Here is a 72089-nt window from a genome sequence, read left to right as displayed (position 1 = left end):
GACGTCGTGATCCGTCCATCGTGTGCTTCCGTAGCTCCTTATTTTGTTGATAAGGGTCTTGAGCCGGTTGTATGTTTGAGTTGGCTCCTCGCCCCTTATCATTGCGAACCGTCCAAGCTCGCCCTCCACCAACTCCATCTTGGTGAGCAAGGTGACATCATTCCCCTCATGAGAGATCTTGAGGGTGTCCCAGATCTGCTTGGCATTGTCCAAGCCGCTCACCTTATGGTACTCGTCCCTGCACAAAGAGGCTAGCAACACAGTAGTAGCTTGTGCATTTTTATGAATCTGTTCATTAATAAACATGGGACTATCCGTACTATCAAAGTGCATTCCACTTTCTACAATCTCCCATATGCTAGGATGGAGAGAGAACAAGTGACTACGCATTTTGTGACTCCAAAATCCGTAGTCCTCTCCATCAAAATGAGGAGGTTTACCAAGTGGAATAGATAATAAATGAGCATTAGTACTTTGAGGAATACGAGAGTAATCAAAAGAAAAGTTCGAATTGACCGGTTTCTTTCTCTCGTATTCGTTGTGGTCGTCGTCCTTTTGGGAGGAAGTAGACTCATCGCTGTCGTAGTAGACGATCTCCTTGATGCGTCTTGTCTTCTTCTTCTTCCCATCTTTGCGTCTGTGGCCCGAGCCCGAGTCGTTGGACTTGTCATCCCTTGGCTCGTTGACGAAGGACTCCTTCTCCTTGTCGTTGATCACGATTCCCTTCCCTTTAGGATCCATCTCTTCGGCGGTTAGTCCCTTTGTGAAGAGAACGGCTCTGATACCAATTGAGAGCACCTAGAGGGGGGGGGGTGAATAGGTGATCCTGTGAAACTTAAACTTATAACCACAAAAACTTGTTAAGTGTTAGCACAATAATCGCCAAGTGGCTAGAGAGGAGTCTCAACAAAACACAATACCACAAGAGATCAAACACAGAGATGACACAGTGGTTTATCCCGTGGTTCGGCCAAGACCAACGCTTGCCTACTCCACGTTGTGGCGTCCCAACGGACGAGGGTTGCAATCAACCCCTCTCAAGCGGTCCAAAGACCAACTTGAATACCACGGTGTTTTGCTTTGCCTTTCAATATCCCGTTTGCGAGGAATCTCCACAACTTGGAGCCTCTCGCCCTTACACTTGAGATTCACAAAGAAATACGGAGTAAGGGAGGAACTAGCAACGCACACAAGACTCAAAATCAGAGCAACAACACGCACACAAGTCGCAACAAGAGCTCGCAACACAACTCAATGAGTTCACAACTCAACAAGAGCTCTAGATGCTATCACAATGAACCAAATGCGCGGAATCGATGTCTTGGTGCTTAGGAATGTTGTAGGAATGCTTGGTGTGCTCCTCCATGCGCCTAGGGGTCCTTTTTATAGCCCCAAGGCAGCTAGGAGCCGTTGAGAGCAAATCTGGAAGGCTGATCTTGCCTTCTGTCGACTGGTGCACCGGACAGTCCGGTGCACACCGGACACTGTCCGGTGCCCGATTTCTTTCCTTAAACAGCGCAGCCGACCGTTGGCCGCCAGAGAGCCGTTGGCGCACCGGACATGTCCGGTGCACACCGGACAGTCCGGTGCCCCCTTCTAGCCGTTGGCTCTGCCACGTGTCCCCCGCAGATCGCGCGGCCGACCGTTGGCCCGGCTGACCGTTGGCTCACCGGACAGTCCGGTGCACACCGGACAGTCTGGTGAATTATAGCCGTACGTCGCCGGTAAATTCCCGAGAGCGGCTAGTTCGCCCGAGTCAGTCTGGCGCACCGGACAGTCCGGTGCTCCATACCGAACAGCCTTTTGGCTGTACACAACCAACTTTTCTCTGACTCGATTTCTCCTGTTTCAAGCACTTAGACACAATACATTAGTCTTCAAAACAATGTACTAAGGCTTAGAAACATACCTTTACTCTTGATTTGCACTTTGTCCATCCATGGGTATAGATTCACATTTAAGCACTTGTGTTGGCACTCAATCACCAAAATACTTAGAAATGGCCCAAGGGCACATTTCCCTTTCAAAGGGTACTCCATGTCAACAATATCAAACATAACTTGCTCAGTCCTTGTGTTGTTGATGAATCCGAAGGCCACTGACATTGAGATTTTGCCGAGTGCTACAATCTGCCTTCCTCCGAAGCCACAGAGGGGATGTGTGGCATCAAGAATTTTATCTTCGGGCTCTTGCATCTGTCTGAAGGCCTTAGCAAATATGATATCAGCTGCACTTCCTGTATCAACCAAAACATTGTGGACCAGAAATCCTTTGATAACACAAGAGATAACCATAGCATCATTGTGTGGGTAATCCTTGAGTTGAAGGTCCTCTTGGGAGAAGGTAATAGGAATGTGAGACCATCTTGACTTGATGAAGGGTCCTTGCACCCCGACTTGTTGTACCCTTCTCTGTGTTTCCTTCTTCTGCTTCTTGTTGGCTGGTTCTGAACATGAACCGCCTGTTATCGGGAATACCAGCTTCGGAACCGAAGCAGCTCCAGCTTGAATATTGAACGAAGCCATCAGCTCAGAAAAGTGGAAGTGAGTTCACCGGAGGTGGGCGCCAATGTTGGGGACTCGTTCTCAAATGCTATGAATTAAGAACAAGGCAACATAAAATGTTAAATGTTAATGCCCTTCGTCCGTTGAAGCATTATCTCCTTAAGGATTTAATGAACTTCGGACGAAGGTTAAAGACGATACAATTGCGAAGGTTGAATCTTCGTAATTGAATTCTTAAGAGATTGTATAAAATAATTCGAGATATGAAACATTAATGACAAGTAAATTATAAATAAACAACATCATTTTCATATTATACAAGCTTGATGTATTCAAATGTTAGATACATTTATACCTCTGCCTTAGCAAAGAATAATTTCCGAGTGAAGCGATTGCAATTACAGGAATGCGTGAACAGTAAAGGAATACTGTTCACTATTTATAGGCACAGGACACAGCCTGTGAGGAATTACAATCATGCCCCTCATAAAAGTTTACAACATTGACTCAGACCTTTATGGACTAAAAGGTCATTCTATCTTTAAGTCGGTTCGTCCCTTCACCTTCGGATATGTTGTATTATCAAAGCTTCATTAATGATACCTTCGGCGTCACGTACAGGCAGTTTCAGCCGAAGCTGTCTCTTTCTGCAGGACCTTCGGCGACGAAGCATGGTCCCAACAATATATGAGGTAACATATAAGAGATTAAATGCTCCCAAGGATATAGAGAAGGACAAGGCTTGATTTAACATGGGATAAAATAAAAAAGTCAAAAGCAAGTAGTTTCAATTTGGAGAACCATATTATAATTGAATTGAGAAGCAACAAGTTTGGCAAATAGTCACCAAATTGAAAAGGTCCTTATAAGGTTATCAAAGTCATATTTAGAAATTCATATATTCTAGAGAAGTTGCAAGGTGATAGTGTCCCAGAGAACAATTAGCGGAAGATATTTCAAAAAAATTATATTCTGGAAGTGTTAGGCAACAAGATTATCATGACTTCCAAACAATGGTTGTTACTTATATCGTCCTTAGAAGAAATATGGATGATGCATACATCGCCTTAGATACAAGATAACCGATAAGTTGGATATCATTGTTATATATTATTTTTAGATTCCTATATGTTTCATCTAAAATCATATGGCATATGTTGACACGAAAAATTGGAACAAAGGAGAATGGTGTTGCCTCTACCTAAAGTCAGCTAGGCCAGCCCCCCTAAACAAGGCCAAGTCAGGTAACGGAAGTTTGTTAAACCATCTCTAAAAACCCGACAAGACCGATTTCCTCTTGCTAAGGTGGTGTTTGTTTGGGATTATAAGTTGTCCAGATTATATAATCTAATAACTTTTGAACTAGGTGCTAGTTCAAAATTTGTTGGATTATATAATCTGAGCAGATTATAATACCAAACAAACACCCCCTAAGTCTGTCATGCCGCATTCTAGACCTTCTAGGCTGGCGTCGGCTACAATGGTTGGCTTCTTCCGTAAAACCTGGTCCAACTGACTTTGGTGGTCAGCTATACCAACTTTACTAGTTTTCTGAATCGATTAGTTTCTAAATCGATTTTTAGAACTAGAAACTTGCCAAACACATCTTTGGGGTTATTTCCTACTACAATAAGGCCGGTCTCTCTCTCTCTATAAGAGGATCATAGCCGATTGAGATATCCAATATCCAATCGATCAAAAAATACATCTACTACTCTTTTTATTTTTTATTTTCCTCTCTATCTTGTCGTCTATCATGTCCCCCGAGGAAACTTATTGGCGTCGTTCTAGGTGGCCTTGTCCTTGTTGATCATAGCACAATCTTCACATGCTCCTCTTTAATTTGATGGGTCTTCCCGGTTGGTACTTGGGAGTCTGTGAGTAAACAAGGCTTAGATAGGCAAAACTGATCTAAAGTGTTGAGTTTGTGATCCAAATTCTGAAGAAGACGGCCAAGTTGGCGAGCGATGCGGATGCCCATCGTCGGGAGGCTCGGACCGGAGAGGAGGTGGACACTCTTATGGTTGCGCGATCGCGAACAATCTCTCAGACGCGTTGCACTCAGCTCATTCCCGTCCCACCCTCTGCGAGCACGGAGAGAGTGGGAGAGAAGACCTTCGAAATCGCCGTCCGCAGAGCTACACTTGCACGGGTGTACGAGCGATCAGATTTTTGTGGAGCGTACTCGCGACTGCTCGCTTGTCCGCTCAACCAACGCTGATCCGATTCTTCGTCGTCGGTGCCGTTCGAGGGACTGCACTGTGTACATCTGGCTACGTCGACTGCGTACGAGATGTCTCGTGTGAATGAAGCCACTGTGCCTTGAGTATCGATCTCTCCGCAGGGTACACTATGTTTTTCGTATTTGTGCATGTTTTACTGTTGTTTACTACTTATGTGGCTAGTGATGCACACACACGTCACATAAATCACACTAATTTTCTCGATTAAATTAAAACTGATAATAGCTAATTCTCTAACATTTCCTCGTATAGAACACACATGCCGTAGACTAGTGTCTATGGGAGGGCGAGGGCGAGGCGATCCAACAGCCTTCCTGCCTTCCTGGAGGCTTCGTTTAATTGGGGGTATGCAGTATGCGAGGGCGAGGCGAGGTCCCCCGTCCGGACTCCGGACAACACAGCCTTCCTGGACGCTTCCGTATGTTTGTGGGGAGAGCTCGCTCTCGCTCAGCTCGGCATTCACGCCGGCACCTGATGCGTGATGCCTGATGGTAGCCGGGGTTGGCTTTTGTGCCACAAAATGCTGTGAGAGGTCGGAACCCAGGTGCTGCTGGTGCGTCACTCATGGCCCAAAATCTGAACCCAAAAACTTCAAGATGCAAAAATGTATATATGTGAATCAAAGGATTCTCAAAAAGATTTTAAAATAAACGAGCGAATCTCGCTACATCTGCACACTACTCGATCGACTCGACTTGCTGGTGGTTTCTTGAGCTCTAGCTTGACGAAGACCGGTCTCAAAGTAGTAGTAGTTGTACAGCAACCGTAGTTAATTAGTTTTCATGTGTCTTATGCTTTGTCATGTCCTGTCTTGTCTAGTTCATACTGGCAATAAAAGCAAAGAAAACTTTTGCTATATTTTCTTTATATATACATCGATCTCCAAACGCATCGATCGCTTTCCCTGCATGTTTGGTGTGGACACTCGGTATAGCTGCACCTGTCTTTTCTATAAGTGTGAGGCCTGATGAGGCTACTTCTTTTCGTTCCACGCCGTTTCACATTGAAAAAAGTACTGGCCGGAGCCCTGCAGCTGCAGGTATGAAAAAAACAGTTCAAACATGAGGCAGCCGTAGTTAGTTTTTTCCCATTTCTCCTCTTTACACGTCATTTTTCTTTTTTTTCAATTTCAGATAGTTTGATGCTTATATAAGGGGGCAATTATTGCATGGTTAGCTCTGCTCCGTCTCCCGGCTTGGTTTTACCTCTAGTTTTTCGAACTTTGCATGTATGCCATCTCTAGTGGTGGAGCACATCTAAACAATAATGAGAATCCCTATCTGTGGCGAGGTGAGCTTGAGTGCTTGCGAGTAGGCGTTCCTAGTAGAGAGGGATAAAGAATGAGTGGTGGAAACTTTGATTTTTGGAGGCGCGGTGAAGTCAGAGCTCTCTTTCTCCCCATTGGCCAGGTAACGTGGAAGCTAATCACTGGGACCGCTACACGTTGATGAAAGGGAGAGAGAGTTGATAGGTGATGACGCCAGCGAGTGACGACCGCCCTGACGTGAGGGAGAAGTCGGGCGCACGCCTGGCCGCCTGCAAAGTGTTGTGGTCGGAAACAGTGCTGCACCTGCCTGCGTATATACTGTTGTGAGTAGTACGGGTAATTTAATTTGTTACGTTACTTGCCATAATTTGACACGTCTAATGCAAGTTTAATCAAGCTAGAAATGTGTTTGAGTCATAGTTCCGATAAGATTTTTTTCTCCCTGCTTACATATAAAATTGTGGTAGAATTCTCTTAGACGTGTCAAACTATACCACAGAATTTGAACCGCTATAAATGATTAGACACATTAGATAAGTTTAGCATAAAAATATATGACAACTTATATATAGAACCAACATCTTTTGCGGCCCATTGTTTGTTCCTACTCGTGGAAACTGAGCCATCACATACCATCTCATCGCATCACATCACACGACGAATAGGGAATAGCGTTCGGTTGGGTACTCCAGTTTCCGTGCCTATACACAGTTAATAGAGCATGCGTGTTTTGACAGAGCAATCGTTGGAGAATCTTCAGATTGACGAGAACATGTGCTTAATAGTTGGTTATGTTTCCTGCATACCTGTAGCTAGCTTCTGGATGGGTGTCCTTTTCTCCGGGTATTCTTCATCAAGTTTACAATCACCATAGCACTGTATATGCTATGTGTGTTTGACTTTGATTTGATTCATTTTTATTGCGGAGCAAAATAAACAAAAAAGAATCTGCAGGAAGCTGCTGCTGCTGCTAATGTATATAGTCCATATCTTGGTAAGAAGCAGAAAGAAGGTCACTACTGACTACTGCAATGTATAGCCCGATGGAGATGGAGACGGCAGGGGCCGGCCGGGTGGAGACTGATGAGGGGAAAAAACTTGTGCTGATGAGGCCAAACTTGTGCTGCTGTCCATCACATTCCATGTGGGGCCAATCAATGGCCGGGAAGACAAGCACAGGGAGACAGTGGTAGCCTTTGGCCTTTGGGGTGGGTGGAGAGCAACTACCACCAGAACAAGTAAAGGACAAATAATAAAATGTTTTTTTTGGGGTGCAATAAAGCAGCGCTTTCATTTCGTCGCCAACGCGCGTTTCTCCTGCTTCTCTTTTCCTCTGTCAAATCACTACCTTTCGTGACTGTATCTGTATACGTATCGATATCGATATATATATATATATATATATAAGTAGCGGCTGTACAGATTAGTTAAGACGGGTACTACCAATGATGATGGAGGAACAGTGGTGGTACCGGTGCGTACAGCGTACTGTGACTGTGTGAGTGGAGGTGTGCAGTGCGTCGGCGGCGAGGGGATTTTGCCGGCCGCGGCGGACGCGGTACGCGCCGCGCGCGCGTGTGGGCCGCCGAACAAGTTGACGACGACGTCCGCCCCGTGGCGTGGCAGCCTTTGCCACATCACACACATGCGACAGACACCGTGCGGGTGCGGCGCTGTCGCGTTTCGTGCCTCCTGCTTCTCGTCTCGTCTCCTCTCCTGTCGCTAGGAAATAAAGGGGTACATGTGACGCCGCCGGCATGCGTGCGTGGCGTGCGCTAGCTCGCGCCAGACCTGGGAAAATTTCCAGGAAAATTGCCCTCGCCATCGCCATTCCCATCCCCCACTACCACCAGCGTCAGTCAGTGGATGTGTGGAGAGACTGACTCGCTCCGTATGCCTATTATTATTCCATGTAAATTTCGCGGACGTAGGAATTGAATTGCAGAGGAAGCCAGCCACTCGTGTATATATAGGCGTCCAAAACATGGTTGGCCTGCAATCCTACAAGACAACCAGTGTAGGCAAATATGTATGTTATACACCAGAGTCTTTACCCCTTTAAAGCACCAGTTCCATGCATATCACGCGTGAAGTCAGTTCCTACCCTTTCTCGTCTAATGATAACAATAGGCCCCTTACGCGCCTCAGATGAATCATGATAAACCACCTAAGCCCAATACGACACAAAAGATACACACAACACAACATAGTAACTTCTCGTTAGCGGAAGGAGGGCGAGTAACCGAACGAGCTATGAAAAAAGAGACAAGACTTATTTTTAATAACTCGTACTTTTTTCTCGGTTTTCGGCTAAAATAAAGTCTCATATTTGTTCTTATCAGCTTAATATTTGGTATGTGGTGGATCATATGCCTACTTTGATGTTGAATTTGTTTTGTGGATATTTTCATGGAAAGGGTCTACTACACTGACTTGCCACTAGACCTTTGCGTGTCGCCCGCCGTTATATATATATATATATATATATATATATATATATATATATATATATATATATATATATATATATATATATATATATATATATATATATATATATATATATATATATATATAGGGTAGGTATAACGGGAGCCCTGGGCTTCCAATAGTTAAAGGAAGCCCAGGCCGATCACCCCTGCAAACTGGTTCAACCAGCGCGCCCAAACAGGCTGGCGGGTGCGCCACTTGCCCCACGTCTGTTAGCGCAAAAAAGGAATGCATGCTTGAGTCAAACACGATCCAATGCATGCGCATAAATTTAGGAAAGATATGTGCGGCAGTTTCTGTTTTTAAAATCCTTTATTTCCTCCATAAATTTAGGATCGCTGCAACAGCCATGCAGCTAGACGCGTAAGGACCATTTTATGATATATACTGAGACTAAATATGCTACACTGTGTTAATAATTATGCAATTCGATATACTGCGTAAAAATCTGTTACCAGCTGCATGCACACGAATTTATGATAAAAATAATGTGCAATGAAAGGAAATGAATTACACGCATAGAAACAAAAAATCGTATTTAATATTTTATTTCCTTTATGATCCCTCCAACAGCCATGCAGCTAAAACACATTAAATCTAGTTTATGATATATACTGATACAAATTATACTACATGGTGTAGGTATTTATGCAATTCGTTACACTGCGTAAAAAATCTGGCATGTTGTTCACTGGTGGACGCACCTCCGGGTTGGAGCATAATAACCTTAAGTTTTGAGCATAAAATCCCTCAATTATAAGCGTATATACCGAGCCAATATGAGAGGTTGATAGCTCTAGTAGGTTGTTATTACGATCCTATTTTTATGGCAGATCCGAAAAACATGGCAGTCGCATGCATGCGGTTATACAGATCCTAAAATTATGGCAAAATGCATGCATGAGTCAATCACGTTCCCTTGCATGCGCGTAAATTTAGGAAAGATATGTGTGGCGGTTTCTATTTTAAATGATTTATTTCCTCCATAAATTTAGGATCGCTGAAACAGACATGCAACTAAAACTCGTAATGACCATTTTATGCTATATACTGATACTAAATATGCTACACTGTGTAGATAATTATGCAATTCGGTATACTGCGTAAAAATCTGCTACAGGCTGCATGCACACGAATTTATGATGGAAAGAATATGCAATGAAAGGAAATGAATTGCATGCATAGAAACAAAAAAACACATTTAATGTTTTATTTCCTTCATAAATATAGGATCCCTCCAACAGCCATGCAACTAAACGCATTAGAACTAGTTTATGATGTATACTGAAACAAATTATACTACACGGTTTAGGTATTTATGCAATTCCTTACACTGCGTAAAAAATCTGGCATGTTGTTCACTGGTGGACGCATCTCCGGGTGGAGCGTAAAAACCTTAAGTTTTGAGCATAAAATCCCTCAATTATAAGCGTAAATACCGAGTCAATTAGAGGTTGATAGCTTTAGTAGGTTGTTATTATGATCCTATTTTTATGACAGATCCGAAAAACATGGCAACCGCATGCATGCGGTTTCTATTTTTATACAGATCCAAAAATTATGGCAAAATCGTGGGAGTTTCCATTGCATGCGCGCAAATTAAGAACAACATAAATCAATGAATTGTCTTTCAAATGTGCATGCAGTAAACTGATATACGAACTCTGTGTTAAAGCATAAAAACATACAGTTTTTAGCGTAAATAATACATGTGGTAGGCATAAAACACAATAAACGAAAAGAAAAATGCGCCGGATCAGAGGATGTCACGCGCGATCATCGCTGCGCGCATCTCGCCCCTTCCGTGACATCGCTCGCTCGAACATCGCGCCTCATGCGTCGCCGTCGCTACTCGCACGTCGACGGGCGGCGCTTGCTCGCCGGCCTTGGAAGTGCCGCCTCCTCGGGGCTTCGGGGACGCCGCCGCTTGCCTGCACAAGGGCCTCGCTGCGGATCGAGGAACCTCCACCACCGCGCGTCGAGGTAATGGAGTTGCGGCCACCGGCCTGGGAATCGCCGCCACCACACAAGGGCGCTGCCGCCGCTCGCCCTCTGGATCGGGGGCCGCCACCGCCGGCCTGGAAACCGCCGCCACCGCATAAGGGCGCTGCCGCCGCCGCTCGCCCTCTAGAACGGGGGCCGCCACCGTCGGCCTGGGAACCGCCGCCACCGCCGGCTTGGCAACCGCCGCTAATGAATCGAGATGGGGCGTAAAAACTGATCCCTAGCACTACGGATTTTCTTTTATAGACGTCTGGACCTGGTCCGGCTCGACCGGATTGCACTGTCTGGCCTGGGCTTCCAATAACTAAAGGAAGCCCAGGGCTCCTAATATACAATATATATATATATATATATATATATATATATATATATATATATATATAGGGCAGGTATAACGGGAGCCCTGGGCTTTCAATAGTTAAAGGAAGCCCAGGCCGATCACCCCTACAAACTGTTTCAACCAGCGCGCCCAAACAGGCTGTCGGGTGCGCCACCTGCCCCACGTCTGTTAGCGCAAAAAAAAGGATGCATACATGAGTCAAACACGATTCAATGCATGCGCATAAATTTAGGAAAGATATGTGCGGCAGTTTCTGTTTTTAAAATCCTTTATTTCCTCCATAAATTTAGGATCGCTGCAACAGCCATGCAGCTAGACGCGTAAGGACCATTTTATGATATATACTGAGACTAAATATGCTACACTATGTTAATAATTATGCAATTCGATATACTGCGTAAAAATCTGTTACCAGCTGCATACACACGAATTTATGATAAAAATAATGTGCAATGAAAGGAAATAAATTACACGCATAGAAACAAAAAATCGTATTTAATGTTTTATTTCCTTCATAAATATAAGATCCCTCCAACAGCCATGCAACTAAAACACATTAAATCTAGTTTATGATATATACTGATACAAATTATACTACATGGTGTAGGTATTTATGCAATTCGTTACACTGTGTAAAAAATCTGGCATGTTGTTCACTGGTGGACGCACCTCCGGGTTGGAGCGTAATAACCTTAAGTTTTGAGCATAAAATCCCTCAATTATAAGCGTATATACCGAGCCAATGTGAGAGGTTGATAGCTCTAGTAGGTTGTTATTACGATCCTATTTTTATGGCAGATCCGAAAAATATGGCACTCGCATGCATGCGGTTATACAGATCCTAAAATTATGGCAAAATGCATGCATGAGTCAAACACGATCCCTTGCATGCGCGTAAATCTAGGAAAGATATGTGTGGTGGTTTCTATTTTAAATGCTTTATTTCCTCCATAAATTTTGGATCGCTGCAACAGACATGCAACTAAAACTCGTAATGACCATTTTATGCTATATACTGATACTAAATATGTTACACTGTGTAGATAATTATGCAATTCGGTATACTGCGTAAAAATCTGCTACAGGCTGCATGCACACGAATTTATGATGGAAAGAATATGCAATGAAAGGAAATGAATTGCATGCATAGAAACAAAAAATCACATTTAATGTTTTATTTCCTTCATAAATATAGGATCCCTCCAACAGCCATGCAACTAAACGCATTAGAACTAGTTTATGATATATACTGAAACAAATTATACTACACGGTGTAGGTATTTATGCAATTCCTTACACTGCGTAAAAAATCTGGCATGTTGTTCACTGGTGGACGCATCTCCGGGTGGAGCGTAAAAACCTTAAGTTTTGAGCATAAAATCTCTCAATTATAAGCGTAAATACCGAGTCAATTAGAGGTTGATAGCTTTAGTAGGTTGTTATTACGATCCTAGTTTTATGACAGATCCGAAAAACATGGCAGCCGCATGCATGCGGTTTCTATTTTTATAGAGATTCAAAAATTATGGCAAAATCGTGGGAGTTTCCATTGCATGCGCGCAAATTAAGAACAGCATAAATCAAGGAATTGCCTTTCCAATGTGCATGCAGTAAACTGATACACGAACTCTGTGTTAAAGCATAAAATCATACAGTTTTTAGCGTAAATAATACATGTGGTAGGCATAAAACACAATAAACGAAAAGAAAAATGCGCCGGATCAGAGGATGTCACGCGCGATCATCGCTGCGCGCATCTCGCCCCTTCCGTGACGTCGCTCGCTCGAACATCGCGCCTCATGCGTCGCCGTCGCTACTCGCACGTCGACGGGCGTCGCTTGCTCGCCGGCCTTGGAAGTGCCGCCTCCTCGGGGCTTTGGGGACGCCGCCGCTTGCCTGCACAAGGGCCTCGCTGCGGATCGAGGAACCTCCGCCACCGCGCGTCGAGGTAATGGAGTTGCGGCCACCGGCCTGGGATCCGCCGCCGCTCGCCCTCTAGATCGGGGGCCGCCACCACCGGCCTGGGAACTGCCGCCACCGCATGTCGAGGTCGGGGAGCCACGGCCACCGCAGCCACTGGCCGGGGTCCACCGCCGCGCGCGCTATCGGGCAACTGTCGTCGCTAATGAATCGAGATGGGGCGTGAAAAACTGAACCCTAGCACTCTGGGTCCTGTTTTATAGACGTCCGGATGTGGTCCGACTCGACCGGATTGCACTATCTGGCCCGGGCTTCCTTTAGTTATTGGAAGCCCAGGGCTCCTAATATACAATCTATATATATATATATATATATAGAGGCTAGGTATAACGGGAGCTCTGGGCTTCCAATAGTTAAAGGAAGTCCAGGTCGACCACCCCTGCAACTTGGTTCAACCCAGCGCGCCGACTCAACCAGGCTGTCGGGTGCGCCACCCGCCTCACGTCTGTGGGCGCAAAAAAGAAATGCATGCATGAGTCAAACACGTTCCCTTGCATGCGCGTAAATTTAGGAAAGATATGTGTGACAGTTTCTATTTTTAAATGCTTTATTTCCTCCATAAATTTAGGATCGCTGCAACAACCATGCAGCTAGACTCGTAAAGGACCATTTTATGATATATACTGATACTAAATATGCTACATTGTGTAGATAATTATGCAATTCGGTATACTGCGTAAAAATCTGTTACCAGCTGTATGCGCACAAATTTATGATAGAAAGAATGTGCAATAAAAGGAAATGAATCAGCATGCATAGAAACAAAAAATCGTATTTAATGTTTTACTAGGTGAGTGCCCGTGCGTTGCGATGGGAGTAAAAAATTGTATGAAACATATATCATGCCAAAGGAAGATCTTGATAGGATCATTGGGGTCAACATATTTTAACATATATCAAGTGTTTTGCCAATTTAGTTAACATATATCAACTCACGCATGACACATCCTATCATACACATATTGCAGAGGGTCCACATAAGTGCCATGCTAGCAGCAGACCGAGCTTCAATCTGGTTGTAGCGCTTGTATAGATGCAATCAAGTTGAGAAACAGAGGATCAAAAGTACCATAGCCACCTTCCTTGAACAAGATCTTGAGTCTCGTACTTACAAAAACCATAGCCACCTTCCGGATCACTACCCCTTGATCTTGAATCAGCACGACAACAAGGATGTGTTAGTTTCACCTGTACAAACAATAGATAACAGTACTTTTAAAATCACATTACCACCAGAGAATTGTCGGCGACAGGGTAACACATGAATTTGGTAGGCATTTAGAGAAGAAATTTTATACCTCAGAATTCAGGGTGTTACACGGACCATCCTGAAGTGTGCAGAGGAGGAGCCGTTCCTGCGACAGGTCGCGGACCGTCCGGTCCTGTGTCACGGACCGTCCACGCCTCCGCAGAGAGCCCCGCCAGGCGGTCCATTCCCGTATTTGGTGCCCGGATCGGTGCCAACACTTACCTTCTTCCCAAACTCAACTTCACTAACATCAGCATTGATCGATAGAATCTAGCATGGACAATAACAATGTGGTGAGGCTATATCCTACTAAAATTAATAATTACAGAAACATATAGTAGTGCCTTTAAGATCTCACCTCATCCATCAGATATCTCTCAAACTTAATAGCGGATTTTGGTAGCAATACACCAACGAATTTCTTTATGAATAAAACAATTTTGTCATAACCATCAAGTATATAAAACTATCAACTTCTAAAAACTTCAGCAGATACATGTGCACTCCTGTAATACAATTTCACACGATTGTACATCGATTCTGGTATAGAAAAAGTTGACAATCAAACATTGAGAAAAAGTTGACGATCAAACAAAACTTAAATAACAAGTAAACATTGATAACCAAACAGAGTAAATATTACAAATCCGTTGGTCAAGATGTTCTATTCCCTTCAGTAACCTTGGCTACCAGGGAATCCAAAGACCATTTCTAAACTGCAAGCTGAAAATGAATATCAAATAACCTTCAAATAAAAATGTTTAGGTGCAGGCATATAGAGAGTTTGCTAGAACTATAACTCGATGTCTCACTATGAATTGAAGGTGCAAAAGAAATTTGAAAACTAAATTAAAGCACTGAACGTGCATCCACTCTATGGAATAACCATGAAGGCGTACTAAACAAACTAAACTATTTCTGCTACAGGATGATGCCGGTTGTGCTCTTTTAGATAGGCTAACTTCTGGACTGCCAAGTACCCAATGCTAAGACAGACATATGCAAATTGACCCACACATTCTGTCGAACAGGTGATGCGCACCCCTGAGAGAAGGTATCACCCAACTCCAATGGTCCTCTACTCAGATGGGTCTGTCAGCATATTATTAAGCTACTATGCTTTTGGAATAGTTGGTAGTTTAGCATAGGGGCAGGATGAAGAGTACACAAGCATATAACAGAATAAATAGAACCCAAGCTACTATGACCATCCTTGATGCTGATTTAAATGCAAACAGAGATATTCTCTGGGTTTACTAATGAATCCAGATTTTCTTAAGGCGAGGAAACTAAGGTAACAGTAGGAAAACAAAGTCAGTCAGTATTAGACTGCTCATTACCTGGAGCTTGGCCTCTTCCCATGTTAACCCAACTCCTTTGCCTAGAATTTGCCTACCAATTTGTACCTGAGCATAAGATTCTTTCCCAACTAAACCATCTGCTGGAGATGGACAGGCTTGAAAAACTAAGTTATATCCCTCAACTGTGCACTGCAGTGTATTTTTATATACATCATAAGGCCTGCTTCATGAAAGAGTATGCAGTCAATAATCAACAAATCTAGCTAAACTTACAAGTTCCTTGAGAGCAGTGACAGAATCTCATGTTTTCCTGGAATTGTTCTAGTCTCTCGTGATCTTGTCTGGCTAAAAGCAATACTAATGAAGTAATAATATAGGCTGTCGCTGGCTCTACAAATTCTTACGGCCATTTTTAACATATTCATATAGTGATTAATTTTTTAATCCTACTATTAATATATGGTCCAATTTTCTAGTAGAAAAGTCCTACCAGCAGCAAATCAATCTACAACAGTCACATGCATACTATGAAATGTTCAAAGATCAATAGAAAAATATGAACTCCTGTACACAATGGGCATTGTACATAAAACAAAAAAATGTGAAATATGTGAAATTTAATAGATCCTGTATTCCAATTGCTTGACTGAAAAGCATTTGAAACCTCAACAGTTAAATATAAAGGGAAATTGGAAAAGAACAAGGAAAAGGAAGAAATAAGACTGGTGTGTAAGTAAAACAGAATGAAGTATCATGTGTTGAGCAAGAACCTTGAATCTTCCATAAATTTTATAAAGAGAGGGTGGCATAAAGCTCACTTAGTAGTTGAGTGGTCCCAGAAACAACTCAATTTGAATACTACCCTTATTGCTATTATTTTCAAAGCAAAATTTACAAAATCGATCAAAAGAATATAGAAAACTGAAGTGACCTGACCTACAGTTGGTTGCTTCCAAGAGAGATATCAGAATTCAGAAGTAAGTTCTTCCTACCTTTTTCCTGGCCTCAGCCTCGTCCTTCTCTGCTTCCAAAGCTTTATGTTTCTCCTCTAATTTTGTGTAGAACTGGGTAATAACAACACTGTCACTACCTAACCCTTTTTGGAACAAAAGTGCTTGGCTGCTTGCTAGTTGTGAATAATCAGAATGAATTAAGCAACCATCTAGAAATAATGCAAGAAAACTATATACACCTCCTTCCTCTTGTCAGCACGGTTAGCACACACAAATGAAGGAGCGACGGGAACAATCATCTTAGTTCTGCCAGCTCTTGTTGATGTTGTAGTTCTTTACATAGCTCAGGAAAAGGGCCACATGCAACTCAGAATGCTTGTAAAATTCATGTGTTTCTGAATTTAAACATAACTATGAAAAAGGGCATCATCTTGAAAAAATATTGAGCATAACAAAATATTGTAAATTCAGTGGATACAGAAAGGACTGTTTAGACAATGCTTTCATGTTCACAGAAAATAAGTGTATGAGTAGGAGTGTTCATCATTATTTACTGTGAAATAACAAAGAATTTGGTTCTTAATTAAGTAAAACCAGTATGTGATTTTAAGGTCATCTAAGAAACATGAATATTAAAATCTATCATTCTGTTCTTATGTAAGTAGGTGTGAAACATCAGAAGGTTATATACCAAAGTTACAATATTAGGTGCATAGCTATGAGCCTATGAAACAACATAAAAAAGAGGATGACGAGATGCTCAACAATAGCACACAGAAAAAGGATATGAGGATGTCACAGAACAAGAGTCCTCTTCCAAAGGATGAAATGCCTTCTCAGGCTGCAAAGTCTGCCTAAGTGCCATCTGCGTACTCTGAAATAAATAGCCAAAGTAATTCTGTTAGTATAGCCTCCTATTTCAGAGAAGTAAACTGCAGAATATTTTGAGACAAGATGACAATCATGCCATATTGCCATCAGTTCAGTTTGTGCAACAATTTCTTAGGTGATCATGTGTGGTAGAAAACTTAAAACATGTAATAAGTCCATGATCAGGTAGGCGTAGCTTCAATGCATAATATAGAATGTGTATGAACTATAAATTCCAATTTTTCCATCGATTGGTAAACTTAGATGTAATCCTCTATTCATAATTTCATATGAACTATAAATTCCAAAGTACAAGAGAAGTGAGTAAAGGAAAATACCTGGTGATCAGAGATCTTGACGGGCACGAGGAAGAAGTCATTATCCACCTCCATAGTATCCTTCCCCCCAGCCACCACCTCTTTCCGCATCTTTGACAGACGGGGATCATCAGCATCCTGAACCTCAGTTTCTAGTACCCCATCCTTGAAGAGCTTGACACAAATCTCACTCATCTGGAAGGCCTCGAAGTGCACATCCCCGGTGCCGTCATCCCCCACCTCCAGTTTGACTATGGCGGTGACCCACTTCGGGATCCCGCCCTCAGCCTGCAGCTGGGCCGCCTGCATGACCTCCCGGTTGGACATGGTGTACTCACCAGTCTCGCTGGGCTTTCTCCCAACGGCCTGCGTGAACACGAGGCCGACCCAGCGCATCCCGAGCCCCTCGGCGATGGTATCGACGCGGGCCTCCTCGTCGGGGTCCCTCAAGAGGTGGACCACGTCCTCGGAGCCCTGCTGCGGCGGCTCATAGATAAAGTCGACGAAGACATCCTTGGTCTCTGCGTCGACGCGGCCATAGAGGAAACCCGCCCGCTTGACGCCGAAGTCGAGGAACTTGGCGTCGTAGAGCTGGAACGCGTTGGCGGCATCACGGTCAAACGAGGCGGCGGCGCAGAGCGCGTTCTCCTGGCGTGTGACACGGATCTGGCGCGTGATAAGGTTCTCCCTGCTGCGGCGGAGGGAGGAGCGGATTTCGTGGCGTGCGGGCGGTTCGGAACCGGAGGGATTCACGGGCGCTGGCGTGTGGGCGATGCGGTATCGGAGGGTTTCGCGGCGGTGGCCGTGCGGGCGAGATTCGTGGTGGCGAATTTCGCGGCGGCGACGAGCGTGGGGGGCGTTCGGTTGCAGCGAGTTTCACGGGGGCTGGCAGGCGTGCGGTAGCGCGGGGCGTTGGTTAGGGACGGGGGCAGTCTACAATAGCTTCTTAATAGTTAGTAGAGATTTCCTTCATAAACATAAGATCCCTCCAACAGCCATGCAGCTAAACACATTATAAGATACTAATTATACTACACGGTGTAGGTATTTATGCGATTCGGTACACTGCGTAAAAATTTGTTTCCTCCTGCCCGCGCACAAATTTAGGATGGCAAGATTTGCGATGAAAGAAAATTGATTGGCATGCATGGAAACAAAAAAATTATTTAAATGTTTTATTTCCTCCATAAATATAGTATCACTCCAACAACCATGCAACTAGCCTCGTTAGACTAGTTTATGATATATACTTATACAAATTATGCTACACGACGTAAGTATTTATACAGTGCGGTACACTGTGTAAAAAATCTGGCATGTTATTCACTGGTGGACGCATCTCTAGGTTCGAGCTAGAAACCTTAAGTTTTGAGCATAAAAACTCTCAGTTATAAGCGTAAATACCGATCCAATGCGAGAGGTTGATAGCTCTAGTAGGTTATTTTACGATCCTATTTTTATGGCAGATCCGAAAACATGGCAGTCACATGCATGCGGTTTCTATTGTTATACAGATCCAAAAATTATGGCAAATTATGGGAGTTTCTATTGCATGCGCGCAAATTTTGGATTATATTTTCCTTTCCGGTTCACATGCGCAAAAAATTGGATGACATGAGTCACATATAGGGATGAAAACGGTTTCGGAATTTTTCGGAATTCCGGAAACCGTTTCCGATTTTTCCCGATCGGAATCGTCGGTATCGGTATTTCTCGGAATCGGAATCGGTCATCGGAATTTTAGATCGGAATCGGTATCGAAATCGGTACAGTCCTTTACCGACCGTTTTCTTCGGTTACCGTTTTAGGTCGGAATTTACCAAATTCAAAATTCGGAATTTACCGAAACTATTAACTAGTCCAGCCCAAATTCCAAATTCACGACTCATGGCCCATGGTCCAGCAAGCAGCCCACCACGGTCAACCCATCTGTCGTCGGCCCGTCGCACATCCGCCGCCCTCGCCCAGCACAGCGCAGCCGCACAGGCACACCGCACACAGCCGCCACAGCTAGTCGCCATTGTTCACGGCTGCTCAGCGCTCCATACCGTGCCCCCAAATTCCGTGACTCATCTTCCTTCTCTCTGCCGGGCTGCGCGTGCAGACCACGGACGAACGCACTGCCCCCAATCCACTGTAAGTAATCTACTAATCTGTAAATCTGTAATCCCTAATCCTAGCTTTGTGGCCATGGATGCACACACCGCTCGGAGAAGGACCTGTCCTTGCTGCTGCCGTCGGCGCGCACGCCCATGCCCCCTTGCTGCCGCTCCTCTTCCTCAACAGCCTGCACGGCTTCTCCTCGGCTGTTGCAAGCCTGCAACGTGGTAGTAGGCTGTAGCCTACTAGCCTCTCCCTCCCCCACCCCCACACGGCCACACACTTATCACTTGGGGTTTTGTTTGGATATTATTCGAATCCCTCGCTGAAATCATGTATTAGGTATATTAAAATTTACTTGGAGTTCTATTTTAATTCATATCAGCCTAATATTGATTAATGCGAATCTGATTACATCTCGATAAGACCTTGATGTCTTCTATGTGTGGTATATACAGGGTTTTTGCTGTTCGGAGTTGGCGCTCGTTTTTCATTTTCAATATCCACTTGTTATATTGTAAACTTGTGATCAATTTGTTATATTGTGAACTTGTGATTTATGGGATTAATTTGTAATATTGTGAACTTGTGATCTGTGTGATCCATTATTATATTGTGAACTTGTGATATTGTGAATTGTGAACATGTGATATTGAAAATTGTGAACTTGTGTTTTTTGTGATATTCGTAAACTTTGTTGTATTGTGATATTTTCATATTGATATGGTTACCGATTGAATTTTAGATTCCGACCGATACCGATGTATTTTTTGTACCGAACTTCCGTTTCCGATGATTCCGAAATACCGATGTCGTTTCTGTTTCCGGAATTACCGTTTCCGATTTCGTTTCCGATAAAAAATATGAAAACGGTAACAGTTTTAGTGTTTTCCGATCGTTTCCGACCGTTTTCAACCCTAGTCACATAGAGCATAAATTCTTATACAGCATCACATAAATACTTACACCGTGTAGCATAATTGATAAAAACATAATATCGGTACAACTAAGAACACTAGCGGAAATTAGGGACAGTTTTATGGCAGTCGTAAAAATCTGGCATTTACGAACATAAGTGATTTGATTTTTTTATGATAATTACGAACATGCGGGAATTAGGGATAGTTTTATGACAGACGTACAAATCTGAGATTTACGAATGTAAATGATTTGATTTTTTATGGTAATTACGAACAACATAAATCAAGAAATTGTCTTTCCAATGTGCATGCAAAAAATATGCATGCAGTAAACTGATATACGAACTTCGTGTTCAAGCATAAAATCGTACAATTTTTACCATAAATAATACATGTGGTAGGCATAAAACACAATAATCAAAAAGAAAACACGAATAGGAGGAGGTAGTCGCTGGAGGACGTCGTCGACAACACAAGCACAGATGTAGGAAAGTCGCCAAGAGGGGGGGGTGAATAGGTAAAACCTGAAAATTAAAAATTTATCCCCCAACTAGATCCCTTGATTAGTGGTTAGAACTATATATACAAATAATGAAGTATAAGAACTAAGTTCTTGCTTGTAAAGAGTATTGCGCTTAAATAATGCGTAAGTGATAAATCAATACTACTAACAAGTCTATGAGAATAAAGAAAGAAGGCTTAGATTAGAAGAGCAATGACACGAGTTCTTTCTTGCAATGTATTGCCCCACTAAATGAGAATTTAACTTAAGGCAACACCAAATAAGATTAGCCAAGAATAAAGCAAGAAAGACTTAGAGTGAGGGAAAACAAACAAATCACAAGCAATAAACACAATGGACACGGGTGATTTGTTTTACCGAGGTTCGGCCCTCGAAGGCCTAGTCCCCGTTGAGGAGTCCACTTAAGGACGGGTCTTTTTCAACCCTTTCCCTCTCTCCACCGATCACACAAGGATCAGCGAGCTCTTCTTCTTCTCAAGGATCACTCTCGATCCCGCAAGGACCACCACACACTTTGGTGTCTCTTGCTAGCTTTTACAAGCCTCCAAAACTTTGGAGGAAGTTCAATGGGAGTCAAAACTCCACGCGCAAATGAACACAAAGATGAAGCACACACTATCTCTCGATGAATCTCACAAGGCACTAGTGCTAAACTTAAATGAGTAGCTCTCTTTTGCTTGCTCTCTCTTTTGTGGCACTTGTGTTGGTTGTAGTGGTCTAAATCTTGTGTATAGGATGGATCAATGAATATATGTGGTTAGGAGGGCTTGAGCATGTCAACTAAATGACTTGGAATGTTGCTTGGACTCCCCCATCTTGAAGTGGCCGGTTGGGGTGGTATTTATAGCCACCAACCAAAATCTAGCCGTTGGTGAAGGCTGTCTGTCGCATGGTGCACCGAACAGTCCGGTGCACACCGGACAATGTCCGGTGCGCCAACCACGTCACCAGGCCGTTGGGTTCCGACCGTTGGAGCTCTGACTGCTGGGCCAGCCTGGATGTCCGGTGGCGCACCGGACATGTATTGTAGAGTGTCCGGTGCGCCACTGCGCGCGTGCCTGACTTCTGCGCGCTCTGGCGCGCATTTAATGCCGCTGCAGGTGACCGTTGGCGCCGAAGTAGCCGTTGCTCCGCTGTCACACCGGACAGTCCGGTGTACACCGGACATGTCTGGTGAATTATAGCGGAGCGGATTCCCGAAGCTGGCGAGTTCAGAGTCGCTTCTCCTTGGAGCACCGGACACTGTCCGGTGTACACCGGACAGTCCGGTGAATTATAGCGCGGCGGCTCCGAGTTTTCCCGAAGGTGTGAAGTTCAGCTTTGAGTCCCCTGGTACACCGGACACTGTCCGGTGGCACAGCAGACAGTCCAGTGCGCCCGACCAGGGTGCCTTCGGTTGTCCCTTTGCTCCTTTGTTTGAACCCTTTCTCTTGATCTTTTTATTGGCTTATTGTGAACCTTTGGTACCTGTAGAACTTATAAACTTGGGCAAACTAGTTAGTCCAATTATTTGTGTTGGGCAATTCAACCACCAAAATCAATTTAGGAAATAGATCTAAGCCTAATTCCCTTTCAATCTCCCCCTTTTTGGTGATTGATGCCAACACAAACCAAGGCAAATATGGAAGTGCATAATTGAACTAGTTTGCAATATGTAAGTGCAAAGGTTACTTATAATTTGAGCCAATAAATATTACTTACTAGATATGCATGGATTGTTTCTTTATTTTTAACATTTTGGACCACGCTTGCACCACATGTTTTGTTTTTGCAAATTCTTTTTGTAAATCCTTTTCAAAGTCCTTTTGCAAAATAGTCAAAGGTAAATGAATAAGATTTTGCTAAGCATTTTCAAGTTTTGAAATTTTCTCCCCTTGTTTCAAATGCTTTTCCTTTGACTAAACAAAACTCCCCCTCAATAAATTCTCCTCTTAGTGTTCAAGAGGGTTTTAAGATATCAATTTTGAAAATACTACTTGCTCCCCCTTTTGAACACAATAAGATACCAATTTGAAATTTACCAATTGAAAATCATTTTAAAATTAGTTTGGTGGTGCGGTCCTTTTGCTTTGGGCTCATACTTTCTCCCCCTTTGGCATGAATATCCAAAAACGGATACTTTGAGTGAGATATAAGCCCTTACTTTCTCTCCCCTTTGGCAAATAATTGAAATACCAATTGAAATAGAGACATGAGTGAAGATTATACCAAAGTGGAGGGACAGTGTGGAGTGATGGCGAAGGGTAGATAGTACCGATAGAGTTGAGTGGAAGCCTTGTCTTCGCCGAAGACTCCAATTCCCTTTCAATATACCTATGACTTGGTTTGAAATATACTTGAAAACACATTAGTCGTAGCATATATAAAAGAGACATGATCAAAAGGATATATCAAATTAAGCATGATCATAGTTCTATATAACATAGATTGCTCCCCCTAAATATGTGCATGGAGAGAAACACATGTTTTGGCCTTAAATGCCAATGGGAGATAATTAGGTTAATGAGAACATATCTATATCACACAGAATGTGAAGTGCATTTGTGTCATAGTATAAGTGTGATGCTCATGACAGGTTATGCACTTATGAAAGCATGTTATGAACAATTTAAGCATTTTCCCTTAAGGATTTCAAAGAGACTTAAGGACCATCCACCTTTGGAACAAAGGCAGCTTATCCTCGTTACAAGGTTAAGCTTTAAGCTCTTTGACAATAAAAGTACTTCATCTAGTTTTACCAAAGATGCACTAAAGTAGGAATGAATTTTGGGAAATTAAACTAGGTATGAAGCAGGGATAATGCATGGACATGCTTTCTCTTCCTTTTATACAAGATATTTAAAGAAGGAAGATTTAGGTACAAGTTTAAATGGAAGAAGATACTTTTGCCCTTTTGTACCTTCACATAGAGATGCTCCCTTCATTGTGCTTGTCCTTAGTCTTAGATGCTTAAGACCTATATCAATGACAATATATGGAAATATTTTGCACAATAGAGAGTTCTACAACTAGTGATCTTTTTCAAGGTTATTGTTAGCATATGGCAAATGGATCACAAGTTGCATACAAGAGTCATGAATTCTCCTTTTAACTTAGTGCACATCAAGAGAGATCGATTGATAGTATATGCGACACTAAGAAACATACGTGTTTAATCAATAATTGACAGATGTGATCAAAAGAACAACATATGCATTAGATAAGATTGAAATAGGAGAATTCATTACATATGCTACTTTAGTAATGAAAGTAACAATCCTTTATAAAGATGACATTACTTTAACAAGAAGGATTGATTAGTAGTAGCATACTTCATGAGAAATTTATTCTTATGTAAGGGACTATATGAGATTATTTAAGATAAAGCGATAGTCTCAACAAAATCAAGATATAGAAAGATGCTCCCCCTAAAGATATACATCAAGAATTTGAATGAATTGAATGGATGTATTTACTTAAAGACAAATAGGGAGAAGCATTATACATCTTGATCAAGGCTTATAGGATTTGCAATAAACAGCTTAAACCTGGATTTCTCACAATGAAAAAGGTTTAGAATACTCACAACTACCCCATTGATCGTTTTGAGGATCTTATTATCCAAGTGGATGTTGTTGTTCTTGATGTCCTTCTCTTTCATGTGAGTGTCCTCCCTTTGTAGTTGTTTCCCTTTCCTTTCAAACTTATTGAAAATACTCAAGAAAGATGTTAATAGCAAAAAGGGAGTATATGATGGAAGATGATTCTTTTAGATAGGAGGTAAAAGTAATTCATCATCCATGAGTCACATAGACATGAAGTAAATTCCTTAACGTTAGTGCACATTATCAGAAAAGAGGAATGAGCACCTTTTTAAACATTTTTGATCAATCAAAGGAATTTTACTTTTCCATATTGAATTTATTATCATGATTTAGAAGCGCATCAATATGAGAATGGATATAGCAAAGGCATGAATTAGATTCTAATGGACAAACGTATTTATGAAAAAGATATTGAATGCACACATAGTTAGTTTAGGTCCAATAAAAAATCTATTCCTCACAAGGGTGGAATATGATAATTTAGATTAAATACCCGTTGGGATGGGAACTAAACTTGATTAAGAAGATGAGTTCCCATACCTTTGCTTTTACCTTTCTTCCTTTGGGTGAAGATCAACCCATGAGGCTTGTGCACTTTCTCTTTTGTGCATATTTATAAGTAGGCTCAAGAGATACGTTAGTAACACAAGCACTAGTTTCCATTTTGTAATCATTTTTGATAGGGAATGAAAAGCTAGATTACTAAAAGCATGGAAACTTCATAGCATGAACTAGATTATCCATAGATGATGTTATGCTCAATTTTAACTCATAAAACAAGCATAAACAATCCTTTAAGATTATGGGAATAAATCTAATTCATGATATGGAAAGCGATAAAAGTGAAAGAATCAAATCCAATTTAAGCAAGTAGAAGTACATCATAAATTATTGGATTGATTTTTCTTTTCATGTTAGATTACATGCTTTTCAAAGAGAAACCTATTCTCTACAAGTGAGACTACTTGGGTTACTTAGATAAAATCATTAGTCTCACTATTCTAGTTATAGAGAGAGTTTTCCTTTTATAAGTGTCCTAAGGATTTGAATTCCTTACATGACACCTTATTCTTTTAAGAACTTGAAATATCTCTCTATATCTAGAATCATGGCAATAATAGAATGACTAGCGAAGAACATGCCATGAGACTTGCTAAAATTTAAAGCATGTAGATTGCCATAGGATGGAAATGATGAGTATGCAATCTACCATATGAGAGGAAATTCTTCAAAGAATGGTAATACAAATTTAAAGACATTTGAAGTGCTACATATTCCAATGTGACTACACAAGACACCTAAGAAATGATAGTTTAAGATACTTGCACTTAAAAGCATAGAAGTTACCATCCTTTGACTTTCCTCCATGTTGTAGGCCTTGATTTTTCACACATGATAATTCTTTTATTTCCTACAACATCAATATCTTCTTCCGAGATGATATGAATTTAAGACATAATAATTTGAAGAATAACCTTGGGTCAATCATGGATATAGATCATTGAAGATTGATAGCTTGAGTTGATAAGAATTGAAAGGACTCTCTCAAGCAACCCAAAGGCTTCATATCACCTCCTTCCCTACAAGGCTTGTCAAGTATATTTTGGTACCCATCGCTTGATGGGTCCATTACGGTTAGTCAACAAAGATCTAGGAACCCAAAAGTCCTTTGTGTTAGCACTAGGTAAACTCATTACCTTTCTAGCACAAGTTGCAATTTTGGGTTGCCTAGTTATATGAGAATTAATTGACAAGCTAGGAGTGGGATTGATACCAATGGGACACTTCTTGCATTGATGTCCCTTCTTTCGGCAGGTGTAGCATAAGCGTTTTTCAAGTTTTGAAGCTTTCTTCTTTCCTTGTTTGTTGCTTGCTACATGGTTAGTAAAAACTTTCTTTTCTAACCCTATGCCTTTTTGTTTTAAATGGGGACAAGATCTAAGTAAGTGTCCCTTCTTGGAGCATTTAAAACAAAGTCTATCATCCTTGTTAATAATCAAGCCTTTTTTAATGTAGGGACATGACCTAATCAAGTGCCCCTTTTCAAAGCATTCACTACACCTCTTAATGTGAAGTGTGGCTTGATCATTACCTTGGATGTTACCTTGCATGGAGGCATGGTTGAGGCTTTTGGAAGAGGTGTTGATTTTCTTCTTTTGTTCCCTCCTCTTTGCAATCCTCAAGTCCTTGACATTTTCTTCAAGGGTTTTAGTGCATGCCACAGTTGTTCCCGTCTCAAGCTTCTTCACCATGTGATCACGGTTATCTTGAGAAGGTTGGGCAATGCATTTCCCTTTTAGTTGTGTCAAGCTAATCTTTAGCCTCTCATTTTCTTCTTTGAGCTTTTGATATGCATCATCATTTGTTCTTGCAAATTCTAGCTCAAAGGAAGATTTGCTTGTCGACGAACAACAAGCATTAGCACATGGTAATATAGTTTCTATTTGAATGCATGTGCATGATTGAGGTTGTTGGGATTTTAAGTTTTCTATCACAACCTCATGAGCAATATTTAATATGATATGATCATCCATAAGATTTTCATGAGAACATAGAAGCATATCATATTTTTCTTGAAAAGCTAGATTTTCATCTTTTAGCTTTCCAACTTGGTCCTTAAGCAAGGCATTCCTATTTACTAATTGAGCGATACAATGTAAAACGTTATCTTGCTCAATTGAAATAGTTTCATACCTTTGGACCAAATCAACATGAGAGCATTTTAGCTCCTCATGTTCTTTAGTCAACTCGTCAAAGTGTAGCATTTTCATGGAGAGAATATCTTCTAGCCTTTGATGAGCCTCGCTTTGCTCTCTCGCTCTTTCTAGAAGTTTGAGCATGACCGCCTTATCTTCTTGGCTTAGGCGAGCGTAGAGTTGCATGAAGCTTCTTTCTTCCTCCTCATCCTCATTTGTCCTTCCGCTATCATTTTCATTAGCCACACAACATATGTGGGAATCGAAATGGGAAGACAAACCTTTTGGAGAGGTGGATTCATCGTTTGGTCTCCATCGTTCATTTTCTTCTTCTTCCTTGCAAAGGTTAGTATCACAAAGACCAAAGGAAGTAGAAGCGCAAAATGAACTATCATGTTTGGACTCATTAAATTTGCTTTTAATTCTAGTCCAAATATCATGCGCATCATGAATGGATTCATTATAATTTGATATGAAGGCACGATAATCTTCATTGCTAAGAGAATTACTTAAGATGTCATAAGCTAGGTAGTTTAAGCGAAAACATCTTTGATCTTCCTCGGAAATAATTTTTCTATTATAATTAGAGGGGAATATACTCTTGTCTATAATTTGTTCTAATTGAGGATCTACGGTCCTAAAAGCATTTATTACCCTAGTGGACCAGAAATCATAATTAGAACAATCGGGAAGTAATATTTCAAGAGTTACCTCCTTGTTCTCCTTGGAAGATGTCTTCTTGTTCTTTTGGGATATTTTACGAGCCATCACTTCGAGTTGTAAGACTCAATATGAAGTGCCTAGCTTTGATACCAATTGAAAGTCGCCTAGAGGGGGGGGGGGGTGAATAGGTAAAACCTGAAAATTAAAACTTTATCCCCCAACTAGATCCCTTGATTAGTGGTTAGAACAAGATATACAAATAATGAAGTATAAGAACTAAGTTCTTGCTTGTAAAGAGTATTGCGCTTAAGTAATGCGGAAGTGATAAATCAATACTACTAACAAGTCTATGAGAATAAAGCAAGAAGGCTTAGATAAGAAGAGCAATGACACGAGTTCTTTCTTGCAATGTATTGCCCCACTAAATGAGAATTTAACGTAAGGCAACACCAAATAAGATTAGCCAAGAATAAAGCAAGAAAGACTTAGAGTGAGGGAAAACAAACAAATCACAAGCAATAAACACAATGGACACGGGTGATTTGTTTTACCGAGGTTCGGCCCTCGAAGGCCTAGTCCCCGTTGAGGAGTCCACTTAAGGACGGGTCTTTTTCAACCCTTTCCCTCTCTCCACCGATCACACAAGGATCGGCGAGCTCTTCTTCTTCTCAAGGATCACTCTCGATCCCGCAAGGACCACCACACACTTTGGTGTCTCTTGCTAGCTTTTACAAGCCTCCAAAACTTTGGAGGAAGTTCAATGGGAGTCAAAACTCCACGCGCAAATGAACACAAAGATGAAGCACACACTATCTCTCGATGAATCTCACAAGGCACTAGTGCTAAACTTAAATGAGTAGCTCTCTTTTGCTTGCTCTCTCTTTTGTGGCACTTGTGTTGGTTGTAGTGGTCTAAATCTTGTGTATAGGATGGATCAATGAATATATGTGGTTAGGAGGGCTTGAGCATGTCAACTAAATGACTTGGAATGTTGCTTGGACTCCCCCACCTTGAAGTGGTCGGTTGGGGTGGTATTTATAGCCACCAACCAAAATCTAGCCGTTGGTGAAGGCTGTCTGTCGCATGGTGCACCGAACATTCCGGTGCACACCGGACAATGTCCGGTGCGCCAACCACGTCACCAGACCGTTGGGTTCCGACCGTTGGAGCTCTGACTGCTGGGCCAGCCTGGATGTCCGGTGGCGCACCGGACATGTACTGTAGAGTGTCCGGTGCGCCACTGCGCGCGTGCCTGACTTCTGCGCGCTCTGGCACGCATTTAATGCCGCTGCAGGTGACCGTTGGCGCCGAAGTAGCCGTTGCTCCGCTGTCACACCGGACAGTCCGGTGTACACCGGACATGTCCGGTGAATTATAGCGGAGCGGATTCCCGAAGCTGGCGAGTTCAGAGTCGCTTCTCCTTGGAGCACCGGACACTGTCCGGTGTACACCGGACAGTCCGGTGAATTATAGCGCGGCGGCTCCGAGTTTTCCCGAAGGTGCGAAGTTCAGCTTTGAGTCCCCTGGTACACCGGACACTGTCCGGTGGCACACCGGACAGTCCGGTGCGCCCGACCAGGGTGCCTTCGGTTGTCCCTTTGCTCCTTTGTTTGAACCCTTTCTCTTGATCTTTTTATTGGCTTATTGTAAACCTTTGGTACCTGTAGAACTTATAAACTTGGGCAAACTAGTTAGTCCAATTATTTGTGTTGGGCAATTCAACCACTAAAATCAATTTAGGAAATAGATGTAAGCCTAATTCCCTTTCAGTAGGTCGTCATTCGGGCCGCCCGAACTGTACCGGATCGGAAGATGTCATGCGCGATCGTCGCTGCGCACACCTCGCACCTTCCGTGACACCGCTTGAACCTCGCGCCTCGTGTGTCGCCGTCGCTACTCGCACATCGAGGGGCGCCGCTTGCTCGCCGGCCTTGGAAGTGCCGCCGCCTCGGGGCCCCGGGGACGCCGCCGCTTGCCCGCACAAGGGCACTGCCGTCGCTCGCCCTCTGGATCGGGGAGCCGCCGACGACCTGGAAACTGCCGCCTCTACTCCGGATCGAGGAACCGCCGTCACCGCACGTTGAGGTCGGGGAGCCGTGGCCACCGCAGCTACTTGCCGGGAGTCCACCGTCACGCGCGCTCTCGGGCAACCGCCGTCGTCGTACGCGCCGTCGCTAATGAATCGGGATGGGGCGTGAAAAACTGAATCCTATCACTCAGGATTTTCTTTTATAGACGTCTGGACCTAGTCTGGCTCGACCGGATTGCACTGTCTGGCCTAGTCTTCCTCTAGTTATTAGAAGCCCAGGGCTCCTAATATATATATATATATATATATATATATATATATATATATATATATATATATATATATATATATATATATATATAGGACAGGTATAACGGGAGCCCTGGGCTTCCAATAGTTAAAGGAAGCCCAGACCGATCACCTCTGCAACCTGGTTCAACCCAGCGCACTGACTAGACCAGGCTGTCGGCTGCACCACCCGCGCCCACGTCTGTGCGCGCAAAAAAGAAAATGCATGCATGAGTCAAACACGTTCTCTTGCATGCGCGTAAATTTAGGAAAGATATGTGTGGCGGTTTCTATTTTTAAATGCTTTATTTTCTCCATAAATTTAGGATCGCTGCAACAGCCATGCAGCTAGACTCGTAAGGACTATTTTATGATATATGCTGCTACTAAATATGCTACCCTGTATAGATAATTATGCAATTCGGTATACTGCGTAAAAATCTGTTACCAGCTGCATGCACACGAATTTATGATGAAAATAATGTGCAATGAAAGGAAATGAATTGCACGCATAGAAACATAAAATCGTATTTAATGTTATATTTCCTTCATAAATATAAGATCCCTCCAACAACCATGCAGCTAAACATATTAGATCTAGTTTATAATATATACTGATACAAATTATACTATATGGTGTAGGTATTTATGCAATTCGTTACGCTGCATAAAAAATCTAGTATGTTGTTCACTGGTGGACGTATCTCCGGGTTGGAGCGTAATAACCTTAAGTTTTGAGCATAAAATCCTGCAATTATAAGCGTATATACCGAGTCAATGTGAGAGGTTGATAGCTCTAGTAGGTTGTTATTACGATCCTATTTTTATGGCAGATCCGAAAAACATGGCAGCCGCATGCATGCGGTTATACAGATCCAAAAATTGTGGCAAAATGCATGCATGAGTCAAACACGTTCCCTTGCATGCGCATAAATTTAGGAAAGATATGTGTGACCGTTTTTATTTAAATACTTTATTTCCTCCATAAATTTAGGATCACTGCAACAGCCATGCAGCTAGACTCGTAATGACCATTTTATGATATATACTGATACTAAATATGCTACATTGTTTAGATAATTATGCAATTCGGTATACTGCATAAAAATCTGTTACCATCTGCATGCACACGAATTTATGATGGAAAGAATATGCAATGAAAGGAAATGAATTGCATGCATAGAAAAAAAAATCGTATTTAATATTTTATTTCCTTCATAAATATAGGATCCCTGTAATAGCCATGCAGCTAAACGCATTAGAACTAGTTTATGATGTATACTGAAACAAATTATACTACACGATGTAGGTATCTATGCAATTCCTTACACTGCTTAAAAAATCTGGCATGTTGTTTACTGGTGGACGCATCTCCGGGTGGAGCGTAAAAACCTTAAGTTTTGAGCATAAAATCCCTTAATTATAAGCGTAAATACCGAGTCAATGAGAGGTTGATAGCTCTAGTAGGTTGTTATTACGATCCTATTTTTATGATAGATCCGAAAAACATGGCAGCCGCATGCATGCTGTTTCTATTTTTATACAGATACAAAAATTATGGCAAAATCGTGAGAGTTTCCATTGCATGCGCGTAAATTACGAACAACATAAATCAAGGAATTGTCTTTCCAATATGCATGCAGTAAACCGATATACGAACTTCGTGTTCAAGCATAAAATCGTACAGTTTTTAGCGTAAATAATACATGTGGTAGACATAAAACACAATAATCGAAAAGAAAACTGCGCCGGATCGGAGGATGTCACGCGCGATCATCGCTGCGCGCATCTCGCGCCTTCCGTGACGCCGCTCGCTCGAACATCGTGCCTCATGCGTCGCCGTCGCTACTCGCACATCGATGGGCGTCGCTTGCTCGTCGACCTTGGAAGTGCCGCCTCCTCAGGGCTTCGGAGACGCCGCCGCTTGCCCGCACAAGGGCCTCGTCATCGCTCGCCCTCTGGATCGGGGAGCCGCCGCCACCGACCTGGGAACCGCCGCCACTACTCCGGATCGAGGAACCTCCGCCACCGCGTGTCGAGGTAATGGAGTTGTGGCCACCGGCCGGGGAACCGCCGCCACCGCACAAGGGCACTGTCGTCGCTCGCCCTCTGGATCGGGAGCCACCGCATGTCGAGGTCGGGGAGCCGCGGCCACCGCAGCCACTGGCCGGGAGTCCACCGCCGCGCGCTATCGGCAGTGGCGGATCTAGGATTTTATCAAAGGGTATGTCGTTCAAAATTTTTATACATAACTCAGAAAATTTATTTTATAATTAATTATACAATTGCAGCGTAATTCATTATTGATGCACTAAGTAATGCAATAAGACCTAAATTCAAGGATTAAGTTAAATAATCCATTAAATACAATATAAATGGTTTAAAATTCATATTGATAGTTAAAATACAACCATAAAGGAGTATTAGAGATTTACACATTATTTGTTGACTGCCTTTCAAAGGAACATAAATGTTTTAGCTCTCATAAGTGTCACGTGGATCTCACCAGTGTTTATGTCCGGTGACGATGTCAACGTGTATTGATAACACAACAAGCTACGCTCTAATCCTTGAGGCCTTTATGGCTCTACCGTCAGCTGCCCGGCCACAAGGTCGTCGTGGCCACGCCAACTTGGGAGCAGGGGACACAGGCTCAGCAGACCGCAGGCAGCAGGCAGCTGGCAGACCGCAGGCATACCATGAGGGGACAGCAGACCGGGCACAGGTAGACGCATGCATCCATACCAGAGGGCAGGCCGCAGGCCGGACACAGGTTCAGCGGCATAGCAGACGCATGCATCCATATCAGAGGGGACGAGGGAGAACATCCGCTCACAGGGTATGCCGTGGCATATACGGCATACCATGTAGCTCCGCCAATGGCTATCGGGCAACCGCCGTCGCTAATGAATCGAGATGAGGCGTGAAAAACTGATCCCTAGCACTACGTATTTTCTTTTATAGACGTCTGGATCTGGTCCGACTCGACCGGATTGCACTGTCTGGCCTGTGCTTCCTCTAGTTATTGGAAGCCCAGGGCTTCTAATATACAATATATATATGGGACATTATACTGGTATCTACTATATATGTATGTGTTGAATCCTGCTAAATCTCTGAAGATCACTCGACATAAAACACGATATCTTAGTTTGCTTCACGCCCTGTCCACCACAAATATACAGATACGCACAAAATCTGGTCGCTGATAACCAAAGAAAAGGTTTGGCCAAAGAAGGTGTAAACGACATGGCCACTGGCCCACTGCTCACTACTACTACTCGTTTGACGGGCATGAGACCAGTTCGTTTCTTTGTCAGAAATAATTAATGTGTGAGGACTGGTCCATAGCACAGCTTGGTTTATTTGCCAGTTGTGCGAGCAAATAAATTGCTAGTATAACGGAATGGTCCGCACCGTCTCTCTTTATCACAAAATGGAGAAAAAAAATAAGTTGCTAGTACGTACCATTACCAAACAAGGGCAGAAAACACTGAAAATCACGAAATTATTTATCAGAGAACACTAATAACTTTTGAGCATTTTGAATCTTTACTGTACTTATCATGAGTGCGTATACCGCGTTTGGAACTGGTTCTCCGTGGATTTTGAGAAGAAGCCAGAGACTACACGAATACAAATCTCTCTATCGGCTTATATAGATATTATTATTGTGAGATCGATTCTGTCACAAAATCTAAGAGCTGGCTGGCCGATAATGGAATTTTAGAATGAAATTATAGAGTGAAATTCTAAAAGTGAGTAACGCGCGCATCAGGTAGAGGATCTATTCATACCACTTTGATGGTGACTTTATTGTATTGGTTACACACCACGAGAAGTGATAGTTTGTTGGTACATCGCTCTTGTACTCTTGTCAGAGCTCTCTTGCTCTTGCTCCCCATTGGCGCAGCAACGTGGAAGCTGAATGGGACCTTGACGCGTCGAGTCGAGAGGACCAGGTGGTGGCTTGAGTTCACGGATGGGACCTCGAAAAACGTGTTGACGGAATGACGGCTGACGAGAGAGAAGCTTTCGTGGGTATTAGTGGGCACTGGCCATGTTATTTACACCCTTCTTGGCCAAGCTTTTCAGTTACTTCTGCATGTTTGGGGTGGACATGATGTTATTGGTCATTCGTTCTCAATCGCTATACAGAATTGAAAACAAGACATCACAATGTTAAAAAGATAAATAATCTTCGTCTTCAAACAGTTATCCATTTGGAGTAGGGCTTCAAACAGTTATCTATTTGGAGTAGGGCTGGACGAAATGCTCGTGGCTCGCTCGATTCATGGTCATCTCGGCTCGGCTCGGATCGGCTCGTTTGAATTTTTTCACGAGCTGAGCTAACATCCTAGCTCGGTTCGTTAACAAGCCAGCTCGCGAGCTAAACAAGCTACCATATTCCAGCAAAACGAAACTATATGCATATCATTTACAGAATAATTGGTGAACATATCATTTACAGAATAATTGATGAACTATGTTTGTGGTGGGCATGATGTTGTTGGTCACTTGTTATGAATCGCTATACATAATTGAAAACAAGGCAATACAACATTAATAAGATAAATAACTTTCGTCTTCAAACAATTATCCCTTTGGAATAACTCATTCGAAGACTAAGGTTGTGATTTTAATCAAATAAATCATACATTCGTGTATAAATGAATATACAGGGAATGTAAAGAAGTTAAACATGTTAACTCATTTCAGATAATTCGATATTTCATTTCTCTTCTTTCATGCGATAAATTTACAGTCGTACCTTCGGTTCTACAAAGTGGAATAGAACGAAGGTGCTCTGAGGAAGAGATTACACGATGAGATTATCTAACCCACCAAAAGGTATTTTATGCAGGGCACTGTTCATCTATTTATAGGGGATCGTACAGCTTCGTATGAAATTACAAATATGTCCGTAAGACCTGTACATATTATTTACAAAACGATGCGAGGGCAATAGTGACTTCCGCCTATAATATCTTGGACACGGAATCGTGAACATCTTCTCCCGGCACTGTTCATCTTTGTTCCCATATGGTGTTGTGACGAATCTTAACATCTTTGTCTTCGTCCTCATCCTATTCCGAATGTATTAGATATCGAAGCTCCTGCAATACTTAAAAACATGCTCCCAACAGATGCGAACTAAGATATCATGTGATTAAGGCTCTGTTTGATTGCTTTACACTACCGGAACATACTGCTTTACCGAGTGACGCTCGTACTCCGCAAAGCCTCGAAAACACTCGGTAAACTCTTTACTGGGTGTGACATTCGACAAAGAGTACTCGATGAACTGTATATCGGCAACGATCTCTTTGTCGAGTGTCATCTAGTGTTTGACAAAGAAAAGTCACCGTGACACTGACAAGTGACGGTGACATAAACTTTGTCGAGTGCCTGCTAGCCTGGCACTCGGCAAAAGAAAGCTCCAGTGGGCCCATGGCAGCCGCTGTGCCGAGAACCACTAGCTGGCACTCGGCAAAGAGAGCACCGGTGCTAATTGTCGAGTGTTCGACACTCGGCAAAAGAAAGCTCCAGTGGCCCATATAGCAGCCTCTGTGCCGAGAGCCACTAGCTGGCACTCGATAAAAAGAGCACCAGCGCTAATTGCCGAGTGTTCGACTCTCAGCAAAGATGCTAATCGGCGGGTGCTTTGCTTTGCCGAGCGTGGAACTCGACAAAGTAGATTTTAGCGAGTGCCCGATAAGTTGCACCCGTCAAAGCTCATGCAAATTGGCAAAGATGTTATTTTTACATACTTTAGTCACTTTTAATCTCCTAGAGGGACTAAACTAAAGTTTTCACTCCAATTTAACGGGCTCTAAGTTCATGCTTTTTTTTTACAAACCGGACTGGATCCTGATTATGTCAAAGTGATCTCCAGAGATTCAGCAGGATTGGACACACACGTATACTATCTATCAATCAATTTAGCTGTTGCTTGTGCTTTTCTTCACGCGGATCTCGATCTCCACCAAAGTCCCGGCCGGCACAAGTAAAGCGTACCTGCGTACGTATTGTGCGCTTCCAATTCAAATCTGTGCTTATCACAGAGGGCCGAAAGAAGTGCATGAACCAATCTACCATGCAGATAAACGACGGCAACACGGGTGCAGTAAAAAAATGAGTAGTTTTATGTCTCCCCGTTCCCAAAATTTTGCCCTGTTTGATTAGAGAAACTAATCTTTAGTCCCTGGTTTTTAGTCTCTATTTTGCCAAACGAAAGGACTAAAGTAGGGACTAATTGGCTTTAGTCTCTAGTCCCTCACATGGGTGTAAAAGGGACTAAAGGACAATATTTACTCCAATTACCCTTACTAGAAAACTGGTATCAAACAAAAATGGGCATTTTGGTCTTTATATGTTATATTTAATTTATTTAGAATATGTTTAGTCCCTACAACCAAACAGGTCAAAGACTAAAATTTAGTCCCTAAGCTAAACTTTAGTCCTAAACTAATGGAACCAAACGTTCGTAAAGAAGAAATTTGTAGAGAGAGAAAGAGAGTCTGACATTGTTTTTGGCCTCCTTGTTCGATCTTGGCACACAAACCGAAGCCAGCACCACCGGCTTGGAGCAACTTGTAGGAAAACTACGACATCGGCCTTTGTGCACTAGCTAGTTCAGTACGGGCAGTTTTTGCTAGGAACCAGAACGACCAGCCTGCACCTGCACTCCTGCAGTATGATAGGCTACGATAGCCCCGTTCTAGTTACTACACGGTATATGTTGGGGACTTGTTCTCAAATGCTATGAGTTAAGAACAAGGCAACATAGAAAATGTTAATCGTTAAAGCCCTTCGTCCTTCGAAGCATTATTTCCTTTAGGATATAATGGTTTCTGGACGAAGGTTATGAAGGACGTATTTCCATAAATTCATCATACAGTGACGAAGGATGAAATGTAAAGAATATAAAAGACAACATAAACAATTATCTATTATTATTAGGCGTAAACAGGAATATCATTGAATTACAAGTGTACCTTCAACTGGAAGGAGATGATAGTACAAGCGAGACGCAAAAAGCGAATGCCAAGTCAGCGTGAACAGTACGGGAGTACTGTTCACCTATTTATAGGCGCGGGACACAACCCATACAAAATTACATTCATGCCCTTTACAGTTGATAATAACTCTATAGTAATCTGTCGAGGTCTAAATAGCCTTTTCATCTTTAAGTCGGTTTCACTTTCTGCTGTCACGCCGAAGCTTTCCTGCTCACACCTTCGGCGCTGTACCAACCTTCGTATTATTCTGGTCTACTGTGATGCCGACTTGAGTCCGAAGATACCTGTTCACACATTATGCTCCAGAAATACTGTTAAATCCTGTTTTGAGGACCTTCGGATGCCGAAGGTCCCCAACAGTAGCCCCTCGCAATATTAATTTGTTTAAAATAATAAATTTAGATTGCGACATGGACGAAGGCTTTACGCCGAAGGTCCGAAAAAACACCTTCCCTTTGCTAGAATAGCAACATTCACTGACAAGCGGGGTCTTTCAATTTTCAACGCACTTGGCGTATAAATACGGTCATACCGCAAACTCATTTGACACGCTCTCTGGCCAACTGCTCCCGCTCACTCAATTTTTAGCTCTTGTGCACTAAGATTTGTTAAGCCTTTAGTTTTGAAGCTTCGGCTTTGAAAATAGTTTTTAGTGTCTCCGAAGATGTCTGAGGATAAGAAGACTGCTGCTGAGATGAAGCTGAGCCTGGACGAAGAGAAAAACTTGGGGTTTCTTATAGCGATGTCAAAGACCAATACAGAAAAAATCACCAAGGAGATTCTGGAAGGTTTGTCTGAAGATACTGGTGACAGTGACAGCTATGATGTGGACAGTGGTGGTGAAGACTCCGAAGATCGTCCCTGGCGACCAAGCCATTCAGTTTATGGTAAATCAACTATCAAAGAGAATCATCTTGTCAACATGAGAGGAAGGTATTTCCGGGATTTATCCATTGTGAGGGCCGACGAAGGGGAAAAAACGTGCCCACACCCTGAAGAGAATGAAGTCGTAGTGTACCGAAGCTTTTTGAAAGCTGGACTGCGATTTCCCTTGAGCAGCTTCGTCGTGGAGGTGTTGAAAATCTTCGAAGTCTATCTTCACCAACTTACCCCCGAAGCAATCATAAGGCTGAATATCTTCGTGTGGGCCGTGAGAAGCCAAGGTCTGAAGCCTGATGCCAAAAGCTTCTGCAATATACACGAATTATCATACGAAACAAAACCTTGGGGTAAGGAACAGTATCACAATAATTTTGGCTGCTACAGTTTCGTTTCTCGGTCCGGGTCAAGCTGCCCCGTGCCAACCTTTCGGAAGAGATGGCCCGGCGACTGGATGACAGAATGGTTTTATGTGAAGAATGATCTGACAGTACGAGAAGATATCAAAGGTATAATTATGCGCCCTATTTGGCAAAGCTTCGGCCTTCGGAGGCCGAAGGTTGAAATGAATGAAGCTGCCGAAGAATGCCAGAGGGCCTTCGGCGTTATCTGTCTTTTATTGGAACGAGGGACTTAGTACAAGAGCATATCGCCTTCAGGGTATGGCCGCTCGCGGAGAAATGGGAAATGCCACAAGAAACCATAAAAGAGGCCGACGAAGGTGGACTTATCAGGTTGAAATACACTTTTAAATTTGGAGATAAATTCGTTGAGCCAGATGATGACTGGTTAAAAAGCATTGAAAATTTAAGTGATGAACTGCTTGGGGCTTATTCGAAGGCCGAAGACACTGCAATGTCAGCAGCCTTCGGAGGCCGAAAAAGAAGAGGCTAAATCGGGTATTTGATGCAATCGGGTTTGTCTACCCTGACTATTGCTATCCCATTCGAAGGCAGAAGAGAAAAAACACAACCTCTGCAAAAGAAGAAGCTGCAACTGCTCCTAGCGAGCCAGAACCGAAAAGAAAGAAGATAAAGGTCCTCACACATCGGCCGCGCTATATTGAACCGGCTTCGGTGCCTGAGTTTACCGGAGAAACCTCTTCGGCCACCGAAGCTGAAAAACCAACCGAGCCAACCTTGCTGCCAGAAGTCACAGAAACGGCCGAAATGCCAACAAAAATAGAATTGGAACAATCAAAGACTTTGTTATCAGAAACGAAAGAGAAGGCCGAAGCGCCGTCCACAGAAAAAATGGAAGAAGTAAAAGAAGCGACGGAGGGATCAAAAACATCAGAAGTTTTGAGTCCTGCAGCAAATATTGAGGCAGTAAAAAACCAAAAGGTGCCAGCAGTGACTCCGAAAAGGAAGAGAATGGTCAACGTGCTAGATGTTCTGGAGACAATTAAATCTTCAAGCACACCTCCGAAGGAGACTGCTGTCATCCCCGAAGGAAAAACTGAAATCTCTGATACTAAGGCTCCAGAACAAGAAACTAAAGCCGAAGCTGGGTCCTCAGAACCCACGAAAATAAAATCCCTGGAATTCGAAGAAGAAAAAATTGCAGAGCCAACTTTTGTTGAAGAAATCAGTGCTGCTGTCCCCGAAGCATCTCCCAAAGTCCTTGATTATATTATTCGCCATGCTTCGGGGAAACAACTATCAGAAAAAGAAAAACAAGAGGCCCAACTTTACGCCCAAAAACTGAAGTATCCAAAGGGGGCATTAATATTCAATGGCAGTGGAGAAGAAGACTTTTTGTATTGTCTCCCTGACAGCAAAGAGATTTCTGTCTGTCGGGAGATGAGCAAGAGCTTCGGATTCCCAACACTGGAAGACGGGCTCTCAGTGTTGTCGAAAAATGATTTGGCCGACAGCCTGGCGTATAATAGCTTGAAGGTGCAACAAATGGAATCTTTGCATTTTTTGTTGAGACCAAAATTTTTCGTTTGTTTAAACCTATTGACACACACATATTTCTCTTTGCAGGGCCTGATACTCAGCAATGCCCTCAGGGCACAGAAAGATGCTGAAGATGAAGGGTGTACTATAGCCCTGAGCAACCTTCGTTCCGAAGTACTTGAACTGAGGAACGAAGGTCTCGAGAAAGATAAAATATTACACTCATTGATAAATAAAATAAAGGAAGACGAAGCTGCTTTTAAAGGTCAAGCTGAAGCTCATAAACGCGAACTTGAAGATCTTCGGAAACAACTGGCCAGAGCCAAGGAAGAACGTATACTTGAAGAAACAAAGCGAGAACTCAGCGACCAATGGGCAGATCACTTAGAAGGAACTGTTGAAGAGCTTCGGTCGTCCAAGAAGAGATGCTATAACAAATCTATAGAATGTGTCAAGAAGTTAAGGGCTAGCTTCGCCAAGGTCGGCGCATTCTCAAGTGAGGAAAACTTTACGAGAGGCAATCCCGAAGGTCCCATCGAATGGATCGACCACGAAGCTGAAGCCTTCGAAGAAATTTTAAATAGCCGTGGAGATATATGTGCCTTCTCGGGTGCCAGAGGAATTACCACTATTTTAGAGAAAAAAGGCTGCGAACATGTAAAGATTCTAGCGCAATCCGAAGGTGCTTTGCCCTTCGAAGATGCAAGGGATCCATCGGCCGAAGCTAGCATGGTTGGTGGAAAATTTTTCACCGATATCTGGGATAATGGTGGCCGAGAAATGGCCCGAGAGATTATTCAAAGAAGCGAAAAGGGCATTCACGATGCTAGAGAAGCAGCTGAGGCTGCTGAGAAGAGCGCAGAGCCCGAAGGTCAATTAGGTATTATCTAATAGTTTTTATTGTGCTGTAATTTTAGGTTTTAAGATTCGTTTGCAATTTATCATAGCAATGTAGCCGTATCCTGTTCTACTTCAGATTCTGCTAAAGCCCCTTCGGACCCTCAGCCGAAAGGAGACGACGAAATAAAAAAAATGGCTGAAGCTATTATGGACGAAGTCGTCAATCGGGTCCTAAACGAAGCTGCAGAAGTCGTTTTGAGAGAGGATTAAGTATTATTGTAAAAACTTTTGAGATGTAATATATTGTAACATTTTGTAACCCTGAATGTAATATACCTGTTTTTTCTTGCTTAATTCTTTACGATGCATGAAACTTTACACGTACCGCTTTTGAGTCTTTGACGAAAAAACACCTTCCCTTCTTTTCATGCTTCGTGAAGAAGAATTTTTCAACAATATCCAGTGTTCTGATGAATAATATCCAGGCTTCATGAAAATATTTTCCGAAGCTACACCTCCGAAGATCAATAATGTATCTCCTTGTGACAGTATGATTTTTCCCTTTTTTCAAAACGTTCTTCTGTAGATTAATATTGTGTCCACCTCTTGTGCCATATGCAACATGATGTATGATGCTTATGCTATGCGACATGATGCGATGATGTTATGTTATGTGAGGCGATGCTTATTCCGAAGATGCACACGCATCCCTGCAATAAAACACATAATCTTTTACAAGCCTCCCTTAGGAGCTTCTTCGCCTTTTACTTCAGCGGAATCAGCGTTTATTTTTCGCTGTAAGCCTCCCTTAGGAGCTTCTTCGCCTTTTACTTTCAGCGGTATTCGCGTTGACTTTTCGCGCTTCGCCTTTTACTTAGGCGGTATCAGCGTTGACTTTTCGCTGTATGCTCTGTATTCCCTTTGGAACGACTTTGGAGCAGAAAACTTACACTGCGCTCCCTCTGGAGCGGCTTTTTGTGACTTCGGCAAACTTACTCTGCGTTCCTTAGAACGACTTTTTGTTACTCCGAAGAACTTTCAATAGTTCGAAGGTCCTTTTTGTTGTCACACGTCTTTCAACAATTTAAGCCTGTGAAGAAGATATATTTTCCTTGTGTGAATCAACGAAACTATTTACATGAAACCTGAACAATGTCCTTTATTACAGAAAATAAAACTGAATGAAAAAGATTGCTATTAAGGTAGGATATTTGTCAATAGATATGCTTTGACTCTGGCACAGTGCTGTTGACTGTACGAGCTTCGGACTGCTCTCTGAAGTCCCTTTGGAGTGGAGCATATTGGCTCCCTTCTGGCTGCTGGCCTTGTTGTAGCGGTGGTGGAGGCGGAGGTTGTTGCCAGGAAGCCTGAGGTTGACTCGCCGAAGCAACAGAAACTGCAGGGTGATTGCCTACATACTCTGGGATGTAAGGCGAATGATACGAAGCAGTGTGCATGACCTGCTTCGGCTGAACCTGTTGTGCTGTCGCTTCGGCTATTTCTTTTTGCTTCTGGATGGTAACATGGCACATCCTGGTGGTATGACCTTTGTTCTCACCACAGAATAAGCAGAAGATTCTTCTCGGTTGATCGCCAAATCTTCCTCCGAAGCCCCTGGCGCCTCTGCCTCTTGGAGCTGGTGGTCGGAAGGAGCCTTGCTGTTGCCCCGAAGCCTGTGAGGAACATTGTGGCCTTTGCTGTTGGCTCCCTCTATCATCATTTTGTGTAGAGTTATGAATTGATCTAACGTGCCTCGGGTAGAACCTCCCTCCGAAGCCCCTGGTCATTTCAGAAAACCTGAAAGCCTCCTCCCTCCTTTGGCGAAAATCATTATCGGCCCGAATGTACTCGTCCATCTTCTGGAGCAGCTTCTCCAAAGTTTGAGGGGGCTTCCTAGCGAAGTACTGAGCTGATGGTCCTGGCCGAAGCCCCTTGATCATGGCCTCAATGACAATTTCGTTGGGCACCGTTGGTGCTTGTGCCCTCAAACGCAAGAACCTTCGGACATACGCCTGAAGGTATTCTTCGTGATCCTGGGTGCACTGGAACAGAGCTTGAGCAGTGACCGGCTTCGTCTGAAACCCTTGAAAGCTAGTTAACAACAAGTCCTTCAGCTTCTGCCATGAAGTGATCGTTCCTGGTCGAAGGGAGGAATACCAGGTTTGAGCAACACTCCTGACAGCCATAACGAAAGATTTGGCCATGACTGCAGCATTGCCACCATACGATTATACGAAGATACTGTTGCTTCATAGCTTATCAAAAACTGCTTCGGGTCTGAGTGGCCATCAAATACGGGAAGCTGAGGCGGCTTGTAGGACGGAGGCCAAGGTGTAGCCTGCAGCTCAGCGGACAGAGGAGAAGCATCATCAAAAACAAAATTCCCATGATGGAAATTGTCATACCAGTCATCTTCATTGGGAAAACCCTCCTGATGAAGGTCTTGGTGCTGAGGCCTTCGGTGTTGTTCATCCTGAGCAAGATGATGAACTTCTTCAGAGGCTTCGTCTATCTGCCTCTGCAGTTCAGCTAGCCTGGCCATCTTTTCTTTCTTCCTCTGTACTTGTTGATGAAGCATTTCCATATCTCTGATTTCTTGATCTATCTCGTCCTCTGGTGGTGTCGGGCTGACAGCCTTCCTTTTCTGGCTTCGGGCCTCCCGAAGGGAGATTGTCTCCTGATTGTGATCCAGTGGTTGCAGAGCTGCAACCCCAGTCGCTGAAGCTTTCTTCGGCGCCATAACGAAGGTTTATGATCGCCGAAGGTGTTCAAAAAACTCGAAGAGTGGAAGTGGGTTCACCGGAGGTGGGCGCCAATGTTGGGGACTTGTTCTCAAATGCTATGAGTTAAGAACAAGGCAACATAGAAAATGTTAATCGTTAAAGCCCTTCGTCCTTCGAAGCATTATTTCCTTTAGGATATAATGGTTTCTGGACGAAGGTTATGAAGGACGTATTTCCATAAATTCATCATACAGTGACGAAGGATGAAATGTAAAGAATATAAAAGACAACATAAACAATTATCTATTATTATTAGGCGTAAACAGGAATATCATTGAATTACAAGTGTACCTTCAACTGGAAGGAGATGATAGTACAAGCGAGACGCAAAAAGCGAATGCCAAGTCAGCGTGAACAGTACGGGAGTACTGTTCACCTATTTATAGGCGCGGGACACAACCCATACAAAATTACATTCATGCCCTTTACAGTTGATAATAACTCTATAGTAATCTGTCGAGGTCTAAATAGCCTTTTCATCTTTAAGTCGGTTTCACTTTCTGCTGTCACGCCGAAGCTTTCCTGCTCACACCTTCGGCGCTGTACCAACCTTCGTATTATTCTGGTCTACTGTGATGCCGACTTGAGTCCGAAGATACCTGTTCACACATTATGCTCCAGAAATACTGTTAAATCCTGTTTTTGAGGACCTTCGGATGCCGAAGGTCCCCAACAGTATGATAGGCAGCAGCACACGGCCGTGCCTGTAGGCTGGAAAATATGCTCGACGCTTGTGAGCCGGCTCGAGCTCGGAGCGGCTCGCGAGCCTCGAGCGAGCCGAGTCGAGCCTCTTATTTGAGCTCATTTTTTTAGCGAGCCAATCCGAACCGGCTCACGAGTCTTGCAAAATTGGTTAATTTATAGAATGATAATGAATATTAGATAATTTTATGGATATTAGCTTATTTTTTAGTCTTTGATGATAAATATATTACAATTATAATTTAAATTACTTATAATGTTGAATGACGATTTTATATTTCAAATTTATATAATGTTAATTTACTAAATAATGCAACAATAAATCCAGAATATGGCTCGCGAGCCAATGTCGAGCCGAGCGAGCCTCTTTCGCCAGCTCGTGAAATGGACGAGCCGAGCTCATTCAGGCACCGAGCCGAGCTCGGCTCGACTCGTTTCCATCTCTACTTGCCTGGTTGCGTTGTATAGTTAGTAGGTACGTCTCTAAACTGTACTAGTCAGGTGTATGATCGGTTAGGAGCCTCTTTGGCAGGACTTATACCAGTAGAAAATAGATATCCAGTTCAGCACATTAGTTTCAATTAGAATTAGTTTTGAATCTCTCCTACTACAAAACAATAGTTTCGACAGCCGTTCTACGTGAAGCGTAAAGCACGTAGCTTTATTCTTCTCCCCTTAACGGTGGACCGTTATTCTATAGATATGCCGTAAAAACCACTTAATCCCTTATTAGTGAGCAGTTACCCTACAGATCAGTCATGACCATGCATGCCTAACATGAGAGGAATCCGCATACATACCACCATGCTAGCTAAAGGAGGACGAGCGATACTCGATTTTGGTAGATACCTTTCTAGGCCTTTGGCTAAGATGAAGTGTAATATTAAATCTTGTATACCGTGGCAACACACAAGTATTGCACTGGTTTAAGTTTTATATAAATATTTAAGGATCTTTAGGCCACATGGATCTAGACTAAAGAGTTAATTAGAACTCAAGGATAATTCATGGGTTAATTGAAAAGGTAAGAGTTCATCCGAAATTAAATATGTTTATGCAGTAGAATGGAAAGCCATGCGTGAGATAATACATGTCCTGTATCTACCAAAATATAACGTTCTAAGAAAATAAGTCTATTTTCCTTATACCATAATCTAAATATTTCAATTTAATATAGACATACTAAATAAGTAATAAACCCAAACATTATAAGTAAGAAGTTCGAGATGCCTATGATAGAGGAGCTAAAATTGTTTCTAGGATTTCAAATCAAGCAACTTAAGGGCGACACCTTCCTGAGCCAAACTATGTACACAAGACATATTGCAGAAGTTTCGGTTGAAAGACGCCAAACCCATCAGGACGTCCATGGGAACCAATGGACATCTCAACCTTGACATAGGAGGTAAATCTGTTGATTAAAAGGTATACTAGTATATGATTGATTCATTACTTTATTTATGCACATCTAGATCGGATATTATACATTCTGTCGGTACCTTGGATCAGAGGTATCGTGTACTACAGTATAAAGGCGCTGTACACGTACGACATCTCCTGGCCGCACGAAGAGCGACACCCGACCCCACCGCATGGGAAGGTCTAGGAGCACCGCGCGGCAAGGGAAGATGACGCACCCCAGGATGCATCATTGGGTCCAGACCTCCACGGAGGAATATCGGACCCCTGTACGCACAACCCGGATCCTCTATTACAATCCGGGGCTCCCAAGAAGGCATGTCGGGTCCCTCGGATGGGCCCCTGAGTGAGGTCCGGACCTCAGCAAGGACCCGGGACAGGGGGAACCCTGGAATAAGTAAGGGTCCGATGCTGCCACGTGTCTAGGCCTTACCCTGCGTGCTCGCGCTACCCGTGAAGGTGGAGGCACGCTGCTGCCGCGTGGCTTGTGGTCCATGACATAAGCCAACGGGCGGGGCCTGACATAAGGCCTCTAAAGCCAAGAGGTCTATGCATTTATTGTGGAAAGGACGCGCCGTCTGCCACCATGCTGACAGACGATGTGCCCTCTCGGCATTTAATGTGTCCAGTCCTCTTCGCTGGTAGACGGCGTCAGGGTCATCCTGCAGACGGCGCACCTGTCTAGTCTGTTGTCTAACAGTGCGCCCGTGCCATGCAGCGCACTGTGCTCACCATCCCTTGTGCAAGAAGCTTCCCCTGCACGCCAAGACTATACAAGATCTCGGGTGTCAGGGCGCAAGAAGATTGCTCCAGCAGGAGATATCAGTGGCTACATCCGCTATGTTCCTGGGCCCACATGTCGGGGCTCAGCACTCTTGTACATGCCCCTCTTTAGCTATAAAAGGGGAGGCATGCGGCGTTAAAGAGGACATGCTCACTTAGACCCAAGTGATTCTAGACAACTCAAACTCTCAAGCAATACATCACACAGTGGAGTAGGGTATTACGCTCTGGCGACCCGAACCACTCTAAATCCTTGTGTGTTCTTGTGTTCTTCCCATTTTCGAACTAACGAGCAAAACGCTTAGGCCCCTCCTCATCTTAGGATTTAGGGCGGGTGCACTCCGCCACCCGTCCGGAGATTTCCTCTCCGACATTTGGCGCGCCAGGTAGGGGCCTAGGCTTTAGGTTTTTGCTTGTTTCCTCGCTCAGCATGATGGTGCAGATCATTGAGCACCGCGCCGAAACTTCGATGGATTTCGAGGTGGAGGAGGAAGCTGCTTCTTCCACACCACTGGTTCCCAACCGCCCTGTGCCGGTCGCTGTTGCTGTGCACGCCGCACGGTAGCATACGACTGCATAGACACCCCGGACTCTGTCGAGGGCGACTCCGGGAGCATTGTCAGCAGCCAGGGAGTTGCTGCGTCACCCTCCAAGCTCCACAGCCTCACCAGGGGCCATGAAGCAATGGCGGGACGACGTCGACCGACTGCTCGACATGGCACACTCCACCTCGACCAGGTCGAGGCCACAGTCATCCCGGCGCCAGCATGAGGCGTCGGCATCTGTGCGCTCACCCTCAGTGAGGGGCGCACAGACCAACGACCTTCGAGCAGAACTCGACCGCAGGCGTACGGGAGAGGACGCCAGGGTCTCTTTGGAGAGGGCGCGCGAGCGTCGCCAAAACATTAAGGGTCGCAACCTCGATCAAGACTTTGCCGCGGCGGCACCGCAGACACTAATGGGCGCTCGGTCCCCAACGGATGTCCCCTTGGCCGGCGTGGGCTGCGCCGCTCTCGCGGATCATCTCCGCGCGGCCTCATGGCCACCCAAGTTCTGGCCACACCTGCCGGAAAAGTACGATGGAACGTCAAATCCATCGGAGTTCCTGCAGGTGTATGTCACCGCTATCACAGCGGCCGGTGGGAACACCGCTGTGATGGCAACATATTTTCATGTCGCCTTATCTAGTCCTGCCCGGACTTGGCTCATGAACCTCGTCCCAGGGTCAGTCTACTCCTGGGAAGAGCTCTGCGCAAGGTTCGTTGCAAACTTCGCCAGTGCTTACCAGCAGCACGGTGTGGAGGCCCACCTCCATGCGGTGAGGCAGGAGCCTGGTTAGACCCTCAGGACGTTCATCTCCCTCTTCACCAAGGTGCGAGGTACTATACCTCGCATTTCCGATGCTTCCATCATCACGGCCTTCCGTCAGGGAGTACGTGATGAGAAAATGTTGGAGAAGTTGGCCACGCATGACGTGGAGACTGTCCCCACACTCTTCGCCCTGGCCGACAAATGCGCCAGAGCCGCCGAGGGCCGCGCATGGCACTCGGCCCCACAAACCGGGGCTGCCCAGTCGGGTGGCTCGGGTGCCGTCCCCCGGGACGGTAAGAAGAAAAAGAAGAAGGACCACGACTACCAGAAGTCGCGGTCCACCGCCCTGGTCGTTGCAGCCGCGACCAGGGGTCGGGACGATCGCAACAAGCGCCCACGACCGCAGAAGGGTAACAGCGACCCATGCCCTATGCACCCCAACGGTCGCCACAGCGCCGCGGAGTGTCGCGAGATCATTGATCTCGCGAAACGTGTCAGCGAACGACGCGAGCAGTCCTCCAAGGACGGCTCCCCACCTTGTCGCCGACCTGGCAAAGAAAAGGTCGACGATGGCGAGGTGGCCGCAGCTGAACGGGACCTCGGGTACCAGTCACCCGAGGGGGACCTGAAGGATGTCTTCACCGGAGGCTCCTACTCCGGTGGAGACAACTAGACGGACCCCAGAGGGACCCCGTGCTCCCCGGTCTACAGGGCTGAAGCCTGCCTTCCCCCGGAAACCCTTCTGTTCTCCCCCGCTGGCCCAGACTTCTGACAGGATCATGCAGAAATGGCCACAACCGAAGACAAGGGCTCCCACGTCAAACGCGGATGGGAACCCAAGGTCGGGACCTAGCCCTACGGCAAGTACTAAACCAAGAAGGGCTCCACAACTCTCCCCCAGCTGGGAAGGACCCTTCAAGGTAACGGGAATGCGCCGACCCGAGGGCAACCATCTAGCTACGACTAAAGGAGTGCCTCACCCCGATGCCGGAACATCTCTGTAAGTTCTATCCATAGAGCAAATCTGAGGGGTCAATTTTGTTTCCCTTTTGTAACTAGGTAGCACATACGTGTACGCCAACCCGGTGGAGTCTGTCCCCATAAACCCGGCCTGTTGGTCTGCACCCATGCATAATGAGTTATAAAGAAAAACTACCCCCTTAGTTGTGCCCCTATGATAGTTCCGTCTTGCTGCTCCATGGTCTTACCTTGCAGTTTTTCAGATGATACTTTTTATCTAACCCACCCGTACGGTTCCCATCTGTCCTGTCATGATGACATCCGAATTGAGCAGCCAAGCTTGCAGTTTAGGGCCTCCTTTACGAAAGTTGGGGGGTCCAATGGCCCGGGAGCCGGCTCTAGAGAACGGGACCCCGTTCCATGGGGTGGTCCGGAGCCTATGTGGCCGCTTAGCCTGGTTCTGTACCCGAAAGCCTGCACACTCCACCACTCCATGACAGGTACCTAGTATTTGGAGCTATAAGTCATGTGGGTCCGACAACCTCGGGACCAGAACTAGAGAATGGACATTTGTCTCTTAGGGTGGTCCGGAGCCCGTGTAGCCGCTCAGCCTGGTTCTGTACCGTGGGCCAACACGCTCCACCACTCTGCGACAAATGTCCTAGTACCTAGAGCTCCGACCCAAGGGGGTCCGGACACGCAACTTGGCCACCCGGACTGAAACCTGCGAGTTCCAAGCATGTATCAAAGGATGACTAATATCAAACAGGGGACTCTATGAGTGTACTACTAACGCTCCCTGGCTGAAGCTGTGTACAGATCCAGATCCCGGTGAGGCTGCCTCCCGAGAGTTGTTGACAACCGTTTCAGATACGCTGGTATCCAAACTCGACACATCAAGCCTGCATCCCAAGCAGGGGGCCAGGTACCAGGGAGGAGTCAACAACATAACATCACGCACAACAAGAACAGGCGGTACACAGATAAGTGCTAATACTGCTTGATAAATAGTACTCAAAAGTACCTTACAAAAAGCAAAAGTATTACATCTGCTTTCAAGTGGAGCCCTAGTTCCATCCCTACCCTGTAGGTATAAACTACCCGACGCTAGCAGGGTCGCGCTGGAAGGCTGCGGCCACTGACCTTGCGGAATCCCCCAAGACGGAGTAACAACGGTGATGGCCGCCTCAATGCGCGCGCCATCGCGAAGAGGTCCTCGCCCCCGTCCTCCTACGGGGGGCGACAACGAGGCCATTAAAGCCAAAGAGTTGGAGGCTCGGCGGTAGGTGGCACTGACGGTCTCGCCAGCGGAGGCAACCACCTCTGCAGTGGGCAGCCTCACCAGCGGCGGCGACCATCTCAGCACCGACGACAGCGGCCACCTCCGCACCGGTGGCTTACCGGCAACAGCGGCCGCCTCAGCGCGCGCGAAGAGGTCCTCGCTCCCGTCCTCCCACGGGAGTGAGGACAAGACCATCCAAGAACGCGACCGCCACCCCCCACGGCGTACGACGTCTTGTACAACCCCCCCGGGCGACGTCGGCGCAGTGCGGCCAGCAGCGCAGGAGACGCCGTGGATGTGGCGGACCTACGCATGGCGCGACCGTCGCCCGTATGGTGGACGGACAGCCACGCCCCGACCAAGCGACAGGAGGCAGCGCTGGAGGCGGCGCCAAAGCCATCTAGGCCAAGGGGCCAGACACGCGGATGCTGACGGTGCCTGCAGCCGGCCGGCCCCGCGTAGCCGAAGTTCGCCTCCTCCACAAGGCTGGTGAACGCCCTTCTCCCCCGAATGCTGAAGGAAGAAGCGGGTCGCCAGCCCATGTGGAAGGCAGGACTCCAACTCGGCTCGCCTTCCACCCCAGCGAGGATGATGAACATCCTTGAAGCTGAGGGCGGGGGGGGGGTGAGGCTGCAGCCCGACTCGCTTCTCTCCACCACAAGGCTGGTGGTCATCCTTCTAGATGACCACTGGCGGGAGATTGCAGCCGGGCTACATGATGAAAATGCTTGAAGCTGAGCGATGGCAGAAGAGCGCCAACCTCCATGAGGTCGTGCTCCTCCAACAGCAGCAAGAAGAAGACAAGATCGACAGCACCACTGTGCAGAAAACGAAGAGCGCGAGCTCTCAGGTGGTGAGGCCGCCGGAGAGGGTGGCCCTGATGCAAATTCTTCCAGTGAACACCGGCGCGCCCCATCTGGAGGCCCGGAAGGCAGAAAGGTGCGGTGAATACAAGAAAGGCGAGGCATGGATACTACCCGGGGGATGAACCCCTTTTTAAAGGCGGATTTCCCCACTCACGCCTCGAAGCGTCACGGGCAAGGTCTGAGAGCACCTAGAGGGGGGGGTGAATAGGTGATCCTGTAAAACTTAAACTTTAATGCCACAAAAACTTGGTTAGGAGTTAGCACAATAAAGCCAAGTGGCTAGATAAGAGTCTTTGCAAGACACGATAACCACAAGAAGATCAATCACAGACAGACACAGTGGTTTATCCCGTGGTTCGGCCAAGTTCAACACTTGCCTACTCCACGTTGTGGCGTCCCAATGGACGAGGGTTGCAATCAACCCCTCTCAAGCGGTCCAAAGACCTACTTGAATACCACGGTGTTTTGCTTTGCTTTACTATATCCCGTTTGCGAGGAATCTCCACAACTTGGAGCCTCTCGCCCTTACACTTTGATGTTCACAAAGAAGCACGGAGTAAGGGAGGAACGAGCAACGCACACAAGACACAAAATCAGAGCGACAACACGCACACAAGTCGCAACAAGAGCTCACAACACAACCCGGCGAGTTCACAACTCAAATGAAGCTCTAGTTGCTATCACAGAGAATCAAATGCGCGGAATCGAAGTCTTGGTGCTTAGGAATGCTTAGAGAATGCTTGGTGTCTTCCTCCATGCGCCCAGGGGTCCCTTTTATAGCCCCAAGGCAGCTAGAAGCCGTTGAGTGCATTCCAGGAAGGCAATTCTTGCCTTCTGTCGCCTGGCGCATCGGACATTCCGGTGCACCACCGGACACTGTTCGGTGCAGTTCTCCTTCCTTATTTGGCGAAGCTGACCGTTGGCGCTTTGGAGCCGTTGGCGCACCGGACACTGTCCGGTGCACACCGGACAGTCCGGTGCCCCATCCGACCGTTGGCGCTTGCCACACGTCGCGCGCGGATTCCTCGGTCGACCGTTGGCCCGGCTGACTGTTGGCTCACCGGACAGTCCGGTGCACACCGGACAGTCCGGTGAATTATAGTCGTACGCCGTTAATCACTTCCCGAGAGCAGCAAGTTCGCCTGAGCAAGCCTGGCGCATCGGACACTGTCCGGTGCACCACCGGACAGTCCGGTGCACCCAGACAGAGCTGACTTTGGCTAAACAAAGCCATCCTTAGTTTTAACTTGATTTTTCCTGTTTCCAGCACTTAGACACAATATATTAGTCTCTAAAACAATGTACTAAGTCTGAGAAACATACCTTTATACTTGATTTGTACTTTGTCCACCATTTAACACTTAGGCACTTGTGTTGGACACTAAATCACCAAAATACTTAGAAATGGCCCAAGGGCACATTTCCCTTTCAATCTCCCCCTTTTTGGTGATTTATGCCAACACAACATAAAGCAAGTAGAACAAGTGCAAAATCAATTCAAATAAGAACTCAAAATTGTTTTGATTCAAATTTGACATATATGGATCATTCTTTGCCACCACTTGGTTTGCAAAATCAAACTCAATTTCCTATCTCTAAGTCAAACACACTTGTTGAAACATAAAGAGAGATATTTCAAGAGAAATTTATCAAAGAGTTCAAAAACTCCCCCTTTTTCCCATAATTAAGCCTTCTCCCCACAAGAGACCAACTTGATAATACGAGACAAACAAGAGTATTTTGACAAACAAAAACTCTACCTCTACTATTTTCAAAATTCTCAAGTGGTAGCTGATCCATTTCTTGCTTTGGCCTTATTTTCTCCCCCTTTGGCATTAAGCACCAAAACGGGATCAATCTTGGCCCTTTAACCCCATTGCCTCACCAAAATCTTCAACTAAGAGTAAAAAGGCAATAAGAGTACAAAGATGAACTTGGAAAAAGTTACTCTTTCATCGGAGTGCAGTGGAAGTCTTGCATGGTCCAAGTCCACCTTTTCCCTTTCAAACCTCCTTTGAGACTAAATTAAGCAAACTCAAGCACACAGTTAGCCTCAAAGGGTCAAGTTGTAGCACATCTCCCCCTAAATATGTGCATCACTTGCAAATGGACTTGTTAGGTCCGGGGAGTGCTTGTACAACTTGAGCACCATAAATAAACAACAGAATTCATTAAGGAACATGATCAAGGCATAAACACATGTATGCTATAAATCAATCCAAGTTCCGCGAGTCTAAGACATTTAGCTCACTACGTAACTTGCAAAAGGTCTGCTCATCTAAAGGCTTGGTAAAGATATCGGCTAGCTGATTCTCGGAGCTAACATGAAACACTTCGATATCTCCCTTTTGCTGGTGGTCTCTCAAAAAGTGATGCCGGATGTCTATGTGCTTTGTGCGGCTGTGTTCAACAGGATTATCCGCCATGCGGATAGCACTCTCATTATCACATAGGAGTGGGACTTTGCTCAAATTGTAGCCAAAGTCCCTGAGGGTTTGCCTCATCCAAAGTAGTTGCGCGCAACACTGTCCTGCGGCAACGTACTCGGCCTCAGCGGTGGATAGGGCAACGGAGGTTTGTTTCTTAGAACTCCATGACACCAGGGACCTTCCTAAGAATTGGCACGTCCCTTATGTACTCTTCCTGTCGACCTTACATCCAGCATAGTCGGAATCTGAATATCCAATCAAGTCAAAGGTAGACCCCTTTGGATACCAGATCCCGAAGCAAGGCATAGCGACTAAATATCTAAGAATTCGCTTCACGGCCACTAAGTGACACTCCCTTGGATCGGATTGAAATCTAGCACACATGCATACACTAAGCATAATATCCAGTCTACTAGCACATAAATAAAGTAAAGACCCTATCATAGACCGGTATGCATTTTTATCAACGGACTTACCTCCTTTGTTGAGGTCGGTGTGTCCGTCAGTTCCCATTGGAGTCTTTGCAGGCTTGGCGTCCTTCATCCCGAACCGCTTGATCAAGTCTTGCGTGTACTTCGTTTGGGAGATGAAGGTCCCATCCTTGAGTTGCCTCACTTGGAACCCAAGAAAGTAGCTTAACTCGCCCATCATTGACATCTCAAACTTTTGAGTCATCACCCTGCTAAACTCTTCACAAGACTTTTGGTTAGTAGAACCAAATATTATGTCATCGACATAAATTTGGCACACAAAAAGATCACCATCACAAGTCTTAGTAAAAAGAGTTGGATCGGCTTTCCCAACCTTGAAAGCATTAGCAATTAAAAAGTCTCTAAGGCATTCGTACCATGCTCTTGGGGCTTGCTTAAGTCCATAGAGCGCCTTAGAGAGCTTACACACGTGGTCGGGGTACTGTTCGTCCTCGAAGCCAGGGGGTTGCTCCACGTACACCTCCTCCTTGATTGGCCCGTTGAGGAAAGCGCTCTTTACATCCATTTAGAACAACCTGAAAGAATGGTGAGCGGCATATGCTAGCAATATACGAATGGACTCTAGCCTAGCCACAGGAGCAAAAGTCTCCTCAAAGTCCAAACCTGCGACTTGGGCATAACCTTTTGCCACAAGTCGTACCTTGTTCCTTGTCACCACCCCGTGCTCGTCTTGTTTGTTGCGGAACAACCACTTGGTTCCCACAACATTTTGCTTGGGACGAGGCACCAATGTCCAAACTTCATTTCTTTTGAAGTTGTTGAGCTCCTCTTGCATGGCCAACACCCAGTCCGGATCTAGCAAGGCCTCTTCTACCCTGAAAGGCTCAATAGAAGAGACAAAAGAGTAATGCTCACAAAAATTAACTAATCTAGACCGAGTAGTTACTCCCTTGCTAATGTCACCCAAAATCTGGTCGACGGGATGATCCCTTTGAATCATCGCTCGAACTTGGGTTGGAGGTGCCGGTTGTGCTTCTTCCTCCATTACATGATCATCTTGTGCTCCCCCTTGATCACACGCCTCCTCTTGATGAACCTGTTCATCTTCTTGAGTTGGGGGATGCACCATTGTTGAGGAAGAAGGTTGATCTTGCTCCTTTTGTTCCATTGGCCTCACATCTCCAATTGCCATGGTGCGCATTGCGGCCGTTGGAACGTCTTCTTCATCTACATCATCAAGATCAACAACTTGCTCTCTTGGAGAGCCATTAGTCTCATCAAATACAACATCGCTAGAGATTTCAACCAAACCCGATGATTTGTTGAAGACCCTATATGCCTTTGTATTTGAGTCATAACCTAACAAAAACCCTTCTACCGCTTTGGGAGCAAATTTGGAATTCCTACCCTTCTTCACTAGAATGTAGCATTTACTCCCAAAAACTCGGAAATACGAAACATTGGGTTTGTTACCGGTTAGTAGCTCATACGAAGTCTTCTTGAGGAGGCGATGAAGGTAGACCTGGTTGATGGCGTGGCAAGCCGTGTTCACGGCTTCCGACCAAAAGCGCTCGGGGGTCTTGAACTCTCCAAGCATCGTCCTCGCCATGTCTATAAGCGTCCTGTTCTTCCTCTCTACCACACCATTTTGCTGTGGTGTGTAGGGAGCGGAGAACTCATGCTTGATTCCTTCCTCCTCAAGATACTCCTCCACTTGAAGGTTCTTGAACTCGGACCCATTGTCGCTTCTTATCTTCTTCACCTTGAGCTCAAACTCGTTTTGAGCTCTCTTTAGGAAGCGCTTGAGGGTCCCTTGGGTTTCAGATTTATCCTGCAAAAAGAATACCCAAGTGAAGCGGGAAAAATCATCAACTATAACAAGACCATACTTACTTCCTCCTATGCTCAGATAGGCGACGGGTCCGAAGAGGTCCATATGAAGTAACTCCAGGGGTCTTGATGTTGTCATCACATTTTTGGCATGATGAGAGCTTCCCACCTGTTTCCCTGCTTGACAAGCTGCACAAGGTCTATCTTTTTCGAAAGTAACATTAGTTAGACCTATCACGTGTTCTCCCTTTAGAAGCTTGTGAAGGTTCTTCATCCCCACATGTGCTAAGCGGCGATGCCACAACCAGCCCATGCTAGTCTTAGCAATTAAGCATGCATCTAGACCGGCTTCTTCTTTTGCAAAATCAACTAAATAGAGTTTGTCGTCTAATACACCCTTAAAAGCTAATGAACCATCACTTCTTCTAAAGACAGACACATCTATATTGGTGAATAAACAGTTATATCCCATATTGCAAAGTTGACTCACAGACAACAAGTTATATCCAAGCGATTCAACTAAGAACACATTAGAAATAGAGTGCTCAGAAGAAATAGCAATTTTTCCTAACCCTTTCACCTTGCCTTGGTTCCCATCACCGAATATAATTGAATCTTGGGGATCCTTGTTCTTGACGTAGGAAGAAAACATCCTCTTTTCCCCCGTCATGTGGTTTGTGCATCCGCTGTCGATAATCCAGCTTGAGCCCCCGGATGCATAAACCTGCAAGGCAAATTTAGGCTTGGGTCTTAGGTACCCAACTTATGTTGGGTCCTACAAGGTTAGTCACAATAGTCTTAGGGACCCAAATGCAAGTCTTGTCTCCCTTACATTTGGCCCCTAATTTCCTAGCAATTATCTTCTTATCCTTTCTACAAATAGCAAAGGAAGCATTTAAAGCATGATAAATTGTATAAGGTTCACTCTTTGTTTTCCTAGGCATATGAACAACATTTCTTCTAGGCATGTGATTAATAGCATTTCCCTTAGCTAAATTTCTATCATGCAAAATAGAAGAATTAGAAGCAACCATAGTATGAGAATCAAAAGCATCATAACTTCTATAAACATTTCTAGAATGTCTCCTATCATGATACATGAAGGCATGGTTCTTTTGAGCACTACTAGCCATAGGGGCCTTCCCTTTCTCCTTGGCGGAGATGGAAGCCTTATGGCTTGTTAAGTTCTTGACTTCCCTCTTGAAGCCAAGACCATCCTTAATTGAGGGGTGTCTACCAATCGTGTAGGCATCCCTTGCAAAATTTAGCTTGTCAAATTCACTCTTGCTAGTCTTAAGTTGGGCATTAAGATTAGCCACTTCATCATTTAGTTTAGAGATGCAAACTAGGTGTTCACTACAAGCATCAACATTAAAATCTTTGCACCTATTGCAAATTATAACATGTTCTACACAAGAGTTAGATTTATTTGCTACTTCTAGTTTAGCATTCAAATCATCATTAACACCTTTTAAAGTAGAAATGGTTTCATGACAAGTAGATAGTTCACAAGAAAGCATTTCATTCCTTTTAACTTCTAGAGCAAGAGAATTTTGTGCACTAACAAATTTATCATGCTCTTCATACAAAAGATCCTCTTGCTTTTCTAATAACCTATTCTTATCATTCAAGGCATCAATTAATTCATTAATTTTATCAACCTTGGTTCTATCTAGGCCCTTGAATAAACATGAATAATCTATTTCATCATCATCACTAGACTCATCCTTACTTGAAGAAGCATAAGTACTAGTATTATGAGTGCTTACCTTCTTTTCCCTTGCCATGAGGCAAGTGTGATGCTCGTTGGGGAAGAGGGATGACTTGTTGAAGGCGGTGGCGGCGAGTCCTTCATTGTCGGAGTCTGACGAGGAGCAATCCGAATCCCACTCCTTTCCAAGATGTGCCTCGCCCTTCGCCTTCTTGTAGTTCTTATTTTCCCACTTTCCACTCTTCTTTTCCTGGTCACTATCATTATCGGGACAGTTAGCGATAAAATGACCAATCTTACCACATTTGAAGCAGGAGCGCTTCCCCTTCGTCTTGTTCTTGTTGGGGTGCTCCTTGCGACCCTTTAGCGCCGTCTTGAATCGCTTGATGATGAGGGCCATCTCTTCATCATTAAGCCTGGCCGCCTCAACTTGCGCCACCTTGCTAGGTAGCGCCTCTTTGCTCCTTGTTGCCTTGAGAGCAATATTTTGAGGCTCTTGGATTGGGCCATTTAATGCATCGTCGACGTATCTAGCCTCCTTGATCATCATCCGCCCGCTTACGAACTTTCCAAGGATCTCCTCGGGCGTCATCTTCGTGTACCTAGGATTCTCACGAATGTTGTTCACAAGATGTGGATCAAGGACGGTAAAGGACCTTAGCATTAGGCGGACAACGTCGTGGTCCGTCCATCGTGTGCTTCCGTAGCTCCTTATCTTGTTGACGAGGGTCTTGAGCCTGTTGTACGTCTGTGTTGGCTCCTCCCCTCTAATCATCGTGAATCTCCCGAGTTCGCCTTCCACCAACTCCATTTTGGTGAGCATGGTGACGTTGTTCCCCTCATGTGAGATCTTGAGGGTGTCCCAGATCTGCTTGGCATTGTCCAAGCCGCTCACCTTATGGTACTCGTCCCTGCACAATGAGGCTAACAACACAGTAGTAGCTTGTGCATTTTTATGAATATGTTCATTTATAAATAAAGGACTATCCGAGCTATCAAATTTCATTCCACTCTCTACTATCTCCCATATACTAGGATGGAGAGAGGACAGGTGACTACGCATTTTGTGACTCCAAAATCCGTAGTCCTCTCCATCAAAATGAGGAGGTTTACCAAGTGGAATGGAAAGCAAATGTGCATTTGAGCTATGCGGAATACGAGAATAATCGAAAGAGAAGTTTGAGTTAACCTTATTCTTTTTCTCGTAGTTGTTGTTGTCATCCTTTTGGGAAGAAGAGGACTCATCGCTGTCGTCGTAGTAGATGATCTCCTTGATGCGCCTCGTCTTCTTCTTCTTCTCATCTCTTCGTTTGTGGCCCGAGACCGAGTCGGTAGGCTTGTCATCTTTAGGCTCGTTGACGAAGGACTCCTTCTCCTTATCATTGATCACAATCCCCTTGCCCTTAGGATCCATCTCTTCGGGCGATTAGTCCCTTTCTTGAAGAGAACGACTCTGATGAACCCCTTTTTAAAGGCGGATTTCCCCACTCACGCCTCGAAGCGTCACGGGCAAGGTCTGAGAGCACCTAGAGGGGGGGGGTGAATAGGTGATCCTGTAAAACTTAAACTTTAATGCCACAAAAACTTGGTTAGGAGTTAGCACAATAAAGCCAAGTGGCTAGATAAGAGTCTTTGCAAGACACGATAACCACAAGAAGATCAATCACAGATAGACACAGTGGTTTATCCCGTGGTTCGGCCAAGTTCAACACTTGCCTACTCCAGGTTGTGGCGTCCCAACGGATGAGGGTTGCAATCAACCCCTCTCAAGCGGTCCAAAGACCTACTTGAATACCACGGTGTTTTGCTTTGCTTTACTATATCCCGTTTGCGAGGAATCTCCACAACTTGGAGCCTCTCGCCCTTACACTTTGATGTTCACAAAGAAGCACGGAGTAAGGGAGGAACGAGCAACGCACACAAGACACAAAATCAGAGCGACAACACGCACACAAGTCGCAACAAGAGCTCACAACACAACCCGGCGAGTTCATAACTCAAATGAAGCTCTAGTTGCTATCACAGAGAATCAAATGCGTGGAATCGAAGTCTTCGTGCTTAGGAATGCTTAGAGAATGCTTGGTGTCTTCCTCCATGCGCCCAGGGGTCCCTTTTATAGCCCCAAGGCAGCTAGAAGTCGTTGAGTGCATTCCAGGAAGGCAATTCTTGCCTTCTGTCGCCTGGCGCACCGGACAGTCCGGTGCACCACCGGACACTGTTCGGTGCGGATCTCCTTCCTTATTTGGCGAAGCCGACTGTTGGCGCTTTGGAGCTGTTGGCGCACCGGACACTGTCCGGTGCACACCGGACAGTCCGGTGCCCCATCCGACCGTTGGCGCTTGCCACGCATCGCGCGCGGATTCCTCTGCTGACCGTTGGCCCGGCTGACTGTTGGCTCACCGGACAGTCTGGTGCACACCAGATAGTCCGGTGAATTATAGCCGTACGCCGTTAATCACTTCCCGAGAGCAGCAAGTTCGCCTGAGCAAGCATGGCGCACCGGACAGTCCGGTGCACCCAGACAGAGCTGACTTTGGCTGAACAAAGCCATCCTTAGTTTCAACTTGATTTTTCCTGTTTCCAGCACTTAGACACAATATATTAGTCTCTAAAACAATGTACTAAGTCTGAGAAACATACCTTTATACTTGATTTGTACTTTGTCCGCCATTTAACACTTAGGCACTTGTGTTGGACACTAAATCACCAAAATACTTAGAAATGGCCCAAGGGCACATTTCCCTTTCAAGGTCTCCTTCGATGCGCACCGGGGTTCCCACCCTATGACACGAGGGCCAGGCCCCACATGTCATACAGGCTGACCCGAAGCGCGAAGAAGGAAAACCACTGTGAATCATCTAGGCCCCTTTTGGTAATGTTTTGGTAATTAATGACAGCTACTTGTGGACTAACGATTCTTGGAGAAATAAGAATGCAGGGTTGGACCACATATAACAGGAAATGTTGAAAAGTCATACGCATTGGTTGTGGATCAGATGAAGGAAAAGGTATAATATAGGTTTTACTTCTGCCGGTCTTGAGGAGTTTAGAGAAGATACCTGACCGGATTAGTAGGCTAGATAGCCGTACTATTAAGAGGGGTCAATGACTCAGTTCTGTGTAAAACTTAGTGCCTCATAGAGCATCAAGTAGTTGCATTTGCATGAGGACTAACTGCGCTTCTCATTTCGTGAGTTAAAAGTTCATTCAAAAAACATGCTTGAAAATTGCAAGGTCATGGTCGCGCGGACTGTCCGGCCCTTTGGGGCGGACCGTCCGCGATCCTCCAGAGAGGTCCGAAGTCTGACCGTTTGTGTGGACACTTTGTTCTATTGCACTGCGGACCGTCCGGGCCTTAGGGCCGGACCGTCCGCAGTCATGACCAAAGTAGGGTGGCTTCGGGCCTGTCCCTGAATTATAGGCGGACGGTCCGCCTGTAAGGGGCGGATGGTCCGCAAGTGTAAAACTCGTTTTTGAACAGGGACTGTGTGTTTTTATAGATTTGTACTACGGACTGTCCGGGGGGCCAGTCCGGACAGTACAGTCTCAGGTCGCGGACGGTCCGGTATTTATAGCCGGACGGTCCGCGTGTGTTAACCTCTTTTGATCCGAGACTCGGGTGTTTCATTCTGCCAGGTCGCGGACGGTCCGGCCTTGAAGGGCGGACTGTCCGGACCCACCTTTTGAGTCACCTCTGACATGTTTTCAAACGGTCTTTATAGCCGTTATATGTACGGCGGACCGTCCGGCCCTAGGGCGCGGACGGTCCGCGTGTGCGCAGAACTGCCACCTTTTGCACATAACGGTTGGTTTTTGTTGGAGGGGTATAAATAGAAGGGTAGCTCGTGTGAGAGATCTCTCTTGGCCATTCCTTGCACACATTGAGCTCATTTGTGATCCTCCAACTCACTCTCTCACACTCTTTGCTTGAGATTGCATTCTAGTGAGAGATTGAGGGTTCCTAGTGCATTTGCATCATTTGGTGATTCTTGAGGCACTAGGTGGTACTCCGAGCAAGCGTCGTTGGCTTGTTATTCTTGGAGGTTGCCGCCTCCTAGACGGCTCGGGTGATTGTCTCCGTCGAGCTCTCCAAGAAGATTGTGGAGAAGCCGCGGTGTGGATTGTGAGGGGTTCGCGCCTACCTCGCCGGAGCGGCAAAGGTGACATTAGTGGAATCGAGGTATTGAGTGACTTCTTGTCCACTTGGCTCAAAGATCAAGTCGTGTCTTGATAGAGGAGCAAGTGAGAGCTTGAAGTCCACCTCAACGTGGATTAGGGGTGATCGGCAAATCACCGATACCACGGGATAAATTTCGTGTCTATTCCTTCTAGCATTACTTATTGCCTTGCAATTGATTAGTGTTTTGCTTGTTGTTCTTCAAGTATCCAATCTCCGTAATTGTCTTTCATACATTGTTTACTTATTGACACTAGATAATTTATTCCTCTTGTTGTATTGATTAAATTTATTTAGTATTGTTGTTTTTAGTCAAAACCGTCTATTCACCCCCCTCTAGCCGGTGTCCTAGATCCTACAAGTGGTATCAGAGCCGAGGACTCCATTGTTTGTGGATCTAATCATCCCGGAGTGGGACAAAATGGCTAGTAACAACAATGTGCACATTGGGAAGCCACCGCACTTTGATGGAAACAATTATGATTATTGGAAAATAAGAATGTCTATGCATCTTAGAGCAATGGGTGGAAAAATTTGGCCAATTGTTAGGGATGGATTTGTTGTATTAAAGGAAGATGAACCATCCGTTAGTGATAATGAGAATATCCTCACAAATGATCAAGCCATGAATGTCTTTTATGATGCTCTTGATATAAATGAGTTCAATCGTATCAAGAATCTCACAACCGCTCATGAGATATGGATAAAACTAATGGAAATTCATGAAGGAACTACAATTGTGAAGAGTGCCAAACTATATGTGTGCAAAGGGAAGTTTGAGCAATTTATTATGAAAGAAGATGAGAGTGTATCCGATATGTTCAATCGATTGAATGAGATAGTAAATGAACTCAAAGGACTTGGTTTTAATGTACCGGATGTGGATTTCACACACAAGTTTCTTAGATCACTTCCGGAGAAATATGAGACTATTGTGACAATGCTAGTAAGGAGTGATCTATCTACAACTTCTCCAACCGAAGTTTTGGGAGAAATTCTCACTCAAGATATATTTAAGAAGTCACAAGCCGATGCTTTAAGTTTGGCAAAGAAGGTGAAAAATGAATCTATTGCTCTCAAAGCCAAGGCATCAAAGGCAATTGAAAAAGAAGATAGCAATGATGAAGAAAATGAAAGTGAGAGTGATGGTGACATGGCTTTATTTGTAAGGAAATTCAATAAATTCATGAAGATGAAAAGAGGTCAACCTAGAAGAGGTCAAACATCTAGAAGAAATGCTTTCAATGATAGAAAATGTTTTGAGTGTGGGGAACCCGGTCACATTGCCATGAATTGCCCAAGCAAGAAGAAGAAGGGCAAAGATGAAAGTGACAAGAAGAAAAAGAAATACTATAACAAGAAGAAAGATGGCAAAGCCTACTTAGTTGAATGGGACTCGGATGATAGCTCGGACGATGATGATGATGACACCTCATCCAAGCTTAATGCCGGAATTGCCATCAAGGAAGCTCCCTCACTCTTCTCATCCCCCCATTGTCTCATGGCAAAGGGAGATGCTAAGGTAAAAATCATCACCGATTTAAATGATATAAAAGATGATGATGATATCGATGATGTTGATGATGATGGCTATTCATATGATGATCTTGTTAGAATGTTAGGTGAGGCCGATGACTACATGCACAAAGAAAAAGAAAAATTTAAGACCTTGAAGGAATTGTATAAAAACCTCCAAGTGTCTTTTGAGGAGCTCAAGACCTCTCACAATGACCTCAAAGAAAATTGTGAGAAGCTTGCGGATGCTCAAAAATTATCTATTGTGCATGAAGTTGAGGTGGTCACTAAGGATGTTGGAGTCACTTGTGACTTACTTGATAGTCTTACAAGTGAACCACTACCTACTAACTTTATTTGTAATAAATGCAAAATTTCTCTCAATGATAACATTGCTCTTGATGAATCAAAAATTATTGTTGAGAATGAAGTATTAGTAGATAGAATAAATACTCTAACTCATGACTTAGAAAAGGCATATGGTGGTAAGACTAAATTGGATTTCATATTGGGAAGTCAAAGATGCTCTCTTAACCGTGAAGGTCTTGGATATGTTCCCAAAAAAGGAAAGAATGCTTTTGTAAAGCAAAAGACATTGTTTGTGAAAGAATGTGACAAAGTGTGTCACAAGTGTCACAAAAAGGGACATATTAAGAAAAATTGTCCCAAGTTCGAAAATGTATCCTCCACTTGTTTTGAGCATATTGTTATGTTCTTTCTCATAATGCAAAAGGTGTTCATGCTAAATTTGTTGGTACTTCAATTGTTGGAAACAAAAAGAAAGCTATTTGGGTACCAAAGACCTTGGTCACTAACATCCAAGGACCCAAGCAAGTTTGGGTACCTAAAAGAGATTGATTTCCTTTTGTAGGTAAACTACAAGGCGGGAGGGAATCATTGGGTGTTGGATAGTGGATGTACTCAACACATGACCGGGGATATGAAAATGTTTACCCAAATGAGTGAGGAAGATTGCTCAAATTATGATAGTATCACATTTGGAGATAATCGTAAAGGAAAGGTTAAAGGTTTGGGTAAAATTGCTATCTCAAATGATCATTCTATATCAAATGTGCTATTGGTTGAGTCTTTGAATTTTAATTTACTTTCCGTAGCTCAATTACGTGATTTAGGATTTTGTTGCAATTTCACGGTTGAAGATGTTATTATCTCTAGTGTTGATGGTAGCAATCTTAAGTTTAAAGGTTTTAGACATGAAAATCTTTATCTTGTTGATTTCTCATCTAATGAGGCAAAGCTCACAACTTGCCTATTTTCAAAAGCTTCACTAGGTTGGTTATGGCATAGAAGACTTGGTCATGTTGGGATGAAGCAACTCAATCGGTTAACCAAGCATGACTTAGTTCGAGGCTTAAAAGATGTGAAGTTTGAAAAGAACAAATTGTGTAGCTCTTGTCAAGCCGGTAAGCAAGTGGCAAACACTCATCCAAATAAAAGTCAAATGTCCACTCATCGTCCTTTGGAATTACTTCACATGGATTTATTTGGGCCCACATCTTTTGTAAGTATTGGTGGTAATTCTTATTGTCTTGTGGTTGTGGATGACTATTCAAGATTTACTTGGGTTTATTTTCTACGAGACAAATCCAATGTGTTTGAAACATTCAAGTCATTTGCTATATTGGCTCAAAATCAATTTGATTTCGACATCAAAAAGGTGAGAAGTGATAATGGGTCGGAATTCAAAAATGCAAGAATTGATCAATATTGTGATGACAAGGGTATCAAACATGAATTCTCTTCAAAATATACCCCGGAACAAAATGGTATTGTTGAAAGAAAGAATAGAACTCTTATTGATATGGCAAGGTCTATGTTAGCGGAATATAATATATCGGATTCTTATTGGGCCGAAGCAATAAATACCGCTTGTCATTCATCAAATAGACTATATTGTCACAAGCTCTTGAAGAAAACTCCATATGAATTGCTCATTGGTAGAAAGCCAAATATCCCTGCACAAAGACGCTAAGAGAACAGTAGTAGCTTGTGCATTTCTATGAATTTGTTCATTTATAAGCATAGGGCTATCCGAGCTATCAAATTTCATTCCATTCTCCACAATCTCCCATATGCTTGGATGGAGAGAGAATAAGTGACTACGCATTTTGTGACTCCAAAATCCGTAGTCCTCCCCATCGAAGTGTGGAGGTTTGCCAAGAGGAATGGAAAGCAAATGCGAATTCGAACTATGTTGAATACGAGAATAATCAAATGAAAAGTTCGAATTGACCGTCTTTTTGTAGTCGTTGTCATCATCCTTTTGGGAAGAAGTAGACTCATCACTATCGTCGTAGTAGATGATCTCCTTGATGCGCCTTGTCTTCTTCTTCTTCCCTTCCTTCCGTCTATGCCCCGAGCCGGAGTCGGTAGGCTTGTCGTCCTTCGGCTCGTTGATGAAGGATTCCTTCTCTTTGTCGTTGATCACGATTCCCTTCCCCTTAGGATCCATCTCTTCGGGCGGTAAGTCCCTTTGTGAAGAGAACGGCTCCGATACCAATTGAGAGCACCTAGAGGGGGGGTGAATAGGTGATCCTGTAAAAACTTAACTTATAGCCACAAAAACTTGTTAGAGGTTAGCACAATAATTGCCAAGTGGCTAAAGAGAAGATCTTGCACAATACGACAATCACAGAGAATTCAACACAGAGGAGACACGGTGATTTATCCCGTGGTTCGGCCAAGTACAAAACTTGCCTACTCCACGTTGTGGCGTCCCAACGGACGAGGGTTGCAATCAACCCCTCTCAAGCGGTCCAAAGACCCGCTTGAATACCACAGTATTTTGCCTTGCTTATCTTTATCCCACTTGCGAGGAATCTCCACAAATTGGAGTCTCTCGCCCTTACACTTAAGATTCACAAAGAAACACGGAGTAAGGAAGGGAAGCAACACACACAAATCCACAGCGAAATGTGCACACACACGGCCAAGAGTCGAGCTCAAAGACTATCTCACAGTTTCTCACAAGAACGGAGCTCGAATCACTTAGAATCACAAACGGATGCGCAAAGACTTAGTGTGGATGATCAAGAATGCTCAAGAGTTGCTTGGTTGTTCCCTCCATACGCCTAGGGGTCCCTTTTATAGCCCCAAGGCAGCTAGGAGCCGTTGAGAACAAAACTGGAAGGCCATCTTTGCCTTCTGTCGTCGGGCGCACCGGACAGTCCGGTGCACACCGGACAGTGTCCGGTGCCCGATTCCTTTCCTTAAATGGCGAAGCCGACCGTTGCAGATGCGAGAGCCGTTGGCGCACCGGACATGTCCGGTGCACACCGGACAGTCCGGTGCCCCCTTCCGACCGTTGGCGCGGCCACGTGTCCCGCGCTGATCGCGCGGCCGACCGTTGGCCCTGGCCGACCGTTGGCTCACCGGACAGTCCGGTGCACACCGGACAGTTCGGTGAATTTTAGCCGTACGCCATCAGCAAATTCCCGAGAGCGGCCTCTTCGGCCGAGGGAGCCTGGCGCACCGGACACTGTCCGGTGCACCACCGGACAGTCCGGTGCCCCAGACCGAAACAGCCCCTTGGCTGTACACAGCCAAGTCTTCTCTTCTCTTCTTCTTTCTGTTTCTAACACTTAGACAAATATATTAGTACACAAAACCAATGTACTAAGACTTAGAAACATACCTTTGTTGAAGATTTGCACTTTGTTCATCCATGGGCATTGATTCACATTTAAGCACTTGTGTTGACACTCAATCACCAAAATACTTAGGAATGGCCCAAGGGCACATTTCCCTTTCAATCTCCCCCTTTTTGGTGATTTATGCCAACACAACATAAAGCAGATAGAACAAGTGCAAAATCACTTCAAATAAAAACTCAAATTGGTTTTGATTCAATTTGGACATATATGGATCATCCTTTGCCACCACTTGGTTTGTTTTTGCAAATCAAACTCAAATCTCTATTTCTATGTCAAACACACATGTTGAGGCATAAAGAGAGTCATTCCAAAAGAGATCGATCAAAGATTTCAAAAACTCCCCCTATTTCCCATAATCAACACTTCTCCCCACAAGAAGCCAACTTTTGACAATAGAGACAATAAAAGACAATAAAAGCTTTTGACAAAACAAAAATTCTATTCTACTATTTTCAAAATCTCTCAAGTGGTAGCTGGTAGCTGATCCATTTATCACTTTGGCCCTTTATTTTCTCCCCCTTTGGCATCAAGCACCAAAACGGGATCAATCTTGGCCCTTTTAACCCCATTGCCTTACCAAAATCTTCACATGAGAACACAAAGGCAATAAGAGTCTAAAAATGAACTTGGAATAAGTTACCCTCTCATCGGAGTGCAGTGGAAGTCTTTCATGGTCCAAGTCCACCTTTTCCCTTTCAATCCTCCTTCGAGACTAAATCATCAAACTCAAGCACATGGTTAGTCTCAAAGGGTCAAGTTGTAACACATCTCCCCCTAAACATGTGCATCACTTTGCAACAGACTTGTGAGGTCCAGGGAGTGTTTGTACAACTTGAGCACCACAATAAGCAACAAAATGCAGAATGAACATGATCAAAGGCATAAACACATGTATGCTACATTTCAATCCAAGTTCCGCGAATCTAAGACATTTAGCTCACTACGCAGCCTGCAAAAGGTCTTCTCATCTAGAGGCTTGGTAAAGATATCGGCTAGCTGGTTCTCGGTGCTAACATGAAACACTTCGATATCTCCCTTTTGCTGGTGGTCTCTCAAAAAGTGATGCCGGATGTCTATGTGCTTTGTGCGGCTGTGTTCAACAGGATTTTCCGCTATGCGGATAGCACTCTCATTATCACATAGGAGTGGGACTTTGCTCAGATTGTAGCCAAAGTCCCGGAGGGTTTGCCTCATCCAAAGCAGTTGCGCGCAACACTGTCCTGCGGCAACGTACTCGGCCTCAGCGGTGGATAGGGCAACGGAGGTTTGTTTCTTAGAATTCCATGACACCAGGGACCTTCCTAAGAATTGGCACGTCCCCGATGTGCTCTTCCTATCGACCTTACATCCAGCATAGTCGGAGTCTGAGTATCCAACCAAGTCAAAGGTAGACCCCTTTGGATACCAGAGCCCGAAGCAAGGCGTAGCAACTAAATATCTAAGAATTCACTTCACCGCCACTAAGTGACATTCCTTAGGATCGGATTGAAATCTAGCACACATGCATACGCTAAGCATAATATCCGGTCTACTTGCACATAAATAAAGTAAAGACCCTATCATTGACCGGTATGCTTTTTGATCAACGGACTTACCTCCTTTGTTGAGGTCTGTGTGTCCGTCGGTTCCCATCGGCGTCTTTGCGGGCTTGGCGTCCTTCATCCCAAACCGCTTTAGCAGATCATGCGTGTACTTCGTTTGGGAGATGAAGGTGCCGTCCTTGAGTTGCTTCACTTGGAACCCAAGGAAGTAGTTCAACTCGCCCATCATCGACATCTCGAATTTCTGCGTCATCACCCTGCTAAACTCTTCACAAGACTTTTGGTTAGTAGAACCAAATATTATGTCATCGACATAAATTTGGCACACAAACAAATCACCATCGCATGTCTTTGTAAAAAGAGTTGGATCGGCTTTCCCAACCTTGAAAGCATTAGCAATTAAAAAGTCTCTAAGGCATTCATACCATGCTCTCGGGGCTTGCTTAAGTCCATAGAGCCCCTTAGAGAGCTTACACACGTGGTCGGGGTACCGTTCATCCTCGAAGCCAGGGGGTTGCTCCACGTACACTTCCTCCTTGATTGGCCCGTTGAGGAAAGCGCTCTTCACATCCATTTGGTACAACCTGAAAGAATGGTGAGCGGCATATGCTAGCAAGATACGAATGGACTCTAGCCTAGCCACAGGAGCGAAAGTCTCCTCAAAGTCCAAACCTGCGACTTGGGCATAACCTTTTGCCACAAGTCGAGCCTTGTTCCTCGTCACCACCCCGTGCTCGTCCTGTTTGTTGCGGAACACCCACTTGGTTCCCACAACATTTTGCTTCGGACGAGGCACCAGTGTCCAAACTTCATTGCGCTTGAAGTTGTTGAGCTCCTCCTGCATGGCCAATACCCAATCCGGATCTAGCAAGGCCTCCTCTACCCTGAAAGGCTTAATAGAAGAGACAAAGGAGTAATGCTCACAAAAATTAACTAATCGAGATCGAGTAGTTACCCCCTTGCTAATGTCACCCAGAATTTGATCGACGGGATGATCCCTTTGAATCATCGCTCGAACTTGGGTTGGAGGTGCCGGTTGCGCTTCTTCCTCCATCACTTGATCATCTTGTGCTCCCCCTTGATCAAGCGCCTCCACTTGAGGTACCTGTTCGTCATCTTCGGTTGGGGGATGCACCATAGTTGAGGAAGAAGGTTGATCTCGTTCATCTTGTTCCTGTGGCCGTACTTCTCCAATCGCCATGGTCCGTATAGCGGCTGTCGGAACATCTTCTTCATCTACATCATCACAATCAACAACTTGCTCTCTTGGAGAGCCATTAGTCTCATCAAATACAACGTCGCTAGAGACTTCAACCAAACCCGATGATTTGTTGAAGACTCTATACGCCTTTGTATTTGAGTCATAACCTAACAAAAACCCTTCTACAGCTTTGGGAGCAAACTTAGAATTTCTACCTTTCTTCACTAGAATGTAGCACTTGCTCCCAAATACACGAAAGTAAGATACATTGGGTTTGTTACCGGTTAGAAGCTCATACGAAGTCTTCTTGAGGAGGCGATGAAGGTAGACCCTGTTGATGGCGTGGCAAGCCGTGTTCACGACTTCCGACCAGAAACACTCGGGGGTCTTGAATTCTCCAAGCATTGTCCTCGCCATATCGATTAGCGTCCTGTTCTTCCTCTCTACCACACCATTTTGCTGTGGTGTGTAGGGAGCGGAGAACTCGTGCTTGATCCCTTCCTCCTCAAGGAATTCCTCCACTTGAAGGTTCTTGAATTCGGACCCGTTGTCGCTCCTTATCTTCTTCACCTTGAGCTCAAACTCATTTTGAGCTCTCCTGAGGAAGCGCTTGAGGGTTCCTTGGGTTTCAGACTTATCCTGCAAAAAGAACACCCAAGTGAAGCGGGAAAAATCATCAACAATAACTAAACCATACTTACTCCCTCCTATGCTCAGATAGGCGACAGGTCCGAAGAGGTCCATATGCAGCAGCTCCAGGGGTCTTGAAGTGGTCATCATGTTCTTGCTGTGATGCGCTCCTCCCACTTGTTTACCTGCTTGACAAGCGGCACAAGGTCTATCTTTTTCGAAATGCACGTTAGTCAAACCTATCACGTGTTCTCCCTTTAGAAGCTTGTGAAGGTTCTTCATCCCCACATGTGCTAAGCGGCGATGCCACAGCCAGCCCATGCTAGTCTTAGCTATTAAGCATGCATCTAGACCGGCCTCTTCTTTTGCAAAATCAACTAAATAAAGTTTGCCGTCTAATACACCCTTAAAAGCTAGTGAACCATCACTTCTTCTAAAGACAGACACATCTACATTTGTAAATAGACAGTTATACCCCATATGACATAATTGACTAACAGATAGCAAATTATATCCAAGACTCTCTACTAAAAATACATTAGAGATAGAATGCTCATTAGAAATCGCAATTTTACCTAACCCTTTTACCTTGCCTTGATTCCCATCACCGAATATAATTGAATCTTGGGAATCCTTATTCTTGACGTAGGAGGTGAACATCTTCTTCTCCCCCGTCATATGGTTTGTGCATCCGCTATCAATAATCCAGCTTGAACCCCCGGATGCATAAACCTACAAGGCAAATTTAGGCTTGGGACTTAGGTACCCAACTCATGTTGGGTCCTACAAGGTTAGCAAAAATATTCTTAGGGACCCAAATGCAAGTTTTATCTCCCTTGCATCTTGCCCCTAACTTCCTAGCAACAATTTTCTTATCCTTTCTACAAATAGCAAAGGAAGCATTTAGAGCACAATAAATTTCGGAAGGTTCATTCACTACTTTCCTAGGAGCATTATGAACTACATTTCTCCTAGGCATTTGGTGAACAACATTTCTTTTAAACACATTTCTACCATGCATAACATGAGAACTAGAAGCAATCATAGCATAAGAGTCATAAGCATGTGAATCAAAAACATCATTACTTCTAAAAGCATTTCTAGAGTATCTCCTATCATAGTACATGAAGGCATGATTCTTCTTAACACTATTAGCCATAGGAGCCTTCCCTTTCTCCTTGGTGGAGATAGGAGTCTTATGGCTTGTTAAGTTCTTGGCTTCTCTCTTGAAGCCAAGACCATCCTTAATTGAGGGGTGTCTACCCAATGTGTAGGCATCCCTTGCAAATTTTATTTTATCAACTTCACTCTTGCTAGTCTTAAGTTGAGCATTAAGACTAGCCACTTCATCATTTAGTTTTGAAATTGAAACTAAGTGTTCACTACAAGCATTAACATCAAAATCCTTACACCTAGTGCAAATTGTAATATTTTCAACATACGAGTTACTTGCTACTTCTAGTTTAGCAGTTAAATCGTTAATTTCACCTTTTAAAGAAGAAATGGTTTCATTACAAGTATAAAGTTCACAAGAAAGTATTCCATTTCTTTTAACTTCTAGAGCAAGTGAATTTTGTGCACTAACAAATTTATCATGTTCTTCATATAAGAGGTCTTCTTGTTTCTCTAAGGTTCTATCCTTTTCATTTAAGGCATCGATCAACTCATTAATCTTAGCTATCTTAGTTCTATCCAATCCCTTGAATAAACTAGAGTAATCAATTTCATCCTCACTAGATTCATCATCACTAGAAGAATCATAAGCATTACGAGTGATTACCTTCTTTTCCCTTGCCATGAGGCAAGTGTGATGCTCGTTGGGGAAGAGAGCCGATTTGTTGAAGGCAGTGGCGGCGAGTCCTTCGTCGTCGGAGTCAGACG

General features: G+C 44.4%; 1 protein-coding gene and 2 long non-coding RNA genes across 3 annotated transcripts; 1 reads left to right on the top strand and 2 right to left on the bottom strand.

The window, feature by feature from the left end:
• Nucleotides 1–16371: 16371 nt before the first annotated feature.
• LOC103647374 (uncharacterized) lies at nucleotides 16372–16865 on the bottom strand. Its single transcript, XR_562797.1, has 2 exons — nucleotides 16571–16865; nucleotides 16372–16442 (listed from the first exon to the last, which is right to left on the bottom strand). It is a non-coding gene; the product is annotated as an uncharacterized lncRNA (long non-coding RNA).
• A 588-nt stretch (nucleotides 16866–17453) lies between these two features.
• On the bottom strand, nucleotides 17454–19407 carry LOC103649125 (NPL4-like protein). The gene is made up of 2 exons (XM_008673467.2): nucleotides 19362–19407; nucleotides 17454–18276 (listed from the first exon to the last, which is right to left on the bottom strand). The coding sequence occupies exons 1-2, from the start codon at nucleotides 19405–19407 to the stop codon at nucleotides 17480–17482; spliced, it is 843 nt and encodes a 280-aa protein (XP_008671689.2). The 3' UTR covers nucleotides 17454–17479.
• Nucleotides 19408–19439: 32 nt separating this feature from the next.
• On the top strand, nucleotides 19440–20284 carry LOC103647373 (uncharacterized). Its single transcript, XR_562796.3, has 2 exons — nucleotides 19440–19654; nucleotides 20077–20284. It is a non-coding gene; the product is annotated as an uncharacterized lncRNA (long non-coding RNA).
• Nucleotides 20285–72089: the final 51805 nt, after the last annotated feature.

Source organism: Zea mays, chromosome 2 (genome assembly GCF_902167145.1).
Source record: "Zea mays cultivar B73 chromosome 2, Zm-B73-REFERENCE-NAM-5.0, whole genome shotgun sequence".
Classification (NCBI taxonomy): Eukaryota; Viridiplantae; Streptophyta; class Magnoliopsida; order Poales; family Poaceae; genus Zea; species Zea mays.
Note: the sequence above shows the minus strand (reverse complement) of the source record. Positions and strands in the feature narration are given on the sequence as shown.

What these genes read in the sequence shown, in the direction of transcription:
- LOC103649125 (XM_008673467.2), bottom strand. Translation starts at nt 19,407, where the DNA reads ATGAGTCGTGAATTTGGAATTTGGGCTGGACTAGTTAATAGTTTCG. An exon ending in TGGACTAGTTAATAGTTTCG is followed by an intron (nt 18,277 to 19,361) that starts GTAAATTCCGAA and finishes CCCACACGCCAG; the next exon opens with CGCCCGTGAATCCCTCCGGT.